Raw genomic sequence first — 72,089 nt, 5'->3', positions numbered from 1 at the left:
TAAAGTGACAGATGGTCACTAGACTTCTTGTAATGATCACTTCTCAGTGTATCTTTATGCAGAACACCTGAAACTCCTCTGATATTGCATGTCAATTCCACCTCAGTAAATAAAACATAATACCATAAAACAAAAGGGATGGGATTTCAAGAGCCTATACTCAAGTTAGATGACACTGTGACCCCCAGAAGTTGAAACATGAACTTCGGCTCTAGTCCTTGGCCATTGTCTCTCTCGTCTGCTGATTAGTCGGATATATTGAGCCAAAGTTAAAACTGGACTTTTTCTGCTCCAAAATTACATGATTGTTGAATACAAAAAGTGATTTTATAAATTTTGGTAGAATTTAAGGGCCAAAAGTAGAACACGGAGAAGGCAACGCTGGAGCGAATCCCGAAAGATGTATGGAAACTCGTCAAGTTAACAAAGGATAGGATTGCTTAGACCCAGAGAGGCAGCAACAGGCAATACCCTCGAATCTCCATCGGAGAGATTTTTTAAGATTTTATTTATTTATTTTAGAGAGAAGCTCGCGAACAGGGGGACGAGTAGAGGGAAAGGAACCAGCAGACTCCATGCTGAGCACGGAGCCCAACGTGGGGCTTGATCCCACGACCCTGAGATGATGACCTGAGCCGAAATCAAGAGTCAGCGCTTAACCGACTCATCCACCCACGCGTCCCATTCATCAGAGAGATTTAAAAATATTTTGTGCCCATGAAAAGAGTTTTTAATGCTGATTACATATTGTGTCCACACCCCACCCCAAAAATCAAAAACGCTGCAGGGCGCCTGGGTGGCTTAGGCAGTTAAGCGTCTGCCTTCAACTCAGGTTGTGATCCTGGGGTCCTGGGATCGAGCCCCACGTTGGGCTCCTGCTCAGTGGGGAGACTGTTTCTCCCTCTGCCCCTCCCCCCTGCTTGTGTGCTCTCTCTCGTAAATAAGTAAAATCTACTAAGAAAAAAACCTACAGATTGTAGTTTATAAGTTGGAAAATACAAATGAGGACATTTTGAAACTCATTAAAATAGATAACACTGAACTTTTACTAGTGACAAGGCAGCATGTTAAATATTTTCTGTGCATCATCTTACTTGGTTGACTAGTAGTCCTTCCGGGTAGGTAACCCTACTGGTCCCCCACTGTAGGTGAGAAGGCTGAAATCTGACAGACTTGATGCTGAATTTACGACTAGCTCCGGAACTCACCCTCTTATATAGACTCTATGTATAATTATACAGAATTATATGGCCTCATCATTATTACCTCCTCCAAAGATAATCCAGCATATTAAGATCTCCAAGAATTTATCACCAAAGCACACGAAGTATGGGACTCAACTTCTCGGCACAAGTGGTGAAAGTGTATGTCTGGGCCCTCAGATTCCTCTATTTTTCACTTTTTTGTTTTTGGGGTTTTTTGTTTGTTTGGGTTCTTTACAATTTTGGTGCTTTTAGTGCTTTATTTTTTCCTTTATTTTTGCCTCTGCATTTCCCCCAAATCATATGCAGACTGCCAATTGTACTTTTTGAATCAAAATGTTTTTCCCAGTAGAAAGGGAAACCAGAAAAAAAGCTGTTTTGATGTTCTAGACTTTTCTAACCCCAGATTTTTTTATGCAACTGTAATCATTACATATACAACTTTAAGTCCTGCTTTATTCATTCAGATTATCATAAGCATTTCTTACATTATTAAACACACAAAAACATTTAATAGTTGATTCTGTTCTCTCAGGTAGATAAACCATAGGTCTTTTAACCAATTCTTGTGACTAAGCTTAATGTGAAATCTAAAGGTTAATTCAATTCTTGCTTCAGCTCTAGAGATCTAGAAACTAATCAGTGGGTACCGCTCAGAGTTGGTACCTACAAGGCTATTGCAATCAGTGAACTATATGGCATGTCACACTTGATCAGTTTTTACCATTTTAACAGTGATTACATGTTTCTCGAGTTTCAGAGGGAAATCAAATAATTGACCACACCTGGCAATATTTTATTTTACAGGGAACACCACAGCTGGAGGAACGCCAGCCTAACCTTGAACAGGGCTTTAATTGACGGCAAACATTTAGGGGCAGCGTCTCATGACGACTAACTTTCTCTTCTTTGCTAACTTTTCCTTTGGTATCCGAATATTTTCAAAAGTACACACAGGAATTGCAAAGCCTTCACTGAGGCCCAAGGAGAACCCAGGAACCCAACAAGCTTTGTTCCAAGAACACAAAACAATCCTGATCATGTGGGATATATCACAGGCATTTCTAAATGCCTATGGAAATTGGAAACTCATTTGATCCCCTCAAGGTTTTGCACTGCTTCAAATCAATAAGCAAGGACAGTCATGTCAGAGTAGATGTTTTGAATACCACTAATTCTTGCCACAAGATTCTAACAAACCAGAATGAAAGAAAAATGAGAAGAGCAAAAAAGAAAGAAAAACTTTTCTTACCTCTTAGGTTTACAACCTCTTCCTGAGAGTCACTCTATTTTACCTAAGTGAACTTAGGTCAAGTTCCATGAGTGAGTGTGAGTGTGATGCAGCATTATTAATATCATGTTTATCCATTCTGCACTCTTAGTTGCAATAGTTTTGTTATTTGAAATGTCAAATCCATGCTAGCCTCATAATCCACAGATTTTGAATCAACATGTTGTATGATTTAGACTTTAATTTTCTAAAGATGATTAGTTTCCATTGGGCACTGTCAGGAAAAGGGGAAAAAATGATCAGAGGAAATATTTTCTAGGACATATCCTTGATTTACTAAAAATAGAGACAGAAGCAAAGAACCCAGTCTTATTACAGCTGCCTTTTACTTGACAGAACAAAGGATGTTGCTGTCTACAGTAAAGGCACTTACTGTCCACACTTGAAATAACAAAAATAATCCTTAACAATTAAATTACTACAGTATGTCATACCCTAACTTAAAAACATAATTAAGGGCCAATTGGAATCAGCTGATGAAAATATTTTCACTTCCAATAGCCATATACATATATGAACACACACACATACACATTCATATATATACTTCCCACAAACTCGTGCTTGCTCTAATGTTAATTTTAAAACTGATAAATCACGATTTTTAAAGTTTGTATATATTTCCATTAATTTTTACTTTCCATTTTAAAATGTAGGCTTACAATGTCTGTTTTCATGTGGAACAATGTTGTAAGGTGAACTATTCTATATTAGCAGCCTTTGAGCTTTTACTTTATTTTCAAAATCTTACTTTTAATAAAATGTTGACCAATGGCTTTAAATATGCCTCCAGATTCTATGGGCCCATTTTGGGGGGGGCCGCTCCTGGATTAAAGTGGACGTCACACACTTTTACACACACTATACCACCAGAGAATGGCTTTAGGGCTAAAAGAATCTTATAGGTATTTTATCCCAGGGATGATTTTAATAACTTCAAGCTGAGATGTCATTGGGAGCTTAAAAAATTTATGAGTCATTTTTAGTGGTACACTATATGTCAAAATCGTAAGCCATTAGTAACAAGAGAATAACTTCACACAGATTGAAAAGCTGGTAACTTAGTGTCACAACCACTTGCCTGCAAATGCCACCTTTACTCTATTTTATTTTTTTAACTCCGCTTCCAGGCCAGCAGTCCCTTCCTTCCATGGCATGGAATAGAGTCGCTGTGTTGGTACAGTGTCTTTTGTACCATCCCATGTGGGAACTTAGTAACCTTTGCACCGCCACAATTAGAAATAACAAAGAGGTATGTATTCATTCAGTGAAAATTCTTAGCATTAATCGTTGGCCCAGGACTGGTAAAGTTATTAGACTGGTTCATATCTTGGTTCATTGTGTTTCCGCCTTGGTAAAATAAGCATGCAGCTAGGGTTCTCGTGCTTAAGGCTAGACACCAATTTATAGGGCAAAAGGCAATGGGGCAATTTAACTTTTAGTTAAGTGTTTTGCCATTAATTGGGCCACACATTCTTACAAGCACCGCTGCACACAGTTTGGTTCTGAGAAGATTTGTAAGCATTTTGTGTGTCTTTTGTTAGTTCCAGCGAGCAGCTTAGCCTTCACTTAGCCGACTACAGTTATACAAGACTTTGCTTAATTGCTTTTCATGCATAGTTGGAGGAAACAGCGGGCAGCCTTTAAGTGGAAATGGTAGCTTAAGGGCCTCCTTTCCTGTGTTTATTGTCGACAATTCAACTAGCATGCCAAAGCAGCTCCGGGCTGTCGAAGGCAGGGTCACCCAAACTGCACACGCAACTCATTTTCTCAGTATACAAAACAAGGGCAAACTTAGCTGCGACGCATTTGTCTCGTGGACTTACTGCAGAACACGAGGGATGGGGAAAGTCTAGCCAGTTTTCCCAAATTTAAGTTAATCGTCGGGAAAATCACATGTTTAAGCGATTTTTTTTTCCATTAGTAGCTGATGAAAAGTAATCCATTTTCTCAACTCTTCAAACTTTAACAAAAGCCATGCTTGGCAACAATAAAATAAAGACCCCATATTCATTCAAGGTTTTCTTCTCCTTCAAAAGTGATCTTTTTTTAACCAAAGGCAGGCAAACAAAGTCAAGTATGGAAGAAGGGTATTTTAGGGGTGATGCAGTCAACACTGGTATTTGGGTGGCCTCAGCATACCGCCTTGTTTAGCGGCTCATGGTTGTTCAAATGTAACCGGTGAGAGATAATCCGGGCTGTGTGAACAGCGACAACACACAGGTAAGCTGATGGGGCTCGGAAGGCAGAGTGTGAGGCGCTCCTGGGGGGGACTCTGGCTCTGTAAGAAGGATCCAGGGGCAGTGCCCGCGCAGAGGCTCCGCGTCCCACTGGCACAGTCCTTCCCTGGAGCCGTTTGGCACCAGTTCCCCGAGTCGCCTGCTCGAGCTCAGAGGTCACCGGGACGTCTCCGGGAGCTGGGCAGGGAGATGCGCCACAGCGCCATGGATGGGTCTGTTGAGCAGCCCCTTGGCGTGTCCCGGCCGGAAGGAGGGAGGGCTCACTTTGCGGAGGTCACGCTCGGCACTGGGCACCTCCCACGTGTTAACACTTCTTAACGACTTAGGTTTGACTTTGGACATCGCTATTGGCTGATGACTCCAGAAAGTTTGCGTTGGAGGCAGATTTCACAAGCAAACAGCTTAGGGTGACCGTTCGACCTGCCCTGTTTCGTTTACCTACCAAAAAGTTTACAAGGAGCAGAATTGGCAACTGCATTGCTCTTCTTTCCAGCGCTATCAGCAAGGTCTCTTCAATTGTTCCATTATAACCCTAGCACGGTCTTTGCCTCCTATCCTACTCGTCTCTAAAATGTTTTTATCTTATCATTAATGTGTCCTTCTTTAGGGTTTAACACTAATGTCAAGCAACCGAAAAAGTACGATTTTCGCCTTGAAAGCACTCGTGTCGGCTTGTCTCTTCTGCTTATTCCTTTCCGCTACCTTCCTCACGCCTATCTTTATTTTTTCTAGATTAGATTTTAATTCAAATACTGCTAAGCTTCAAAATAAGTATTTCAGGAATTAAGTGTATGAGGGTAGTAGAGGACAGAAATCCCACAAAGATAAGATACAAAAACTTCTAGGTCCCCAACTCTCATCAAAAAGAGAGAGGAATCTCAAGAAAGGGGTCTGTAATAAGATAGAAACTCATTCATACAGAATCCGCTCCGGGAAAATTTCTTATGGAGTCGAATGTTGAGTTGACTCTGGCATTCTTCACATTTCATAGTTAAACAGAGGTCATCCCTACAAATCTTACTTTGTAGGCTAATAATCTCCTTCCTGAATTCCAAAGTTACCTCAATACCTGTGTATTTTTTTAAAAGCTGAACAAATGAATGAAAGAATGAAATTGTTTAAGAATAACATAACTTGCATTGCATTTGCAAGTACTGATTATGTATACTAATCTATATTCCATAAGGAAAAGGTAAGAATTTTTAAAGACCAGCTTAACTAATTACTTTCCCCTTCTAGACAGTATCTCTGTCTCGCAGCTCTTTGAATTGTCTCTAATGTTACTGACACCATGTACAAATATGGTTTTGTCAGGATCCTAAACCCTCACATTGTGTTTAATTATAGTTGACATTTAAAACTTTTCATCCAGATTAGCCAGTATTCCTATTCCTTGCTTATTTGCAAAAATGTGTATTTAACTCTGGAAAAACATCGCCTAACTGAAACCTCCTAAAGTCAAGGTCCTAATCCACAGGCAAACACAATGTTGGCCACATTTCACGTATGCTTTAAAAGCCTGGTCTGTTCATTGATTGGAATGATTCACTGGTCGTCACATAATTGTTTCTCACAGGCCACTAAGAAATGTAAACTTACTCTGATAACAAAGTTAAAGTCTGATTTATTAAGACGGTGTACATATTTCACATACCCAATTCATTCCTGCACACTCGAGTGGGATTAAATAACGCCAAGTCACGTCTAACTCCATAATCCTGCTTGTATATCACCTTCAAAGAGATGTCAACATTGGCATATTTACACTTACAAATCCATATCCATTATAATAATAATAAATGCCCTTTGAGATATTCCTAATACAACTTCTTGTGATTATTGCAACCTTCCAGCTGTACTCCAGACTCCAGCATCTTTTTATAAGAATCCTGTAGTTCCACATAAAGTAACTCTTCAACTGAGCATTTCTACTTAATCTCTTGTTTAGAAACTGTCCTGTCTCATTTAATTAAATTATGGAATGAAGAACTGCTAAAAAAGAGCAGAAATAGGAAGTTTACATAGTTTGGAAATATGCTATTCATCATATATATGTTGGTGACGCCTAAATTTGTACCTATAGCTTTCTTCTAAGTTCCAGACTATGTATCTTACCACCTATTCAGTATCTTCCTGTTGAGTAATAAGTATCTCAAACTTAATGCAACCAAATCAGAACTCTTATTTCCCCACGACCCATCCACCCAATTTTTCCCTCTTCCTAGGCCCTCCTCATCCTAGTAAGTAACACTACCATCCGCCCAGTGGCTCAAGTCAGAAAATCACTTGTCACCTTTGACTCTTGTCTCTTCCCAGCGCTGTACATCCAACCCATCAGGTAGTCCTATGACTCCAAAATCTGATGTGCATCTTAAGCCTACTTCCCTCCATAACCACCCTAATCCAAACCACCAATATCTTTCACCTGGAATATTGCAACAGCCTCCTTTCTCTGAGCATGTTGCCAACCTCATATCAAACGTTCTTATAAAATCTGAGTCATCTTTTAAGATTTTATTTGTTTGTTGGTGCACCTGGGTGGCTCAGTTGGATAAGAGACTGCCTTCGGCTCAGGTCATGATCCTGGAGTCCCGGGATCGAGTCCCGCATCGGGCTCCCTGCAGGGAGTCTGCTTCTCCCTCTGACCCTCCTCCCTCTCAGGTTCTCTGTCTCTCATTCTCTCTCTCTCAAATGAATAAATAAAATCTTAAAAAAAAGAATTTATTTATTTATTTGAGAGAGAGCGAGAGCATGTGTGCGAGCGGGGGAAGGAGCAGAAGGAGAGTGGGGGCAGGGAGAGAGGAGGAGAAAGAATCTCAAGCAGACTCTGTGCTACGCACAGAGCCCCACACAGGGCTCAGTCTCACGACCCTGAGATCATGACCTGAGCTGAAACCAAGAGTTGGATGCTTAACCGACTTAGCCACCCAGGTGCCCCTGAATCATCTTTTAAAAAACATAAATCTGATAATGTTATTCTCCTGCTTCAAACATGCTAGTGGTTGCACATATCACATTGACATAAACCAAACTACATAATGTGGCCACCATGGCCCTCCATGTTTGCCCCTGCTCACATCTCCAACCTTATCTCCCACCTCTCTCTCCATTCCCCATTCTACTCCTTCCACAGGTCCTCCATCTGGCAAGGCAATTTCCAGCTTCAGAATTTCCAAATGGTCCTGCAACCTACCTGGACCACTATCCCCACATCAAGCATGGCAGGTTCCTTCTTATCCTGTTGGAATCAATTACAATATTTCTTCCACAGAGAAATCTTCCCCAACCACCAAGCCTGAACTCAGACTTTTTGAGCCCTAAAATTTATGCAATTTGGGGGAATCTTTTTTATGGAAAAATAATTTTTTTTAAATCTTAAATTTGCAAACATCACAAAACACATGATCATGGGATGCCCCAGGACCTTGGAAGAGGCCAGGACAAGTGAAGGACACCAAAGCTTAGTCTCATCAGCTTCACAGAGATTCTACTTCGATGACTCCCCTTGTTCAGCAGGTAGTCACCTGCTCCCTGCCACCTCCCTCTCCACCTCCACCCCCAATATCATTGCATCTTATTTATCCTTCTTAGCACTTCTCACAGTATGTCACTTGCCTTGTCTGCTTCCCGCATCACACTGTAAGTTACAGCAGGGCAGGCACCATGCAAGAACACAGCATCTGCCACAGTAACACGCAGTAAAAACTTGCCCTTGAATGAGGAAGTGTCCAAGTGTCCTTTGAGATAAACAACGCCAGATCAATGTAAAGAGCTATTTTACAACTTAAGTTTGCATGTTATTAAAGCAGGTTTGTTTTCTTTCCCTTTCTAAGGAAAGAAGAAGTTTACAGTCTAGCATAATTCCTGGTGCAATTGTTACGTCCTTTCTATCTGCTCCAAGCCTCAGGAATTTTTAAGACCACAACCTAATTTCCCGAGACAAAAAAAAAAAAAAAAAAAAAAGCAGTTGTCCAAGAGGTTAGTTCCCTGGGTCAAAATCACCATCCTCTGTGTTTTGGAGGCAGATCTCTGCTTCAACACGGCTTCTGACTGTTTGACACTAGACTAGGGTCAGGGTATTAGCCTTCTCGGTGGAACTCTGGACATTTTCTAGGCTCAAGCCTATCTTTGGATACATTTGTGTGCCTACTGCCTCATTTATTCATGTTTTGTTGTTGTTGTTGTTGTTTAGTTGGTGGCCTCATCACACAAGACGTTTTCCCACTCTCCAGGCTATGGCTCTGAGAAGGGGATCAGGTCAAGTGTCTGTGGTTTGTCTCCCAAGACAGCTACAGCTGAACCCAGGCATATTTGAAGCTAACACATTCCTTCCTGAGCTTGAAGGAGAACAGTAGGACTTGAAATGTTACCAAGACTTATTAAGAGAATATCCAGCCTAAGTCCAAAATACTTACAGATCTGGCTATGTAAATGTAAGGTATTAACAAGTACTTTTAAAAAAGTATAACATTTATAATTGTCACTAAATATTTCATGTAATTTGACATTTTCTTGTGCCAAAACCTGTGGTGGAACTTGCCAAAAGCAGGAATTATTATTAAATTCCAGAATTATCTACAAAAGGAGATCATTAAGTGTCTTCCAGAATACTCTTTTTTGAATGAGATAGGTGATAGATAAGCCACTGTCTTACATAGATTATATTTGGTTTTTACCTGGACTAGATAAGAATTAGTGGGCTTGCTCTCAGGTCTAGAATGCTACAAGAATCGTGTCTGCCTTCCACTGAAAATCCCTAAAAGTCCTCCAAAAAAAAAAAAAAAAAAGAATAAACTGCACAAATCCAGAAAGGAACTCAAGATTCTTTTGTATTTATACGAACAAACTGCAGTCCATTTGTTGAATGGCTCAGGATCTCTGTCATTTATTTATTTATGGCAGGTTCAACAGTTAGCTGGAGTGTATATTTTATGGTTAAATTAACCCGAGGTAGGTTAATTATGCCGGCAATTGAACCTCATTTCTATACCTCGCAGGCTGAACCTTAGTATGACCATATTCGACTCTAAGCTACAGTATTTCAAACACAAACTTCTGACTGGGAGCAGTTTCAGAATCAATTTACATTCAAATAAAAAGGGACTCCAGTGAGAGGCACATTAAGATGTTTAAATTATGGGGCATGTGGGATTCATCAGGCAGGGAAAGCAGTTGTAAATCAAGCTTATGGTGAATGGGTTAAACACACAACAGAGTTTTTAATGCATGGGCAACACTTCCTAGTATCTTTTTTTTTTCTTTTTCTTTTTCCTTTCCTTTTCTTTCTTTCTTTCTTCTTCTTTTTTTTATTTTTAGCAACTTAAATGGAAATGTTAAGGAAACAGCAAAGAGTAAATAACATTTTTTAAAATGCCAACTACAAACCATATTTATAGGTTTTCATTACTATAGGCCTGCCAGCTTTAAAAAGAGGGGCTAATTAGCAGTAGGAACACATTTCAATACACCAAACTAGAATGAATGGGAGGTGAGGGAGAAAGGAGAGCAGCAGTTTGAGGGATTTCAAAAGAATTACCTTTTGTTCTTATTTCTTTTGTAGGTTCTACCATCTTCTATTATGTATGGATTTTCCCTGCTGGATCATCCTAAAGAATGAGCCTTTGCAGGAAAACAACAAAATATTACTGGGTGGTCAAATGAGTCCTGTGAATAATTGCTTAAAGGGGGCGACTTACATCCCCCTTTCCTGGCTTCTTTCACTCCCTTATTCCCTAGGCCAGGTACCATGTATTCCCCTGCAACTTCTAGAGCCTCTTTCAGCCCTAGTTACTAAACTGATACAAAGGAAATGGTAATTTGGTATATTTCCCAAGCCCTCGCATTTTATTCCTGAAGAGAACAATGTTCTACCCAATAGATTCACGCTCTAATGGCAAAATGCTAGGCAAAGTCCTATTTAAGCACAAGCCTAACCTTTCTCAGTAGTTAATTCTCTACGCCACCAAAACTATTTCATTAAGTCTAAAAAATGATAAAATCATTCAAACTAGTTAGTGAACATTTGATTAGATGACCCACAAAGTAGGCAAACTACAGCCCAAAGACCAAATCCACCCTACCTCCTGTTTTTGTAAATAAAGGTTTATTAGAACACCACCATGTTCATTCATGTTTGTATTGTCGATGTCTGCTGGTAAGCCTCAAGGGCAGAGCTTGCAGCAGAGGCTCTATGGCCCGCAAAGCCTTAAGTATTTACTATGCAAATCTGTACAGAAAGGCATGCCAATCCCTGGAATCAGGTTGTTTCCTTTTTCAGCTGGCTGATAGGTTCTCTTCTATTTTTTCCAATATGTACTAGTCCAAGCCCTTAGGAGTTATCCTTATTTCCCAAATTTCAGTTAAAGCCGCCTCTGTTTTGAGAACCCTCAGTGTGTAGCCTGGAATGCAGAACCTGCTCTTTTGAAACATAAACACTTTGTCTTGATATAATTTTAGTACTTCTGGAACTCTCTAGGAAATGAAAAACACCAAGAGCTCCTCTGACAAAATTCAGCTCACAATGAGAACACATATCTTTGCAAGAGATGTCTTCTTGCTCACCTAAACAGTGAACAATAACCGTTCTTGGGGACCAAGATTTTACCAATAACATTAAGAAAAACATTGGTTTACTTGTTTTGTTCCTCTATGTGAAATAATCTATTACAATGAATAACAGCAAAGCATAAAAACCCACTTCCAAAGCTGGAAGATTAAGTGAATCAGTCTGGAAGTTGGCTTCTCCATAGAGATAACCAACATAAAGCTGTTAAGCTTCCCATTAGTTTACCATCCTCTGTATTTAAAAGTGATTAGAGAAGCATCTTGGTTTTTTGATTTCCAAAGTAAATCATATTTGGAAGAAAACAAATATTTATCAGTTACAGAAGTATTTGTAGAATTGAGTATTGTGGTTTTTCCAGAATCGTATCTTTCTTAATTGAATGAGTGTTCATCCTGTCTCCTGACCATGCCACTGTCTAAGCACATCTGCTTAGGAAGAAGAAGAAAAGAAAGAGGATTTCAATCTTCAACTTGCGAATAAATGAAGGGAATTTTTTGAGTTTGGCATCTTAAAGATGGTGGAGTGAGAGCAGGGCAGGGTGTAAGATCTCTTGGAAGCCCCTTTTTCTTCTCAGCGGGTTAAGCCCTCAATAGAGCCCTGTTTGAGAACTGTGGACCTTACAGAGAGAATTCAAGAGTAAAATGTGGAATAATTCTGATATTTATTAAACACCTACCGTGCTCCAGGCACTGCTCAACAGGCTCTGCCCAGCTCCACTCACCTGATCTTAGAACTTGGAGAGCAGGCTAAACAGCCAGTAAGTTGCAAAGCAAGAATTTGGATCCAGGTGCCCTAACTTCAAAGCTCTTTTCAGGGTGTGATAAGGGGGCCATTCTGAGTGATCGAATGTTTCTAAGGAAGGAGTGCTGACACCTCTAGTTTCAGACCATTGGTATTGGGTATATAAGAGAAGCTAAAGACAAGACTGCCTGAACTAGTAATTTGAAAGAAATTCAGATGAGCTTCATGGATATTGATCAATGGGCTTAAAGAATGTCAATCTCTTCTGTTTGTTTCATGCTTGATTTTCTAGCAATTCTGCATTTACTTCCTACAGGCCTGTATTTCATTTAATGAGCAGAGCAATATGAGGAGAAGCAGAATAGGGGAGAATGAACAAGAGGAAAGAGATAAATGTACGCAGACAGGACAACGCAATCTCTGTGGGTATAGTATTTCTGTGCCCCATGCTTCTTTTTAAAGCTTTGATAGATCATTTGAGTTATAAGTCACAGGGAAAGAGTTCTGCAGTAGAGATTTTGTTTATATTCGTCTATTCTTTTGTCCAGTTAAGTCATAAGTATTTACAAATTCTCTTCTTAATACTATATAGGGATCCTATCTTAGAGAAGCCCTGATCCCCCCCCAGCAGAGTCACCAAAATAATGTAGAAATAAATTAGAGTGAACCACATCAACGTTATTAGCTTTATTTGCCATCCAGTATAGACAAGAAATACTTTGTTCTCTGTTTCACAGACTATTTACCATCTCAGAGCTATCCTAAGCTTCATGTATCACCCCAACCTACACTTGCTGATGCCCTAAATTTTCCTAAGACCCAACACTACAAGCCCATTCAATCCCATTTCGTGATGTTAAGTGTGTGCAGAGGTGTGCTGTTTGGAAGGGCAGCCCCAGCACCGCTCTGCTACCAAGAGGTGTCATTCCCCTCCACAGCCTCGAGATTAGTGGGAAGTTCTCTTCTACATTTGCTTTCATTTATGATTTAGCCTCCACAGTCCACATATCCTTTCCTTTTGGACTGGACAAGCTTCCCTGAGCACGTCTTTTCCTTCTTTATAGTTCCTCCAGTTCTCAAGACCTGCCATTCAAAGTAGAAACAACAAATAACTGTTGCACTTTATCCACCCCCCTCCAAAAAAAACCAGCTTTAGTTGTCTTTCAACTGTTGAATCCCTGTCACAATAAAAATATTTAATGAAAGAAAAACAAGACGAATTAGGTTTTCTTTCTTGGCTGTGGAGGACGCCGGTGGTGGGAAGATCTGAGAATGAGAAACAAGACTTTCCAGTGGAAAGTAGCCAATCTGGTTTTATTTGTGGTAACCAGTCAACAATCATCTTTGAATTTCAACTTTCTTCCTGACCTTGTTAAATACTATTAACTCCACACTTCTCTCCAAATTCAAGGGAAAACGGAAACTTAGAGGGAAAATGCCATTTTTTTTCTACTGAGAATCACATATCTTTAAACTATTAACATCAAAACAAACCAAACTATTAATACCAAAAGAATCACTTTAATTGTTCATTTATCTGCTTGCCATCTATAAAAATCATTCCACTGAAACTTTAATTTTGTAGGCAAGGAAAACTGAAAAGCAAAAACGACAGTACTTGGGATCAGAATTGGAGCTATATTATATATGCTTTCTGGCATGCAGTCAGGAGAACTCAGTTTAAGAAAAAACATTAGTAGCCCACTCCATGCCTGACCCTATGCTTTTTTACAATGTCAGGATGCATTGATCTTTTTATCAGCATTTGCAATGGTGGAAAACATATAACTTGGGAAATAAAATAAGAGGTTCTGAGGCCCAGCTCTGCTACTTACAAAACTTGGAGTTCTGAGGCCTTGATTTCTGCATTTGTAAAATGGAAATAATAACTTACTTCACAGACTTTCAAGGATTACATGAGGTAATACACATACAGGTGTTTTCTATAAAGCTCTAGCCACTGTTAGATATTATCACCCGAAGAGATAACTAAAGAAAGGTCTGATTCTACCATTTTTTTCTTATTGATACAGCTGGGAACCATATTCAAAAATTCTATCAGTTGGATTTCCGGAACAGTATTAGAAATCTCTGCTCTATCTCATTTTTACCATCTTCTTGAATGCTTATATTATTTAAATATTAAAGATTACAGTCTGAACAAACACCGATCTTGAAATACTTGTCATTTTACTTGCTGAAAAAAATAGCAAGTAATTTCTTACAGAAGGCAATAAGTAATGGTATTTACTCACAGTGATTGTAATTTTTGTATTTGCCTTCTTAATACAGAACAGATGTGGAACGCCATGGATTTGTCCCACCCCACCCCCAAACGCTCAGTGCAACATATGGAACTGAACCAGATTACACTCTATATGTGACACAGTAAATACTCACATATCTGTACAGAGAATCCAAATTTGCTGTTATTTAATTTGTGCTAGTCTATTCAGCACACACCTAATATTTGGGTGTTGTTACTTGGCTGGAGAAATTAAAATCCTGAAGGTGAACAAAATTTTTCAAAGAAATTTTAAATTAACTCTAAGTCTCAAGCTTACCAACAAGGGTGCATATATATTGAATTTTTAGTGGCTTTGAAAGTGAGTACCTGTCAGAAAAGCCTGTACAGAGGCACTAATAAGATGCATTTGTATTATGGCAATTGCAGAGTAGAAATGATTTTGCAGTCTGATTAGAAACACGACCATCATGATGAAAATCATGTTATCTCCCAAAAGAGGACTGCACATAATTTATTAATGAAGGTATTGCAACTATCAAACTGAAATACCAAAAGCATCTTATTCATAGACCTCATGCCACTGGAAACTTTGACAGAATCCCACACAGATAAGCAAAATCAAGCATTACCAGTAGAGACCACTAAAGGGAAGGTGGCAAAGATCACAGCTGAATCCAAAAATGGAGTGCTCTTTTGTTTATAAATATAACTGTGTATGTTCTGAGCATAAACTGTGTCACATCTCTACACGGAAACTAAATACTACCGCCACCACTACCTCCCAGCCCCGAGAAAATACTGCAGGGGCTGGACCCATCTGGGTCTTTCGTTGTACATCAAAATATTTCATCACTTAAGACTCCTCTTACTATGGGGCTGGGGGGCGCCTGGGTGGCTCAGTTGGTTAAGTGACCGACTCTTGATTTTGGCTCAGGTCGTGATCTCAGGGGTGTGAGATCGATCCCTGTGTCCAGCTCCGCGCTGGGCATGGAGCCTGCTTAAGATTCTCACTCTCCCTCTCCCTTTACCCCTCCCCCATTCTCACTCTCTCTCTCTCAAAAAATGTCTTCTTTACTATGCTTTGGAAGAGATGATGACATTTTGTGGATTTGAGAAACCGATTCTTTGCAACCTCCTACAGTCCGTTCTTGCCCTTCTGCCCATAGTGAACATGAAAAACGCACAGAGAAACAGGACAAGCGGCACAACTTTCTAGTCTTCAATCCTTGAAGCTCAAGTTGAGGCATCAATATCACGATGAGAGATCCCAAGGCGCAGTTCTTCCCTTGTACCACTTCACGACTACCCTGTGACACCCAAACTCACCATTTTAAGGCTATGACAGCAGCATCAAAAAGAGATGCACCTGCTCTAGCCATTTGAGAATAAAGCCCAAAGGACAGGTGGCCAAGTTATCCAATAACAACCATCGGGCAGCTCAAAAGAGCATGCAGTCTTCACGGAGGCAAAGGTGGGAACTCTTCTGGAATTCCAGAAACCGTAAGGGCTCGGGCATCAGCTGGAAAGTCAGGATGTTCTTTTACCTTCAGAAGGGAGAATTTAGAGGAATTATTTACTACTGGGGAAATGTTTGTTCCAGAATGAATTTCATTCTGGCACGATTGCCCTTGTAGAAGGAGGCACAGCACCATTTTGCTTCATAAATGTTTTATTTTCGGCATACCATAGCTTAGAAATTTGATTCTGCTATCAAATATGTAAATTGAAGGGAAGAACCCCTCTGGAGGAAGGAAGGAAAAGTATCCGTTGTTCCCCCAAGGTCCCTGGGGATACTGCAGCTGGGCTAGTGAGATTGTGCATTTGGTTCAAAAGTCAGAAAAACCTCTCTCCTGACAACCAGAATTCCATTTATTAGGCATATTTTACTGAGCATTAAACAGCACAAATCCAAATGATAAAGTACAGGCCTGTAATTCAGTACAGCTTGGGTGTGAGTGCACACACGCACGTGCACACACACACACACACACCCTCGCACATTTTACCATCCTGCAAACTACAGCACTTTATAGAGCTATGTATCTTTTAAAAATAATACCCCGGTGCACATGCATACATACTTTCTTTCCCTGGTCGATGCAGCAAGTCAAGATTTATTTTAAAAGATGGGGAAAAAAAGACTTACACCAATGGGTTTATTTAAAGGGAAGCAAATTGAACAGAGCCACACTGATAACAGCAGATGTCTAGTTATAATTCACTTCCCTAATGCTGATTAATATATTCATAAACAAATCAAATGTATTGCCCAAAGAAAAATGTTACTGTTTACACCCCAATAGCCACTGGTTTCAGTGGTGCTTCTCAATCAGGCGAAATGTTCTTTCCCCAGCTCCTACCACTATTTATTTTGCTTCCTGCCAATCTTGCAAATAATTAATCTTGTGTGTCGTTTCCTCATAAATGCTTCCTGGTGCTTGATTGCTTTGCCTGTATGGCATTTGATTTCAAACTGCCATTTTACCTTTATAAACATTCAGAACTTTTAAGCATGAGGAGAATGCCCCAAAGGCATGTGAAAATGAGGCAATGGTAATTAGATGAGCAGACTATGTTTTATGGCATATCTAGCTTTCTGTGGATACCAGAAAGCTCTCTTTGCATCCAATATTGCATTCCCAATCTGGGTGCAGAACAGCAAATTAACATTTACTCCAGCAAAGAGGCCCTGGTATCAACATGTTTAATTTATTATTATTGCAAAGAACAGTTTTCCCAGGATTAGTGAAACAGAATACATATATTTAAGGATCTGCACTCAGACCACAAAAAAAGGAGGTGGGGGGAGGGAAGAGAAAAATAGAAAACAAGAGAGAAAATAGAAGTAATATCAGTTACCACATGATTTTTGTGGTAAAAAATAGAATATGGCGTGCAATAGTGCAATTTTCCTTTGCTGGTCCAGCAACGCAAGTCTTAATAGGAAGTCCACTGATGTTCTTTCTGCATTTCAGGATTTAGTTGCGTGCTTGCTGGGGGCTGGAGTTCCGGCCAGACTTCTGACTCTGAGTGGAATCGCTATGGCTAGAATCACTTTTATTCAGTCCAAGATGACGGAGCTTCATATCCCAGCGCTGTGAAATTTAAAACAGAAAATGGTTGCATGCACATATCGCCAAGGTCATCATTTCTATTATTCTAACAACTTAGTGAGACCACAAAGTCAGATCTCAAACGCATTTTCCAAAAGTATAACATTTTGTTATCCTGTGATACTATATGGACATAATTCTCTGATCATAAAAAAAGTATAAAATTTTGTCATCAGATGATGTTTATATGGACATAATTCTCTGATCATAAAAAGCACAACAGTGGCCACCTAGAATATGTCAGTCATGTTTTCATAGCAAACCTCAAACTTAAAATTTCCATGTCTAATGGTGACACAAATATCTCTCCAAATCTGTGGGTATTTCTGGAGGTAACATACACAGTCTGGCATGCCCCTGGTGATCAACAAATGGAAGATTTACACACAGAATGCAAAGGGCTATTTTTCATCTTCTTCTCTGACGACACCTCAGAACATAGCCTTTTAAAACATATGTGATTTAAGCAGTGAAAAAAATGGAAATTTGGGGGGCAAATGGAATCTCTTAAAAATATATTTCCAAGTAATCTCTACCAAGTGCAACAATCACAACAGACAAGGTTCTGCACTCAAAGTTGGACAAAGCAGACATTACCAATGTTTCTCATAACCACAATCAAGCTCACTAATATTTCATATTAACAATGCCAAGAGTGTCTACATGTAAAATGATAAATTAAAAGGAAGTTCCATTTCAGGTATTATAGGTAGTGAATAAGGACTACTGCAGCACTTCTCAAATTTCAATAAAGATAGAAATAACCTGGAGATACTGTTAAGACTACAGATTCTCATTCAGTAGGTCTGGGATGGGGCCCAAGATTTTCATACTTAGTAAGCTTCCCTGTGATGCCAATGTTGCTGGTCCGGAGACCACACTTTGAGCAGCAAGGAACTAAGGTCAGATGGCCCAAGTTCAAATTCTAATTCCATCAGTTACTGTGCACAGTTTCTTGAACTTATTAAATCTCATTTTCATCATTAACACATTGCAATTAATAATAGAACATACTTACAAGACTGTTCTGAAGATAAATAAAAATACATAAAGGGCTTAGTACATTAATAATCATTTTTCAATTACTGTGAATAATTCTTCATTTTAGCGTACTTTACTCCACAGTCTTACTGTTTTTCCTGTTAAAAAATAGTCTGATTCTCAGCTGCCCAAGGCAGACCAAATATTTTGATTTGAACAACCTGCTATATCAGAGACTTAGGTAAACAACCATTTGTATGGCAAAACCATAAGAAGTTCTTTATTTCTTATTCTATTCACTGAGCAAAAAGAAAAAAAATCAGCTAAAAAGGGCAACTCTTATTTGAAAAAAAAAAAAACAAAACAAAACTGGCATCCTCCATAAAACTCTTTTTTACATCCTCACATTGACTGGAAAACTAAAGTAAGAACCTCAATAATTCTAGCCAAAAGAGATTTTTCTATCCAAGATCTTTAGCCATGAGTATCTGCATATGAATTAAAAATTGTTCACGTTATCGATTTAATTCTTCCCTTTAGCATGTTTAAATCCAGACTGAGAATATAAAAGATTTCACAGTAACTCTGTGAGTCTCCTGTAGAAAGCAATGGAAAATACATTTGCCTAAGAAATAGGATAAACAAGCCGTGTGTCCTGGGTCTTTACATGATGGTCATTGTTTTGGTACCAAAAGAGAAGCAGCAAACCTCGTTACATGCTTTGTAGCAGGGATGTTGAAAGCTCTTCCAACTGGTACAGGAATTTAGGACAAATTCCTGTTCTGCATTAGCAAGCAGAAAACCAAATTAAAAGGACAGTAAGAGGTTCCAATTTCCTGAAGAAGAGACACTCTTTAATAAACACCAAAGTAATTGAAAAGAGATACAAATGGAGAATTCCCACAAGTCTGAACTTGAAATACATCTCACTTTTGACAAATATACTAGGGGAAAAAAGAACTTACCAAAGGGTAGTTTCTCTCTCCAAAATAATGCCCTTTACATTTTTGTAGGTCACTTAAACTCAAATGTGTCTGCTCTGTCAAGTGCCAGATGTAGAAGATAAACTGCCCAGGGGTATTTAACTTACCCTGTAAATGTTTCCCAAGCCTTCAAACTCACAGAAGGAAGGGCATGTATTATGTTTGGTACAATTCCCACTCTTTCTTTCTCCCTCCCTGCCCACTACACACACACACCTTTTTCAATTCTTTGTCATTCTATGCACACATTCCTTTCTTTGAAACAGATTTGTTTAGTATAGTAAGAAGAAATGAAACCTTCTAACTTTCTATAATAAGGTCATTTACTGTGCCTTTTAAAAATGCAACATTTCCAGAATCTAAGAATCATTGGCTTAAAAATAAAGCTCCATTACTGCTCTAAAGGACCTGATTCGGTCAGATCTCTTACGTACAGATGAATGTGGCTTCATCCTGTACAGAGGAATCGGTGTCTATGAACCGGGGCAACATCGGCAGTTTTCTGCCCATCATTTGTTCTCCCCTTCTTCTTTGACTCACAGAACAACAGTTTGTTCAAGGAAGCAACATGTCCAGCTAAAAAACTATACTTATCAGCTTCTCTTACAGCTAGGGATGGATGGGAGACTAAAACCTAAGTGTAAATTGACAGATGGGGGCACTTGGAAAGCCCTTTTCTTTTTAAAGATTTTTATTTATTTTTGACAGAGAGTGCGCACAAACAGGGGAAGCAGTAGGCAGAGGGAGAGGGAGAAGCGGGCTCCCTGGGGCTCGATCCCAGGACCCTGGGATCATGACCTGAGCCGAAGGCAAACGCTTAACCATCCGAGCCACCCAGGCGCCCCTTGGAAAGCCCTTTTTACCTCCCTTTCTTTCTCCCTGAAATACAGGTGTGATGCCGGAGGTAGACAGAACAGGAAGCTAGGAGGATCCTGGAGCCCTAATGATAATGTGGAGCCACCCCAGATTTCTCATTGTGCGAAGTGAGGCAACTATGGTTATATCTCTGATGCACTTACAGAGAGAGAATTCACTTCTTAAATTGACATTAAAAACAAACTCCATCCTTAGAATTTGAGACACAGTCAGACAGACACACACATCTCAGGTTTAAGTATTTCTCATGCTCTTAAGGGCAACTCTTCGTTTAAATGACAAATGGCTGGTTTCCTACTTTTACTTTTATGTATCACTTTGAACATAGAATACAGGCTTACCTTAACTTTTTTACCAAGTCGATCCTTCCATTTCTCAGCAATAGAACCTTCCACCAACAGTAATCTGTATTTTTTAAAGAAGCAACAATTTTTGAAAAATAAAAACATATTACTGAAAAACACAAGGAATCATTGTCAAGAAAGATTTACTATTTACTCTAGACTAGCACAGCCAAGTTTTAGAACAGTAATTCCTAATAATTTGGGAGTCATGGACTCATTTAAGAAGAAATGTTATGATCCCTCTCCCTAGAAAAATGCACGCCCACAAATTGCACACACTTTTCTATCCAATACATGATATTGAGGGACCCAACAAAAATCTAACTATAAGCCCCTAGAAGGTAGACAGAGCCCCAGGTAAGAAACCCAGAGTAAGAGGTCTAGAGAAATGCAGTAAAGGATAGGCACAGCAATTGTTCTGAATCCTTAGGGAGTGAATTACCTGGAACGTTCCTCATCTTCATAGCCCATGATGATATACTCCTCGTTAACATTAAGTGGAGGACACAGGCAGCCAGAGCTGGTATAAAGGTTAATGGTGTCCCGTGGAATGTTTACCAGAGAAGACTTTAGAATCTCCTTCACCTCAACTACTACAGTCACATCATGGCACTTGGTCTTTACTTCTTTAACTTTAGCCCGAATGACTGGATAAAAGAAAATAAAGTTGATGTGGTAATATGAAACACAATAGATGCCCCATTCAAAAAAGACAAGTAGGCTCCTTTCTAGTCAATTCGTAGAAGTCAGCCAGATACTTTTGCCTTAGATGGTAGTGAATGACACACTACACAACACACCTGCCCCTTTACTCTTCAGCCCTGATCCCCTTCCAATTCGTGTACACATACATATTTGTGTATGTGTGTGTATGCACACGTGTGTGCATGTGAGAAATCCACTTAATCAAAGGCTGAATGAATCTGATGGGATTTTCCTCCAAAATTTTATTTTGAATGTGTACATATGTGGTTTCAGTTATTTTCACTCTATGTAAAGACCTGGTATTTAATATGCCTTGTTTCTTTCTGTCAGATGTATTAATGGATTTTCTAAAGGGTCGGGGACCCTTCAGTGTTTTAAAATCTCTTCTACAGGGTTCCCCAGCTGCTTCTACGATCTCTCCATCTTGCTCGTCTTAGGGACTGTTCAGACAACAGCTTCTTTCTTCCTTCGTCTCAGTACAGATTATCTTTTGTATTCTCCTATAGGTATACTACATTTTCTTATTGAATAAGAACTGCTGGGGTGCCTGGGTGGCTCCAGCTCAGTCGTTAAGCGTCTGCCTTCGGCTCAGGTCGTGGTCCCAGGGTCCTGGGATCGAGCCCCGCATCGGGCTCCCTGCTCCACGGGAAGCCTGCTTCTCCCTCTCCCACTCCCCCTGCTTGTGCTCTCTCTCTCGCTGTGTCTCTCTCCGTCAAATAAATAAATAAAATCTTAAAAAAAAAAAAAAAAGAACTGCTACCATGAGACCTTGTTTCCTCCATGTGCTTTGAAGACAGAACCTCCAACATTCCCTCCGCTCATGTGCTATGGAACACGGTCTACTATGTTCGCTGCATGATGTACCTCTCTCAGTGGAAATACTGGCACACAATGTAGCTCACAAAAGCCAGCTTCACTTCTCAGTATGAAGATGAACTGCCTTAAAGTAACCAATTCAGCTGCAAAGTCAAAGTATTTGACTCAGAATCTACAAAGTACAGTTCTGCTTCTAATCTGTATATTCTGTCCTCTGGAAGAGCCAAATGTTTTAGATTCCTCCTTTTGATAAATGAGCTTGTCTTTTTTTTTTTTTTTTTTTTTTAAGGAGGGGTTTGAAAAAGCCTGCAAAGAAGTAAAAAATGTCAATTAGCAAGAAGCCAGTGGCTTTTGGCCCAGCTCCCTAGTCCAATATCCAGGGACGTTACAGAGAGGAAGACACAATGTATCCAAATGAATCCACTTTTTGAAAGCCTCTTAGGCACATATCTGCAAACCACTTTGGTCTGAGTCCCTTCCCATGGATTTTAGGGTCTTCCGGACTACAAAGGAATAGAAAAAAGTAATCCATGAAAACATAAAGCCAGCTAATAAACCATTCCTCCTATCAATGCCCCAACTTCATACAGAAACGTTCAATAACATTCCACCAGTAGGACATATGGATGATAGAAATTAACTTCCTGGTTCTAAAAGCTTTAGGACAAAACCTCATTTTCGCTCCACAGGTACTTCAATTTTCGGAGAAAGTGTGAGGACTACCGTGAATGAAAGTACTACCCAGCTGTCCCTGCTTGGTGCAACTTGTGAGCAAAGGAATCCCTTCTTCGTGTTCTCTCAAGTCTGTATTTTAACAAAAAATAAGATTGCCTTTTTGAAATGTCGTTTGGGAGATTCAGATGATAAATTGACAAGCCCAGCTAGCAGACATTTTTTGTGTGTCCTGGTTTATGTAAATGTGCCTCAGAGCATCCATCAACTCTTCGAGATTAGCAAACTGTGCAAATGTTCTCAAACTAATGATTTATTTACCCAGTGTGTCTACTATTTTCATTAGAAATTTTTAGCACATGTACCCACTCCAAAATAAATATCTCTCTACAAGACTTACTTTATTATTCAAGTAATTCTGTTAAAGCTCAAGAGCTTTTACTGAATTAATCTGAATGAAGCAACCTCTGCTTCATCTGTATTATCATTTACCCTCACTCCCACTTTGTTTTCTCATGAGACACAGGCACAGACTAGTGATAAAAATCAACATATTTTATACTTTAAGTTGCATTTTCCTTTCAGAGTTCTTCCTTCTATTTAATCATTTGAGTGCCTGCTTTCCCCCCCAAAGAAGCTCTAAGTAGGCAACAGATACATGAAATCCTTCAACTATGGGCAACCTGGTTATTGTTTGGCTATGAGGAAGAAATTATCTCCTTCCCACTAATTGTGACCTGTATTCCATTTTACGTTATAATATTCACTCGGACTTGTAACCACTTGTATTTTAACTCTTAACCAAAATAGCAGCACCAACCGTCACAGCACTAAAAAAGTGAGATAAAGTAAAAATTGATTATAATAGAAGTAAAATAAATATGAAGTCAACTAAATTTCCTTGAAATAACATTTTTATTATGATTTCATTTTTAGTATACCTATACTTAAAAGTTCACATAACATTTTTCAATCTTGAAAAACCTAATCTCCTAAAAATCAAGACCTCCATTTCCCTGTGATTTTTCACATCAGTTTTTAGAGGAATGGGTTCTCAGATGAGCAGCCCGGCATTTGACTTCTCAGAAAAACATGACCTTTCAACCTTGGAAAGTGCATCCACTACCGGCTAAGAGAAATTAGATTCCTCCTAAGATGAGTTTTAAGCAAAAAATAAAAATTGATTCCATTGAAGAAAAACTTGGGAAACTAGTACATTTATTTCAAAGAAATTTATTTACACTGAGAATTTTCTACTTTATGCCTTTAATACAGAGTATTTTCATAGATATCAAAGATTACTCTTACAGAGTCTTACCAATTTCTCTCCTTCCAATTCCCAACAGTATAGAATTAAAATAAATCTATGCTATATGTCCTCTGTCCTCTAAAATAAGGCACATAAATTAAATTCTCATTTTAATAATAAAGTTTCCTTTAAAAATCTATGTAATTTTTTTGTTTTTTTTAAAGATTTTATTTATTTGAGAGAGAGAATGTGAGAGAGAGCACATAAGAGGGGGGAGGGGCAGAGAGAGAAGCAGACTCCCTGCTGAGCAGGGAGCCCGATGCGGGACTCGATCCCGGGACTCCAGGATCATGACCTGAGCCGAAGGCAGTCGCTTAACCAACTGAGCCACCCAGGTGCCCCTCTATGTCATGTTTTTATTCATTGACTCAGCATCAACAATCTTCTTCAGAGATAGTCACACGACCTTTATTAATCTCATAGATGCTAGGAAAAAAAATCACAATAAAATGCCTATGGATTACAACAGATGTTGATTTGTCCCTTATTTTATCAGCTCGAAAATTCTAACTGAGCCTTCCAAATATAATAGTAATTGATATCTGTGACTCTCAAGCATGCCAGTACCCAAAAATACATTCTAAATAATTTAAGAAAGGACAATCTGGGTTCAATAACCACTGATAAAAATAGCGTAACAATACATCTCCTGGAGAAGTTGAGAAAACTATAAAGGAGAGTGTATAGGAACCACCCAGCACAGGACCTGGTACAGACAGGAGGCTTTTCCTCCTGCACTTAAGTCTGCCAGCTACATTTGGAGTGGTGGTTCTTCAATCAATATTTTAACAGAATGTCACTTTTCTTGGTCAAGCTAGACAAAAAACATTTCCTTAATTGAAATACTAACAACTTCTGTCAATGTTATCTTCCAACTCTGCCAATGTGTTCTATGAGATGGACTCATTGGAGAAACCAAGCTGTACTCTATTACCCATCCCTCCCTGATGTGTCAAAGCGCTCCTCCGTTTACCCCAGTGAAGGGGATTTTGAAGCACGACTGAAAACCCGGGCAGCTCCAAACATTCAAGCTCAAACCCTCTTTAGCACGTCAGGGGAGGAAGAGTCCCTCCCATCTCGTTTGAAACACAGCTCTGGGTACTTACTTAATTACATGGTGCTAAGACAGCAGGAGTGCTGCCCAAGATGCTGCAAAACCAAGCATTTGTTAAGAGTTCTGCCCATGAGAAAAAAGAAAAAAAGAATTTTGCCCATGAGATATTTTAATTGTTGAGGAGGAACAGGGCACTTGTGCTTAAAAGTTGTCCTTGTTTGGTTTTAAGCCTTATTTTTAAACTGTTCTATGAATTCACACGTGCACGGGCACATGCGCACGAACACATACACACACACACACCCCTTTCTTAGCACAGCAGTTTATAGGTCAACCATGAAGTTATCCTTACCATAGTTGTAATTGTTTCGGAAATAGGTCTTCTGTGTAGCTCTAATAGGCTTACATTTGCAGCGTTCTGAAAAATACAACATTTTAACTATAAGCAAAAATTCACCATGAGCTTTCTTTTATTCATTCACATTTGTTGGTAAGATTCGATCCAAATTTGGTGGTGAGGTGGCTCTTCATAATTCTGTGTCTAATCTCTTTCTCCTGGGACTACATTCATGTTTATTCTATTTACCCAGACTCTTATTTAATGTTAATATGCTCATAAGCTCCTAGTCTTCAACAAACCACCTGAATCCTGAGGAAACCCTGTTCACCACCACGCATGAAGAAAGCATGAACCCCAAATCCCGAAAGAGGCATGTTTAGTGCCTATGGAAGTAGAATCAATGCCTACTGAAAGGCAATTTCCTGCTGATGCTCAGGTAACTGGTTTACCTCTGTGGGGTGCCACCTGCATTCATATATGCCTTACAGATCACATGACACTTCTAAATCCTAGTTCCTGATCTAAAAGAAGCAACTCAATGACACAAGCAGGTATGATTACAACCCAGTGAACTTAATGAAGTTAAGAGCAGCCACAAGTCCCATCTAGAGGTTGAGTAACCGCTATTTAACTCAATGGTATTTTTAAGGTTATTGGAAGAAATTACTAATACATAATTTGAAATGAGAAGTTCCATGTTTTTCAAATCTGGTGAGTAGTGACAAGAATACATTTTTACATATAAGACAAGTATATGTAATTAAAATTTGAATTGTCTCAAAATGTTTCATATATAGGATAAATCACTTAACATCTTGGAAAGTGGATTACTATACTGTTTATAGATTACTTAGCTAACAAATATAGGTCACATATGTATCATAACTGTAAGTTGTTAGTCATTAAAGCCAACATAAAAATAGAAAATACATAATTATCTCAGGAAGCATTTAATTCATGTGAAGATTTCTTTAAACTAGTGTCCCTGAGAAAGCTTCATTAAGGATAAATGGCATCTGTTTATGCTTTGACACAGAAAAAGGAAAAAAGAACACATGAATCACAGAAAGAAAACCAACAGAAGTATTTTAAGAAATGTTTTATATTAGTATAGACCAATAAAAGGCAGAAGATTTCGATGACCAGCTGATATTTTCTAATCAAAATAAATTTTACTTCCAGTTGAACTTATGGATAACATGCTTTAAAGTAGCATCCCAAGAAGAGTAGCAAGCACCCTTCCTAGCAGCGTTTAAGTTCTAGAAATCACCATTACTGGGGATCGGTGCTATTCTACAAAGCAGTAGTGGCAACATTATTCTCATCCATGAAAGAGTTAAGAATTTTCTCACACTACACACAGCACTTCCCTTGTTCTGCAGATAATTTTTAACACACAATTTCCATGGAATAAAGATCTCAAATCAATAAATTATAGGTAATTCCAGCATTGGTTGCTATTCTAAAGAAGGCCACTCCAATAATAACTTTCTTATTTGCAAAACATTTATATTCCTATTTGTCAAAAAAGGAAAGTTATCTAGTTCTATTGTATAGTTGCTTTATTTTGTACTGAAATGTTACAAAATTTTTAAGGAGATATTCTTTTTTTTGCTGAAATATAGTTGACACAGAATGTTACATTAGTCCCAGGAGTACAACACAGTAATTCAACAAGTCTATACATTATGCCATGCTCACCAAAATTGTGGCTACCATCTGTCACCATACATCACTATTAGAATACCATATTCCCTGTTATGCCTTTTATCCCTGTGTTATGTTGGGATATGTTGACCATATTCCCTATGTTGTGCCTTGTATCCCTGTGACTTACTCATTCCATAACTGGAAGCCTATACCTCCCACTCCCTTTCATTCCTTTTGCCCATCCTGCCTACCTCATCCCTTCTGGCAATAACCAGTTCATTATCTGTATTTATGGATCCATTTCTGCTTTGTTTGGTCATTTGTTTTGTTTTTTAGATTCCGCATATAAGTAAAATCGTATGGTATTTGTCTTTCTCAGTTTGACTTATTTCACTTAGCGTAATACCCTCTAGGTCCATTCATGTTGTCACAAATGGCAAGATCTCATTCTTTTTTTGGCCCAGTAATATTCCAGTGTGTGTGTGTGTGTGTGTGTGTGTGTGTGTGTGTGTGTGTGTGTGTACATACCACATCTTTATCCATTCATCTATCAATGGAACCTTAGGTTGCCTCCTTATTTGGCTGTTATGAATAATGCTGCAATAAAAAAGGGGGTGCATATATCTTTTGAATTAGTGTATTTGTTTTCTTTGGGTAAATACCCAGTAATGGAATTACTGGGTCATATGGGGTTTCTATTTTTAATTGTTTTTAAGTAAGCTCTACACCCAGTGTGGGGCTTGAACTCACAACCCTGAGATTAGGAGTTGCATGTTATATTGACTGAGCCAGCTAGGCGTCCCTCTATTTTTAATTTTTTGAGGAGCCTCCATATTATTTTCCACAGTGGCTATACCAATTTACTTTCCCATGAACAGTTCACAAGGGTTCCTTTTTTTTTTGTTTTTGTTTTTTTTATTTATTTATTTGAGACAGAGAGAAAGAGAGAGAAAGAGAGCACATGAGAGGGGGGAGGGTCAGAGGGAGAAGCAGACTTTCCGCCGAGCAGGGAGCCCGATGCGGGACTCGATCCAGGGACTCCTGGATCATGACCTGAGCCAAAGGCAGTTGCTTAACCAACTGAGCCACCCAGGTGCCCCTCACAAGGGTTCCTTTTTAAGGAGAGATGTTTTTGGGCGCCTGGGTGGCTCAGTTGGTTAAGCAACTGCCTTCAGTTCAGGTCATGATCCTGGAGTCCTGGGATGGAGGCCCACATCGGGCTCCCTGCTCAGCAGGGAGTCTGCTTCTCCCTCTGACCCTCCCCCTTCTCGTGCTCTCTATCTCACTCTCTCTCAAATAAATAAATAAAATCTTTAAAACAAATGAGAGATTTTTTAAGATTTTATTTATTTATTTGACACAGAGAGACACAGAGAGAGAGGGAACACAAGCAGGGGGAGTGGGAAGAGGGAGAAGCAGGCTTCCCCCCTCCCCCAGCAGGGAGCCTGATGTGGGACTCGATCCCAGGACCCTGGGACCATGACCTGAGCTGAAGGCAGACGCTTAATGACTGAGCCACCCAGGTGCCCCAAGGAGAAATATTCTTGAGATGAGACCATTTCTGAAGAAATAACTGCTATTGTCTTTGATTTACAAATTATCCTCACTGATATACACATAGGTACTTGTGCTTTTCTAGCATTTAAAAATAGATATTTCTCAAACATAATGCATGTACATAAATTATCTATATATTTATAATTCTTTAGAAATTTGCTCATACTCTAATAATAATTCTTGGCAAAACTATACCAACCATCACTGAATTGAGTCTAATAAGATGTTGTTAGCATACAACTTTGCTTGAAGCATAAACAAAGATTCCATAACCTTCCCAAGCAGAGATTTTTCAAAAATTAAATCATAAAGTGATTTAGGAAGATTTCAAGTAGATATTTACATACCTATATATACACAACTACATATACATAGCTTGACCATTTCCTAATAGCTAAGGAGCAAAGCAATTTATTCTTGGGACTAGATTTGATTCATCTATAGAGCACGGATCTCTGCTAGCCTCAGAGTTGGCAAGGCCATGCCATAAATGTGACCCTTGTCAGCTTCAGTGTGTAGCTCTTGCAACAAACATCTGCCTGGTTGAACTAATAGCTCAATAAAACAACAGAATAAAAGGAGAAGTGGAAATTTATAAGTCTCAAATATGGAAGGACTTCCTTTCACTTATTTATGCTAACTCAAACCAAACATATTTATATGAGAGTGTACTCATGAAAAATATATCTTAGATTGATTCTTCTTCCTCTAAAGTACTTTTACTCACATCTACATTTTATCCCTGAAGGCCCAAGAACTGAGAAATTGCAAAGAATCATGGAGGGATATAGTACATGCATTATTCATTATGTTTTTTTGTACCTGCCACCCTAAATCAGAGTAACAGCCTTTTTTTTTTTCTTCTTTTACTATAAATAGTCGATTTCTCAGACTTTTTATGGAGCCAGTAATATTATCATTTCTACTTTAATTTATTAATAATGTTGCTAGTAGTGTCCCTCTCCCAGCTTCCCAACTGCACAAGGTTCTTATATTTTGGTTTCTACAGTGGCAAAATAAAATCTATTATTTACTGAGCTTTGCACAAAAACCATTAGATATTGATCTGGTTGCATTCCAAAAACCATTAGATATTGATTTGGTTGAGAAGAAAAGGTTGTAAAGGAACTGCCTTGGTGTTTTTATCTCAGGAAAAAAGATACATGAACAAGTTAAAGGAGCTGGCTGCAACAAAAATAAGAGACAAAAAATTCTTCAAATGTGGGGGAGGTTTTATATTAATAATTCATTCGCCTCAACATCTAGGATCAAATATAACATCCTGAATTACAGAACAGCATGGCGTCCTATATCCCACAAGCATCCATGGGCCTCCATCATGAAACCACCTCTGGCAGCTCTCCTTCACGTTTTTGCTTGGTTCTCTCAGGCACTCTCCTAGAATCAATGATTTCCTACTTCTCTGCTAATGAAACTAAAGACTGTTTATCATCCTCATACAAACATGAGTTTATCACCCTCATGCAAACATTAGTTTGCGAAATTAACATACCTGAGCTCCACGGAATCTGGTTTGCCACTCAGAGGAGATACCCCCCCCTTCCGCACACCCACCATGCACTGTCTCAACAATGAGGCTTCTTATAAAGATAGTTCAGAGAGGAAAGTAATCACATCCTCCTTTATTCGAATTTTTGTTCATAAAAATGGGCTCATTTATTGAAAACAATGATAATAGTATTTTTAGAGTCATATGGTTTCATAAGATCTAAAGAATTATAAGTACCTGATAAAACTATGAAATTTGATTCTCGGTGGACCTTCACTACTTAATGCAATCTGTTCAAGTTCATGCTTAAGGGTGATACAATTTTCTATTCTTGACCTTTGCTTGAGATTCACTACTGCTGGGCCCTATCCAGAGCCATAAGACTATAACTGACTTCCTTTGCTGGATTCTAAAACCCCTATAGCTTTTCAGGTACCATGACTTTGGAATACTACTATCTATGAATTAGTATTTTTCTGCTTTTTCTAGGAGAAGACATCTTATATCTATGTGCAGGATCTATTGTCAAAAAGTATGTGGGGATTAAAGAAAATATAATTCTATTTGTTTTACAATTTCCACTGTAATTCTTTCAAGATTGACTCATTCTAATCAAATTAGAGTTTAAGTAATTTTAATTTGTACCAAATGTATTATATGTTTTATATCTTGGCATTTGACCCTACAAGCCCACTTGCCCTCTTCCCTCCATTTTAAGAAACAAGAGGAAACCACAAATTTTAAAACAGACATAAAAAATAAATTTTTACAATTTGAACCTCTATATTCTTAACTATGACTTCTTTACTGAGATCCAGCTCTCACCTATAAGAGGTGTTGATAAGTATGCCCTTAGGTATAATTTGGACTTATATTTTATAGAATTACTGGGAGAAATAAATGAGGGAATACACATAAAATACTTACCACAGTACCTGGTATACCTGCCTCATAAATGTCAGATTTAATCAAGATTCACTGGGATTTTTAATCCATTATATATAAAGACCACCTAATGAATAAGAGAAGGACTATTTGTCCAAGGTTCCTGGCCACCTACAGAACTGTGGTGCCCACCAAAATTAAGCAATCAGGCTTTTCAACAGTACCAGATTCTGCTATTTTGATTCAGGCAGACCAAGCTAATTTCTGTCCTGATGTAAGGAGTCCATCTGAATTGTCATGTACATATTCAAAATTGGAAGAATCAAACTTAGCAAGCCAAAATGATCACATATATGACCATTCTAATAAGTATTAGAATGCAAGAGAATATGACAAAATGATTAAGGGCACATGGGTTTGAATCCCAGCTCCATTACTTCCCAGTTGTGTGACCTTGGGCAAGTTACCTTCAGCAAAACCTATTCTAAACTAATACTGTCTACTTCATAGGGTTATTGTTAAGAATTTAAAGAATAATTCACTTAAAGAATTTGGCACAAAGCCTATTACTTAGTAAATCATTCACTGAATGTTAGCTCTTAGCAGTAATATATAAACAAAAAGACCTGAAGATATTTTATGCAAATTCAAGAGCAGATGATGAAAGATGATTTTCTAACCAAAAATCATCTGCAAGTTGATTTAAAAATTAAAGTTTAAAGTTTATACTTAAAGGTTTAAGTTTAAAGATAAAAATTGACTAAATTTTTTCCTAGAGATAGAAACTTTTATATATATTACATTTAGTTTGGGGGGAGAACTATATAAAAAAAAAAATTGAGAAATCACATCTGTATTATGCTCCCACAAGGGTATACTGTTTCACAAAAAAGAATGAAGTGATTCACAGAAATGGATAAATCTCAAAAACGTTACACAAAAACAAAAGTAGCCAGTCACAAAAGAATATTGTACTATATGATTCCATTTACATGAATCTGAAAAACAGACATTAATCTATGGTGATAAAAATAACATCTGTGCTTGCCTCACAGTGGGGTGGGTGATTGGGCCCAAGGGAATTCTCACGGGTGATGGAAATGTCTTTATTTTGATCTGAGTGATAGCTACATAGATGTATACATTTGCCAAAATTCAGTGTGGCATACACTTAATTATGCATTTTACTGTAAGTGAATTATACATCGATAAAGTACCAATAACATAAAAATTCATAAGACATTCCTTTCATTTTTCCATAAACTGAAGTGTGCCATGACTTAGCAGCTGTTCATTACATGTTTAAAATAATATTTATTTCCCAATCATAAGCATAAGGCTAAGAATCTATTAGATTTTATTTTGGATAAGAGCAGTATGTGGAAAATGCAATGCAGTTGATTGGTGAACATAGGTAATAAGGCTTTAAAAAGCAAAAATAACATTTGCTCAGTTTAGCTTAAAAAACAAATCTCAAATATTGTAATAAAGGTCTCTATTCATAGTAATTTGTACTTTGTAAAAGGGAACTGTTTAAGGTTGAGAGGACTAACACTGTATTAATAAGAAAAGGAAATTTAGTTTATTCCTTTAGGATTTAGGTCTTTGGAAATTTTTAAATAAACTGTCCTTCACAACATTTCTGGATCCAAGGGTCATTCAGGATATACAAAATATAATCAATGAGATTTGCCCATTTTCTCCTATGAGAGCTGAAGTATCATGTTCAGCGATATACACTAAAGAGCTCAATTAACAAAAGCAAAGTGGGCTTCACAGTCTTTTAGAACATCATGTATCAGGGCGCCTGGGTGGCTCAGTCAGTTAAGCGTCTGCCTTTGGCTCAGGTCATGATCCCAGGACCCTGGGATTTCAGGGTCCTGGGATGGAGCCCTGCATCTGGGCTCCCTGCTCACTGGGGAGCCTGCTTCTCCCAGGCACCTCTCCCTGCCCCTCCCCCACCTGGGCTCTCTCGCGCGCTTGCTCTCTTAAATAAATAAAATCTTAAAAAAAAAATCAGGTATCTATCTAGCCCTCTCAAGCACATAGAAAAGAGGGCAGAAAAGGGAGGTGCGGTCACTGCTCACTCCCTCACCCCATGTCCCGGGCATACAGTATGCCTGGCAAGAGGCGGCAGCCATGACATTTCTAAGGAACAGTGGGGTGGATGGACCAATAAGCAGACTATGAAGTTTCGATACTGGGGACCTGAGAAAACAACGGTGCCACATACTAAAAAAGAAAGTTGCAAGGAAGAAATCTGTGATACAAAGATAGCTTTAATTATTAACTAGGTTGTATTTGAAGTACAACTAGGTGGCCCGGGTAGAAGTGTTTACTGAAGGAGAAATGTGGTGCTCTCCCCGTGGCAGTGATAAAACCTGGAGTCACGAGAGTGATAACTAAGCCCATGGAGCTGGCTGCACTCCAGTGAGAAGAAACCACTGCAGAGAGCTAGGGACAGAGGCCAAGCACAGAGCCTCAGGGAATGCCCATTGCCGGGGGGGGGGGGGGGGGCAGGAGAAGCCCCAGGAGATTTGGGTAACAGCTGGAGAAGGAGAATGTTTATGAATAAAAAGGAGTCAAAAGTCAAATATTGCAAAGTAATAAAATAAAGGACGCATATACTTGTAAGCTACTGTAAAATTGTAAATATACTACTTTTTATCTACCCTAATTTTTTTCCAGCAAAGGGCAGAAGTTGCCCCCAAGTTAATTCAGCTGCTATAGTCAATAAACATTTGCACCAAAGGAAAAAAAACAAATTCCTTCTCTAAATTAGGAGGAAGTCAAAGGGGAGGAAAGAAGTTTGGAGAAGGAGAGAGAGAGAGAGAGAATGAATCTATACTACCCAAGCCAGGCCTAGGCCATCCCCAAAAGAGGGGTAGCTGGAGCAGACCTGGCAGGTGCAGGCATTCAGGAATCCAGTTACTCAGCAGCTGCCCCTCAGCCCCCCAGAAGAGTTTCTCTGAAGCACCTCTGAGATAGGGGCAGGAAGATGTTAGTGAAAACTTTGTAGAGCACCCAACTTACACTGGGGATACTGCTAATGTTTCCGTGATTCGAAAATACATTCGATGGAAACTCAGAGGTCAATACAGCCTGATTTTGTATTTGGAAACAAATCAGAAAAGTAATTTGGTTATGCTTCTATAAGAGAACAGAGAAAAGAGAGAAAAAAGAAAAGAAAAGAATTGTTAAACTTCCAGACAAAGGATAAATTAACTGGAGTTTCTTTTCCAAATTCTGGGCAGAAACAGCTTGACACTATTTAAAGTGAGGTTATGTGGGTTACAATGTTTTTGTACCTTCCTCATTCCCCGTTTTATCAACCTCGGCTGCTCCATTTTTCCAAAACATAAAATTTTGAGTGTGAATAATTTATATTTTCTTTACAGAACATGTGACTACGTCAGTGCATTTTTTTTGCAAGCAGAATGATCTTGGTTTTGCCTGTTTGTTGGTTGGTTTTCATCGTTCCCATTATACCAGGGAACAGGGAAACATTTGTAAAGGAGGAACAGTAAACACTAAACCCAGGAAATGACATTCATTCCAGGTAGTTTTACACATTGAACTGTTTTTGTATATTATTTATGCCATCTTCTTTTGTTGACACATTGAAGTGCTATATTATTCTAACCATAACTTCTGGATAATTTGATAGCACATGCCTGCACTTGGCCAAAAATGTTGACTTACCAATTATACTATACAAATGAGCCTTGTGGTTTGTTTTGATCAAATATAGAGTAGGAGTGATCATTAAAATAGAACCAGGGCTAGACACCAATAATTTCCAGCTGATTTTATGACACTGCCAAAACATTCTCAATTGCATCAAGAAGGTAATAAAATAATTCTAAATAAGTCATTTTCATTCACTTATGTTTTTTCACAAGATAAATGTTTGTTGGGCACCTTTGGCAGACATTGCCTCTGGCCAAACCCTTGTCACTCTGACAAGATTCAATGGAAATCAACAGTGAAAACTGCTGCAGTCTAATGAAAATTCATATCTTAAACTTATTTACAATTCAATAAAATAAATATTCCACTTCCACATATAAGTCACCTTACAAGGCAGAGGCACCTGGGTGGCTCAGTCGGTTAAGCACCCGACTCTTGATTTTGGCTCAGGTCATGATCTCAGGTCATTTCAGTGGAATGATTCTTATAGAGGATGAGCAGGTAAATTAACAACTAAAATAATTCTTTAGGTATTAATAGTTTGTTTTGTTCTGACATTAATAGTTTAAAGATACAGGATTCTCAATAGAAAAGGAATGGTATTTTCCCTCTAAGTTTCCATTTTCCCTTGAATTTGGAGAGAAGTATAGAGTTAATAGTATTTAACAAAGTCAGGAAGAAAGTTGGAATTCAAAGTTGAATGTTGACTGATTACCACAAATAAAACCAGATTGGCTACTTTCCACTGGGAAGTCCTGTTTCCCATTCTTAGATCTTCCCTTAAGCCTTCCCACCACCAGCATCCCCCACAGCCAAGAAAGAAAACCTAACTCCTCCTGCTTTTCTTTCATTAAATATTTTTATTATGACAGGGATTCAACACATTGAAAGACAACTAAAGCTGGGTTTTTTTTCTGGGGGGGGTAAAGTGCAACTGTTATTTGTTGTTTCTACTTTGAATGGTGGGTGTTGAGAACTCAAGGGGCTATAAAGAAGGAAAGGATGTGCTCAGGGAAGCTTGTCCAGTCCAAAAGGAAAGAATGTGTGGGCTGTGGAGGCTAAATCAGAAATGAAAACAAATGTAGAAAAGAACTTCCCGCTAATCTCAAGGCTGTGGAGGGGAATGACACCTCTCTCTCTCTAATAAAAAAAAATAAAAAATCTTTTAAAAATAAAGAAAAGACACCTTACAAGGCAGGACACACAGACCCAAATCAGTGCAAATTCCTAGAGGAAAGTGAAATAGAAAAGGTATATGGTAATTAATTGTAGTTATAATGTTCTTGTAAGAGCAAATACAGCATTAATCATAGAAATAAAAACTAGAAACCCAAATATCCAAGAACATTAGAATAATGTGTGGTATATTCATATGATAAAATACTACACAGCAATGAAAATTCAGAAGTACTACTATACACAGCACAATAAGAAGCAGAGGAAGCCACACACACACACACACACACTATATATATATTCATAAAAGATCAAAATTAGGCAAAATTAATATATGCTATTGGAATTTCTGCTAGTAGTTACCTTTGGAAAGAAGGGTGGAAGGAGCAATTTGGAAGTGGCACAAGGAGGCTTCTGAAGCTCTGGTAATGGTATATATCCTAATCTGTGCAGGGGTTACACAAGAGTGTTTACTTTGTGACAAGTCACTGAGCTGCATGCTTATGATTTGTGCTTTTTTCACATACATCATACTTCATTTGAATGCTTATTTTATAGTAAGATGGAGTAACTAGCCTCCACCCTGTCTTTCTCACTGAACACAGAGAATGCATGAAGCAACTACTTAAGGGCTCCAAAAAGTAAATAGTAGCAGGAAGATTGGGAAAGAAAACCAGTACTATCAAACTGGTAGTAGGATAATCAATTTTTCCCCTCTGGTACCCTCCAGCCTAGTTTCAACACAGCACATAGCCTGTAAGTGGGCATTATGCAGACAGAGTTCTTCAGGAGAAGCCCTCTAGTTCTGACTCAAGAAGTAGGAAAGGGTCTTCTAACACTCCATTCTCTTGTATCCCTCAAGAAATCCTGGGGCAGTACTGACAATAGCTGCACCAAGGGAGGCCCTCAGAAGCCTAAACTGCGATGTTAAAAAACTTTTTTTCTGATTGGACATGTAGTGTCAAGAGATTGGGGCAAAGTCCCATTGCTTTGTCCTCCCACCATGTGGCCTTGATGCAGAGTCAGTCACAGGAAGTACATCAGAAAGTGGGATAAATAAGGCTCCAGCTTTCTGGCCAAAAGCCCAAAGCTGGGGAGCCCCCAACAAACTGAAAAGTACTGAGATGACCACAGAGAGGGAGGAACTTAGAAAAAATTCCATAAAATTGTTTATGAACTGGTAGGTTTACCTGTGGGTATATATGAATCTGACACTAAGCAGTATACCATAGACTTTGAAAACTAAATTATGGGATAGATCATTGCCCTGATCTCACGCTGGCCACTGGGTAGGATACACATGGAATGGATCTGAAAGGCATTGCAAAGACTGACAATGAAACGGATACTGAAAGCACAACCCACAGAAGACAAGTCAGAATTTGCTACTTTAACCCAGCAAGATTGACTCCTGCTAAAATAAAAATATCAACATTTTTCATAGAACTTTAAATAAGACTCAAATTCTTAGAACATAATAATCAAAATGACCAGGATGCAATAAATTACTCTACAGATGAAGAATCAGAAAAACCTCAATATGTACAGGAAAAAAAAATCGGATGACACAAATGTTAAAGTTACCCAACAATTTCAAGGCAGCTTTTATAAAAATTCCCCAAAAAGTTATAGTGAACACCCTTGAAATGAATGGAAAGACAGAAAGTCTCAAGAAAGAAATAGAAGATACAATGAAGAACCAAGTGGAAATTTTGAACGTGGAAAATTGCAATAACTGAAGTAAAAAAATTCACTGGATGGGCTCAACACCAGAACAGACATGATCAAGGAAAAGAGTCAATGAACTTGAAGACAAACCAAAAGAAATTATCTAATCTGAAGAAACAGAAAAGATCGGGAGGGGAATGAACAGAGCCTCTGGGACCTGTGGGACAATAACAAAAGCTCTAACATTCACATCATCATAGATTTGGAAGTAGAAGAGAATGTGCTATAAAAATAAATATTTGAAGAAATGGTTGCAGAAAGCCTCCCAAATTTGACAAATGCAAAAACTTATAGACTCAAGAAACTCAGTTAACCTTAAACAGGATAAGCCCAAAGAAATCAAATTTCAGACATAGCATAATCCAACTCCTGAAAACTAAACACCAAGAAAAATTCTTGAAATCAACCAGAGAAAACTGATGCATTATATAGGGGAACAATGATTTGAATAACTACCAGTGGTCCCATGAGAAACACTGAGGACAGAGTAAGTGGAATAACTTTTTTAAGCCTGAATGAACTGCCAACCCAAAATTCTATATCCAGTGAAAATGTCCTTCAGGAATAAAGGTGAAAGGTAGACATTTTCAGATAAAGGAAAACTAAGAGAATTTGTTGCCACCAGAACTGCTCCAAAAAGAAGTGTTGAAGGATGCTCTTCAAGTAGAAGGAATACTAGAAATCGGGAAAAATGATAGAAATTAAAAATATCTGTGTCAACACAGTAGGCTATTCTCCTATTGAGTTGTTTAAAACATTTTTAATGTCAGGGTGCCCGGGTGACTCAATCGGTTAAGCATCTGACTCTTGGTTTCAGGTCATGATCTCAGGGTCACGAGATCAAGCCCCATATCAGGCTCCACACTCAGCACAGAGTCTGCTTGAGATTCTGTCTCTCACTCTCCCTCTGCCCCTCCCCCCAAAATAAATAAATCTTTAAAAGAAACACTTTTTATGTCTGAAAAGTATAGATACATATTCTCATGATACATGTATCATGTGAAAAAAACATATATATATAACACAGATATATACGTGTGTGAGAGAGACATTCACATAATCTAAAATAAATTAGGAAATAGAAAACACGAATGAAAAAGAGAAGGAACAAACGGAAAACAAATAATAAAATGGTAGATCTAAATACAAACATATCAATAATCACATTAGATGTAAATGGTCTCAACACACCAATCAAAAGACAAAGATTGGTAAAATGGACAAAAAACAATACCAACAAAAGAATGACCCAATTATACAGGTCTACAAGAAATTTATTTAAAACATAATAATACAGGTATGTTAAAAATAAAAGGATAAAGATTACCTTGCAAATACAGATCAAAAGAAAATTGAAGAAGCTATATATTAATATCAAAGAAAATAGACTTCAGAGCAGAGAAAATTACGAGATAAAGAGGGACCTTACTTGATGAAGGGTCAATTCCCCAATTAGACATAAAAATATTGTGAATGCACCAAATAACAGAGTTTCAGAATACATGAAAGAAAACTGACAGTGCTGAAAAGAGAAAAAGTCTACAATATTTGGAGACTTAAATATTAATCTCAAAGTGATCAATAGATGTAGCACACAGATAATGGGCAAGAATATAAAAGTACTGAACAACAGTATTAACTAATCTAATTGACATTTAAAGAACATTCGACCCGGGACACCTGGGTGACTCAGTCGTTTAAGTGTCTGCCATTGGCTCAGGTCATGATCCCAGGGCTCTGGGATCAAGCCCTGCACTGGGCTCCTTGCTCAGCGGGGAGCCTGCTTCTCCCTCTCCTCCCTGCTTGTGCTCTCTCTCACTATCTCCATCTCTCTCTCTCTCTCTCTCTCTCTCTCTCTCAAATAAATAAAGAACATTCTACCCAACAACTGCAGAATATACATATTTTTCCCCAAGTGCAAATAAAACATTCACCAAGATAAATCATATCCTGGGTCACAGAATAAACCTTAACAAATTTAAAAAAATCAAGATTATACAAAGTATATTCTCTAATCATAGCAGAATTAGGATAAAATAACAACATAAAGAGAAAAATCTCCAAATAGCAGCAAATTTAACAGCACAGGTAATTCATGAGTCAAAGAGGTAGTCTCAAGAGAAATTATAAAATTTTAAACAGAAGAAAAATTAAAATAAAACCTATCAAACTCTGTGAGAAGCAAACAAAGCCATCCTTAGATGGATACTTATAGCATTAAATTACTATACTAGAAAAGAAGAAAAGTCTCAAATCATAATCTAAGCTTCCAGCTTAAGGGGGGAAAAAAAGACAGCAAAATAAATCCTACGCAAGCAGAGGAAAGCAATACTGAGCAGAAATCAATAAAAATGAAAACAGAGAAACAATAAGAGAAAAATCAATGGAACCAAAACATGGTTCTTTATATCCAGAATACAGCACTACTTTCATAGGCGTAAGCTATCACTCCAAACCTATTAAAATAGCTAGGATTAAAAAAATAAAAACCTGAAAATACCACATGCCAGAAGGGATGCACAACAACTGGAACTCTAACACATTGCTGGTGTAAAATTGAACAGCCATTTTGGAAACAGTTTGGCAGCTTTTTACAAAGTTAAACATACCCTTACCATATAACCCCAGTAAGTCTATTCCTAGATATCTACCCTAGAGAAATGAAGAATTATGTTTATACAAAAACCTTTACACAAATATTTATAGTAGATCTACCCATGACTGACAAAAACTAGAAACAGACCAATAATCCTTCAAGACATGAATGGCTAAACAAATGGTAATAGACTCAAGTCATAAAATATTTGGCAATTAAAATGAATCGATACTGTTACATGCAGCAACAACTTGGATGAAGCTCAAAGACATTATGGTAAGTGAAACAAGCCAATCTCAAAAGGTTACATACTCTACCATTCCATTTATAAGATCATCTCAAAAAGACAAAGCTGGAGTGGGGAATACATCAGTGATGACCAGTGGTTAAGGGTGAGAGAAGATTATGGAGAGAGAGCATGAGGAAGTTTCTTCTGAGGTGTTACAACTATTCTGTATCTTTATCGTGGTAGTGGTTACACAAGTCTATCCATGCATTACAATCCACAGAACTCATAAAATCCACACAATTTTTAAAGACCAAGAGAAAAGGTCAATTTTATTATATGCTAATTTTTAAAATAAAATATAATTGTTTAAGTTTACTTTTAAAACATAGGGCACAAACGTACCCATATAAGAGTTGAGTATCTAGGTTACAAAGACTAATTTGAAAACAAATGAAAATTAGGGGAAGATAGTGATATACTCACCACTGCTGGCCCCTCTACAGTTTCCATTACTAGAATCCATAGGAAAATCTGAAAGGTGATAGAATAAAAGAATTATACTTTAGTCATTGTTATTTCAAAAGTTCCCATATAAAAATCCAATTCAGTCATGAATTTAATTTGGGTAAGAACCCAAGAGTCTCAAGGAAGTGGATTCTTATTAGTGCCCTGAGCTTGGCACTCTATTACTTCCAGGTCAAATAAGGACAAGATCTATTCTTTCATGTGATTGAGAGATGATACACTTTCTTGAATCCTCATCAACTGCACATAAAATTTCAGGATTTAATAAGTTTTTGAGTCTCATGCAATTTCTGACACAATAAAGTCCACGTACATATTAAGCATTCACCTAACGCTTGTGTCTTAACTAAAAGAAGCAAACACATCTCTTCAATAAATAGACGTATCACACATGACTAGCATATATTTAAATTCTTAGTGCGTCAGGAAAGCATTAAGAACACATTCTCATGCCCTTTGTTACCTGTAAACTAAACAGTTCTTCAGCAGAAAGCAAGCATACCATGCAAGAACCACTCAAGCCAGTGCAATAGACATGGTAATAACTGGAAATTGCCAATGACTCTACCATAATCCCAGAAAATGGTAGTGATACACAGTAAATAGTACTTACATAAAGTTCTTCTGTGTTCTATTTGAGAACGTAGCCTCTAGTGAATAAGAGTGCCTCAGCAAAATAGCATGCTGAGACTTGCTGCACCTCGCTATCTATTTTTATTGATACTTGAACTCCAAACTTTTATATGTTTTAATTTTGTATTAACACTTTGTTAAATGAGTTTAATATCTGTTTATCCTAACAGAAAATAACATTCTTCCCCTGTCCTTTTTCCTTATAGGATGTATCATGAATAAATTAAAAAGGAGTGGCTGAATACCATTTTAGGACAATAGCACTCAAAATTACAATTAATGAATTACTTTCACAGGCTTAGTAATCATCATCTGGGATTTGATTTTTTTTATCTTTCATTTTTATTCATCTGGTATTTAAAAAGCTTTACACAAGGAAAGATAGTAACCACCAAATAAACAAATAGGCAACAAATACTTGATTCTAAAACATTAGTTCAACTCAGTCATATACTATTAATTTAATGACTTTTATCCTATTCAGAGCCTTTATTCATGATAAATGTATCCAAGTGTTAAAGTAACATGCCAATTGTTTTATTCCTTAATATGTCCAATAATCATAACACACATATGATCTATACAAAAATGATCTCTCTGGGGGCGCCTGGGGGGCTCAGTCTGTTAAGCATCCAACTCTTGATTTTGGCTCAGGTCATGATCTCAGGTCCTGGGATTAAGCTGCGTGTTGGGCTCCCTGCTCAGCAGGGAGTCTGCTTCTCCTTCTCCCTCTGCCCCTCCCCCCTGCTCATGTTCTCTCTCTCTCTCAAATAAATAAAATCTTAAAAAAAAAAAATAGGGTAAAAATCAAGGTTGACTCCCAGGCCTGGAGCATGGGTATGCTGGGGCCTCATAGCCATAGAAAAGATACTAGAAAAGTATAGGTCGATGAGGATAAGGAAATGAAGAGTGCCCTTTGTGGCATGATGAGATGGAGGGGCTCTGGGTTAGATGTGAGAGTCTGGAATGCACTCTGTTATCTCAAAAGGGCAGTGAGGTAGTTATCTCTAATCTCTTGGAATCCCTGTCCAGGGCTGTCTTTTATTCTCTTAAGCTACATATAAGTGGGCTTTCAAAATACGATGGACAAAATTTGATCCTTTAACTACAATCTGACAGTCAAAAGATGCCGATTCTTTCTAAAGTTATGAATCACCTCTCTCTTCATGAGACAGGAAGTGTAGTGGAGAACGGCTTCTGGCTTGAATCTTTTCTCTTAATAGCTTTATGAACTTGCACAAGTCACTTGTACGCCTCAGCTTCCTTTTCTTCAAAATACCTACCACGGAGTTATTATAATAAGTCGATATGCATAACACACTTAAAACAGCAGACAGACAATGTTGGTACGTTCTGTTGCTGCCCAAGATCCCTCTCCTGAGAGGGCATACTGTTGTTGCTAAACACTCACACTCTGCTTGGCCATTTGTCAGTCACTTCACATGAAGAGTTCTTTTGTTCTTCTCTATTCCCAAAGTCAATCTCAAATGACTTGCTCAAGGTCTAACATTAATGGCAAAACTGGAATTCCAACTTAGGGCACCTACCTCTAAAACTGTGAAACTGCAGAAACAGAACCAATTCTTAATTATTCAAAACTGTAGCTCTTCTTTCTATACACCTCATGGAAAGACAAAGGCCAAACAGAATGGAGTCGATTTTGCTATTTATAGCAACAACGATTTGGAAGTTTGGTAGTAGGAATGAAATAGAAAAGGAGTTATTAAAACAGGATTTGGGGACTATGCAAGATTCTATCACCACTAATTAGGTTAGCTATAATGAAATACCAGAACTCGCGGAGACACCCTCTTCCCTACCCTGTCCAGAGTGCCTTTCAATATTTTATGGAGTGAGGGATCCTTAGAACTGGGTTTTCTCCAGCCTTAATCTAAAATTTCCATTTCTCCTTTCCACTCCATTTGCCTTCCTATCACACTAAATAATTCTTCCTTCTTGGTATTCGGCCCTTCAAATATTTGCAGACCAGGGCTTAAAGAAAAGGCTGCCTGTTCCTCAGAGCATGGAGAAATGACTGCACAGCGGTGCCTGCACCTGAAAGCTGGCGCGGCACAGGCAGGGGAGAGAGATGTGGAGACGTGTTAGCTGGGGTGACGAGCTAACACAGCCGCGGAAAGCAGTGGTGACTGAGGACTGATTATAAAGCCCTTGGCATGGCAAACCATGGGTGTTGAATAAATAGCTGGTAAATATCATACCATAAGTTTTCTTAAATTCTTGATTGCTACATTTCCAAGATAAACTACTTGTAACTGACCGACATCCCTCAGACTCATTCCTTCTTCCTGGTGCTCCCAAAAGGGATTTATTCTTGAGGCCGAGGTCCAGGTCCGTTTGTGGAAAATGCAATGTTAAGCTTATGTGTTCAGAAGGAAGATCCACTTTTCCAGTTGAGTCCCGGCGTAGAGCTTGGTTTCCAGAGCTGAAGTGATCAAACTTCTAAGCTGTATCTGCATTGACCAGCATACCACTTCAAAAAAGAACACCTCACTTTGCTAGAACGAGCAAAAGTGGTGAAAAGAGCAGAGCAGCTGCACAATCTGCCAGGGACTAAGTCCCAGGTACGATACTACTTCATTTCATCTTCACCAGGCCCCGGGGGGATGTAGAGGTGGGCTGTCTTCATGGTACAGATCAGAAACTTTCAATCAGAGAGCTTACAGAATTTCCCCATAATAACACTCAAGAGGAGGCAGAGTCCAGATTCAGCGCCAGTGCCTGGTCTGCCGGGCTCCCAGCCCACACTCCTGACTTGCCACACGATCCTGAAGCCTGGACTCGAGGTCTGAAGTGGCCAAAATGAATTCTCAGATGAAGCAGTTGTACATGAAGCCACAGCTCCATAGTAAATAGACAATGTGGAAAAAGAACAAATGTCATAGGAGTTTGTTGGTAATGGTCAGGATAGGAGGTTTTTTTTTTTTAATGTATGCTGGCCCTTAGTATTTTGAAAGCAAAAAGTAGTTTGAAGCACTACTCCATTTCAATAAGACTTTGCTTTGTAAATGGGCCTAAACTTGTTTGTGGAGATAACAGACCCCTGTGAATGGTAGGATTTAAAAATCCCCTTGGCATTGAAGGATTGTGCAAGGTGGCCCCTTTTATTCAGGGAGACCTCATTTTTGTATTTGACTGGTTTCTAATAAAACACAAGCAATTCTGTTTATACGTAAAGGAAGGGAAAAAAAAGGGGCTTCGTGAACTATCATATCCCACTGAACCAAAGAGTATACTGCATCGTAAATTAAACTGGCCACATATGGTAGTTACTAAGTAATTCCAGGTGCCTGACAGTTTGACCCAGGATAGGGAATGCAATTTTCAGCAAGCTGGCCTGGGAAGCCAGGAGACCCTTGGGGGTAGACTCCACCTTCTCTGTTCCCCATCCCCACCTCCCCTGCAGCTGCCTCCTGCCGCTGGTGTCTCTCAGACTCACACTGAAGGTTGTGGTAAAGGGAGACTGTCACAAAAATATGGTTCCCACTGCCACCTAACCCTCCCTATTTTTCTAGCAAGGATGCTGTCAACAAAGCAGATATTATGGCATTTTAAAGCAGCTCAGAAACCAGGTCCCACGTACTGACAAATTGTTTCCATGATGGCCTATTTGAGTGCTTCAATGAAGCAACTGTTCTGCATTCGGTCCCCAATGATAGGTAATTCAGGGACACTTAAGGAAACTGCTTCCCATCCATATTGACCATGGCTTTTGAAAGCTGTTACCCTTGCCAAGCCTCTCTCATTTGAGGTCCATCTCTAAGAGAGGTTTCAGAGCAAGTCTTTTCCTTTAAGGGGAGGAAAGCATTTCAGAGTGAACCACAGCCACCTCATTCCTAGTCCTTGGCCTGAGCGAAGCGCCAGCATTTAACTGATTCTAAGTGCCTGGCAAACCAGGGCAGCAACTGACCAAGCTCTTCCAGATTCTACGCAGCCTGTGACGTTAGTGAGTACAAAGGCTCAAGAGTGCTCTTTTAGCCCAAAGATTAATAAGAAGTACATTCCTTTCTGCTTATAGTATACAACCAGTTCTTAGCTCTTGATTAAAATCAAGAAGACAATAGGTCTATATAAGACCAATTCGCTAAGTGAGAGGACGATGGAAAAGCTTCTGAGCTTCTGGAATCTTTCTGTTCAGTGCTGGTTTTGCAGCTATTTGTACTTTTTGCCTCTTCACTCACTTTCCGTTAAGCAGGTCAATGTGCACAGAAAGCAATTTTCCCACGTCATTTCTCTGAAACAAAGAACTATTACCTAGAAATGGACTAAGGCCATGAGCATAGGCTGAGCAAGTTGAGAGGCAGGAGGAAAAAAAACTGATACCCAGGAAATGAACAGAAGAGGCAATCAAGTCATCACATCTAATAACAGAATTCCTTGGTGTGGGGGCGGGGGGTATGAAAAAGGACCAACCATAAAAAATATGAAATTCTATGAGGGTGAAATTTGAGTTCAGGGGTAACTGGTAAGAGTGACATTTAGTAAGAATTAAATGAACGATAATGAACTAGGTCTAGCTGAGATCTTCAGAGTTAGGAGTGTCAAAATTAAACCAAACACTAGTGAGAAAACAACTTGTGATTGATTCCATTAAATGTAGAACTGCAGTCCAGCTTTCCGGTAAGGAAAGATTAAGATGAATGTATGGTTGATGCACACACAGAACAAAGGGCATGAAATAAGATATTAAAGACATACTTGCAGAGCCTAACAATGGGATAAGGGCTGAGATTCAAAATAACATTACATGAGTGAATGATGATAACACGCCTTAAATATAACTCCTTTCATCCATATGTCACTTACAAAAGGACTTGAAGGCATGTGGGAATGTGAAAAGAGCCCAGCAATTTCACTTCACCAGCTCTGTGGCTGGGAGCAAGTCACAGAAGCCAATTAGCAGTGCATAGCAATGTTTCACAGCTGTTTCAGTCCGGAATGGAAGAACAATTTATCTCATTGAAAGGAGGGGGAAATTTAAGGTGAAGGTAATTGCTCAAATTGGACTTTGAGCAAACACATACCACTAACATCTGTGGGTTGGAGTAAGGTTACTGAAATTATCTAGGCATTTCTAATGATTTGAAGAAAAGGGTGCTTCGGTTTTGTTTTCACCACACAATCTTGACAAGCGGCTAAAACAGCAAAGCTATGGAAAACGGATGCTTGAGAATGCAAGAGAATCCGGGAAGAAAGTGCAGTGACTGTAAACAAATTAAGACAGTAAGAAGGGAGCATCACTCATACAAGATGAGGCTGCGCGGACATGTAAAGGATGAAAAGTGCAGGGTCAGTGTTGACAACAAGTGTGACGGGAGTGGAATGAAATGCGTGTTGTAGAAAGACAGATTACCTACTGGCACGGAGTGCATCAGTCTGGAAGAGAGAAGAAAGAAGTGGTGCCCCACAGAGGAGTGATTCAGAGAAGCGATCCCAAGAAAAAAAGGCAGAATTAGAAAGTAAAAGGCGAGTAACAAAAACTCCCAGAAGCGAGAAGCGGGGTGGCTGGAGGTCAGCAGAGAGGCCGGGCCAGGTCAGGACTCACCAGCTCCGTCCGCGGTGACGATAGCCTCGGGAGAGATGCACACTCCACGGTCATAAACAGGCAGCTCCTCGCAGGCCAGACTCTCAGGCCACGAGTGGCGGTACTTGATGAGGATGGGCTCGCAGCCCTGCCGGGCCCGCTCGCACACAGACTTGCAGGGCTTGATGGGCTCGTGCTGGAAGTCGATGGTGCAGATGGGCGCGTACATGGCACAGAGGAAGAAGAGCAGATCGGGACTGCAGTGGGTGCCCAGCAGACCTTCGAACTGCTCGATGGCCAGGATGGCGTTGGCCTGGGTGCTGTGGTGCAGGTGGTTGGGCATCTTGGTCATGTTCCAGGGCAGGGACTTGCACAGGGGGATGCGGACGGGCTCACAGGCTGCAGCCCGAGCTTCGGGCACCCAGAGCAGGCAAAGCGCAGCCAGAGCGAGCAGCCCGGCCCGCAGAAGCAGCATCCCTCCTGGACTGCCGCAGACCATGATCCCGGCAGGACGGGGCAGGGTGGAGTAGTGCCGAGCACGCCGAGAGGCCCGCTCCGCGGTCCCCTCTTCCCCCCCTGCAAATGGACACAATGATCTGGGAGCTTCTCCTCCCCCGACGATCTCAGTTTCCTTGGATCAAATTCCCCCAATGGGGTCCCACGAGCTCCGCCGATCTCCTGCCGCCGCCGCCCCTGCCGCTCTGGCTCTTCTTTCCCGACGTCTAAGCCTTCTGGGGCAGCAGCATCTCTTTATTCCTTGCTCCCTCTGGCAGAAGCGTCAGACTTCGCAGATGAATCAGATTAGAGGAAAACAAGAGGAAGCGAGGGAGAAATAAAAACAAAAGTAGAATTCAGCTGAGGCACTTGGAGCTCTGGACTGTCACGTCCCCTGGATTACGAAAAGGTGTTAACAGAAGCAGGAAATTCTCCAAGGGGGGAGCGGTGCGGGGGATGGAGGGGGAAACCGGAGGGAAAAGACTCTAAATGGGGGAGGAGGGTGCAGTAAGAGTTTTCAAGTCTTGTAGACTGAGCAAAAAGATCCAGCTCTTGGTAGGAGCTGCCGCGGCTGCAGCGACCGCCGCAGGCTGGAAGGACCCGGCCGCCGCAGGAGCCCCGACGCGAGGTCTATGCCTCGGACCCGGTGCTCTTCATTTTCCCACCTCCTGGCCAGAGAGGCAGCTCTGCCCGCCCCCCGCGCCGGGTGCAGTCCCAGCCCTCCAACGCCGGCTCCTTTTCCCGGGAAGGGAGCGGGGATGGAGGAGAGAAGGTCTGCGGGTTGGAGGCAGAGGGGAGGGCAGCCTGGAGAAGCAGCCCGGACGCTACAACCCCACAGGGCGCTGACTTGAGACGTGCATCCCTTCCCCATCCCCACACTGGCTCCAAAGAAGAGCCCCCAGCCCCTCGCTGAAAGCCAACCACAATCCTTCATGGAGGAGTACCCCAAGTTCCCCACTTGGGAGCCCGCCCAAGCACCCTCGCTCCCTGGAGGTGGCTCTTTAAGCTTTACCTCTGCGGATCACCAGCTCTGCGCAAAGTCAGACCTGAGGAGGATGGACTGCAGTAATGTCGCTTTACAAGTCCAAGTCACAGAAAGCACAGCGCCCTGCATGCAGCAGTGGAGGCTTATCAACCCAGAGGTCAGGTCTACACGAGTCTCCATTATGAATAACAAAGTGGGAGGGGGGGAGACTGCCTTTCAAAAAAAAGAAAGAAAAGAAATGTTGTACATAATTACAAGTGGGCCACCAGAAGCAAGAAACGGGTTTAAATTTTTTTTCTTTGCCCTGCAGAATTAGAATTTTTGAGTTTTGCTTCTTAAGGTTAAGAGTAAAAAACTACCTGCTTTGAAGTATTTAGATATTTTTTATTCTGATTTTACTCACTACAATAACGTGACACTATCTCTTGTCACCAACAATTTCACCTAACACGAGAGAACCACGTAGGAAAATTACACACAGGTAATAATAATCATGATGATGACGACAATAAAACCCTTTCCATCCAAATTAGCTCAATCTAGAGAAGAAAATAGAAAACAGATCCCCTCCTGTTCTGCTCCTTCCACTAATGAGCCGCCCCTTTTCCTTCCTCTCCCCCTCTGCCTTCTCAGGGCATATTGTAAATGGAATGACCTACAGAGGCCCTGCACCCTGCCCTTTCACCCAGCAAAAGGATTGCAGACGCATCAGAAAACACAGCCTTCATTGAGAAGAGAAGGAAACAAACCCTAAAACAAAACAGGAAGTCACCTTTGCTCTGCATCATTGAAATATTTTGCTGCTTTAATCCAGCCATTTCTCACAGTCAGTGAGAAGCCGAAAAAAAAGATGCCCCCACTTCAGAGCACACAGGGAGATGCTGGTTTCCACTCGCCAGCATTGACCTGATGGCACTAACAAAACAGCAGTGCTCACTTGGGTTTATGAAATTTTATCTCTAAAATGACCATAAACACCAGTTTGTGACTAAAGTTAAATTTTTGCAGAAGAAAGTTTGTTGCACTTAGGGGGAAAAAACACAACAGATGGTAGGTAGGGAGTCATTGAGTTAGTATACAAACTTTGCCTGGTCTACAGTCATTTAATGTCATGTAAGAGAACAAAGCCAAAACTTATAGACATGAATTAGATGAAAAATGATATAGCAAGTACAATTTGGCGGAAGAAAATTGAAAACAGTCAATATTAGAGCATTTGCGGGCTAATCTGCATCTAAAAATGTGGCTGGGATTTTCAATAAATTGGAAAAAACGAAGAGTAGCTGTAATAGATTGTTTGCTATATATATGTTCTGTTCATCCTAAGTCTTACATTGTAAGAAGAAACAAGCTAATTGTTTTTATGGTTCCACAACTATCTGAAATAAAAGCTGCTTTCCTTCCCCTTCACAGAAGTTACTTATCCACTTTGTCTAACGTCCCCCCACAAGTTTTCTCTAATCCAGATGTGTCTTTATTAAAACCCAAAATAAATTTCACTGCCTCCCAGAAGCCTTTTTGAGTACACTGCCTGGGTCTGTTCATTTTTCTAACTAGTTCCTCTTGAACTTTGTTCATTTTTGCAAATTATTCTTTAGCACCTGTCAATTTACTGCTTTAAAATTTTTTCTCTGGGGCACCTGGGTGGCTTAGTCATTAAGCGTCTGCCTTCGGCTCAGGTCATGATCCCGGGGTCCTGGGATCGAGCCCCGCATCGGGCTCCTTGCTCCACAGGAAGCCTGATTCTCCCTCTCCCATTCCCCCTGCTTGTATTCCCTCTCTCACTGTGTCTCTCTCTGTCAAATAAATAAATAAAATCTTTAAAAAAAATTTTTTTTCTTTTATTATTTCATCTGGGTGTGCTCTGCCTTCCTAAATGGCACGTGTGATTTTTTTCAAGAAGAGAATTCATCTTCTCTTTTTTTTAAACAGACATTTGAGAAATGTGAACTGGTATACTTAGAATGCAATATTTTAAATATTAAAGTATAAATGTCTAAAAAGTAAAAAATAATAAACATCTGAAAGAGAAATAAAATACAATTTGAACAAATAGCGAAGTTTGAACAATAGGCCATGTGATCCTGAAGGAAACACCAATTAGATATGACAAACAGTCTCCACTAGTGGATGAGCCATACCCCTGAGAATTAATGCCCTTCCAACAGCCCCACAGTTAGAGAAAATTAAGGGAAGGTTGAAACCTGGTTCCTCAGAGGAAATAGGTCATAGGTCATTTATTTCTCTGATGTTATTTTTGCACGGTTTTATTTAACCGGTGTTGAGCTGACTGAATCCTTCTGTAACATTACAGTGGGACTGGGCTGCATGAAAGCAGTGGACTGCTTTAAACATCTCCCCAGATCTGCCGAAGAAAGCTTAAAGAATTTGCAGGCAACACATAAGTGGCTGGAGAATTGAAGCTTTTTAAGTGATATTCTGATGGGCACAGCAATAGGGATCTTTTAAAACTCACTTTTTAGAACTAAGGAGGAAAATCAAAGATTTTTGCAGTGGATTTTATATTTGAGAAAGTTGTCAAGGTGGCAAATGCAAATTATTAATGAACCAAGACCATACTGGAAAACATCTATGAAGCCAGATTCCAGGACCTTAAAAGGCTCCCCACCCCCCCCACCCCCACCAAAGCATATCCAGTGCCTCTTCAGGGGATGAGGGCACTTCAAAGTAGTGTGTGTGGCCCCTGACTCTCTGAGAGCATAGCACCCGCCCCCAGCACCTACTTGGGCTGTGAGTCAATTCTGGGCTCTCAGCTGCTTAGGAACTGCCCCCAGACCTATGCATGGCCAATAAGCTTTCTCAGAATGCATCATGGCACTATGGTCATTGGCATTTCATCTAATTTCCTAACAAGGGTTCCAGTAGTGACTTCAAGAAAAGATCTTCCTATATAGAATTGTTGAATCACTATATTGTACACCTGAAACTGATAGAACATTGGCTGTTAACTACACTGGAATTAAAATTTAAAAAGATGGGGCATCTGGGTGGCTCAGTTGTTAAGCATCTGCCTTCGGCTCAGGTCATGATCTCAGGGTCCTGGGATCGAGCCCCACATCGGGGTCCCTGCTCAGCTGGGAGGCCTGCTTCTCCCTCTCCCACTCCCCCCTGCTTGTGTTCCCTCTCTCACTGTGTCTCTCTCTGTCAAATAAATAAAATCTTTAAAAAAAATTTAAGAAGATAAAAATAAAATACCAGGGATGCCTGGGTGGCTCAGCCAGTTAAGCATCTGCCTCAGGCTCAGGTCATGGCCCCAAGTCGGACTCCCTGCTCAATGCAGAGCCTGGTTCTCCCTCTCCTCTTTCTCGCTATTTCTGAATCTCTCTCTCTCTCAAATAAATAAGTAAATAATCTCTTTTTAAAAATAAAATGAAATAAAAAATAAAATACCAAACAGAAAAAAAAAGATCTTCCTAGAGGTTTTCACTGTGAAATAGCCATCTTTCCAAAATTTAAATTTGACCAATTAAAAAAAAAAAAGAATTTGTAATGTCTTGTTTTTTGACAATAATTTAAGTGTCCAACATTCTTTTTCATCTGTTTAAGCACACTTTAAACTTACCCTGGGTTTGTGTTTAAAAGAGGATCGACATCTGTCCCTTAAGAAAATGTGCTTATATTTCTACAGGCAGGGCTGATCTGTGAAATAATTATCAACTAGTACAGCATGGACATGGATCAGTCTGAATGACTGAGGCTAGTCCCATTCTGCACCAACTGGGGATCAGCCTTACATACCCAGGGAGCAAGTGAACTAGTGTTTATTGAGTACCTACTATCTGTGAGCCACCTAAGCCATTCGGTGCTTTGCAGGAGGTATTAGTTGCAAAGACAAAGAAACCGAGGCTCAGAGGAATGGAGGAATTTCCCAAAGTTCTCTCGACTAGAATAGGACCTGTCGGAGGTGGGACTTGAATCCATGCTCCTTTCCCAACTCCAACAATCACATTTCTTCCTAGGCAGAGAGGATTTGGGAACAGGATGGACCAGGGCTCTCTGTGGACCTAGGTTTTGGCCTGAACCCTGTCCACACTGGTTGTCAGACACTGGCTTTGCCTTCCCAGGAACAGAATGTGAAGCCTTGCTCTTCGGAGGGGGCGATCTTATTGCTTTGTGGCCTCATTCAAACTATTCTGCGGACCTTATAATTCCTCAAGTTCCACTTTAGGAAGGTATTACCTTTCCAGTCTGCAAACAATCCAATAAAAGCTTCCGGCCGGTGAGCTTCATCAGCATCAGGGCAGGGGCCCTCAACCTGTGGCGTGCAGCAAAATCCCCTGCAGGGCTTGGGGAAACGTGGATTGCTGGGCCCCATGCAGCTTCTGGTAGAGTAGGTCTGGGGTGGGGCCTGAGATTTGGCATTTCTCATATGTTCCCAGGTGATCTGGTATTGCTGTCCAGGGACAACACTTTGAGAATCACTCTTTTGAACAAGAGATGAAGCCCTGATTTACCCTTAGTAAACTTTGCGTATTATAAAGATTCCATTATTTTATCTCTGGGTGATCTTTTCTTAGGAGGAATTTAGAAACAAAATTTCAATAAAGCAGTCTACCAGCTAAATGACACTCTCAAGGGGGTCTAGGGAGGGAAAAAGGACTAGATTTCTCTGCTAGTTACTCAAAGGCAAACCTCAGAGCCCCAGTGAGACTTGACGATAAAACCAGCTGGCAATCTGACCCTCACGTACTTTCCTAAAGGAAAATAGCACCACTCCACCCCCACTGACAACAAAAGAACAATAGATCCAGCTTCAAAGAAGTTCCAGGAGTAACCAGAGTATCTTAGTAATGGAATGAACCTCAGCAGTCTGGCCCACCCTCCTGTTCCTCCCCTCTCTAACCTCCCAGCCTTCCCTAACCTAATTTTGAAAAAAACTCAGAGATGAAAAATCACTTCTGCAAAATCATGGAGTCAGCTAATGGCAGTTAATGGGTGCTCAATTCAATGGTCTTTCTATTTACACCATCCTTCTTCGATGGAAGTGTGTGTTTTTCTTTCATTTGGAAGCACCAACGCCTATATACAATATGTACGATAATTAAACATAATGATATTGCATTTTCATAATCACATAAAATCATCCAAATCTTCCAAATAGCCCAAATGGATTTGGGGCTCCAGAAGGAGAGGTATGGGACACATCCGAGTGGACCCCAGACTGTAGTGAACCCCCATCTAACAACACTTGAAACTCAGGTGATCCTGAATTTCTTTCTAATCTCCCTTTGACAATATGTAATTACAGATGATTTCTAGAATACCCTTTTGCCATCTTACTCTACAATAGACCTACGTGTTTTGCTACATCTTACATTTTATACCTTTAAAAGTCTTTGATTTCCTCCCTAGTTCCCCCTCTGTTGGTGAAGGGAGATCAAGAGGCACACAGGTCATTCCAACGTGGGCTCTAGGCTTATGGCTGAACAACTGAGCAACTGACTGTGACCATCAAGGCCAAGTCAGAAAAGCCTTAAAATAATCCCCACAATATTAGAAATCCTGCAAAGCAATCAATAAGAAGCAATAACCCAGCTAGTCCTCAGTCATCTGTGCATTGTTAAATGTGAGTCGTACATCTCATCTTTAACCTGGAAGATGAATTGTTCTCTTCCATGGATATATAAATAATGAGAACATGAATCTGCCAACTTGGCAAATATATCAGTTACTAAAGCCAATGAATTTTTTTAAGTCAATTTTTGTTTCCTCGGTCTTGAAGAGTCAATGTTCATCAGAATATCAGAAATGGCTACTGAAAAATTTCTAGGGTCAAAATGAGGCATTTCAAAAATAATTTAGCCAATGTTAAGGCCTAAATCTTAACAGGGATCCTCCCAGTGTTAACAGAACCGTTCCTGGGACTAGGTTTATTACCCTTATTTCACCAATAAGCTAAATTACCCCATGTCTGGATCCTGGCCTGCTGACCTTCTTGCTACCCCAAGAATATTAATCATCCTATTCAGTTTTTCCCCCCGATCCTTTCTAATTGATGCCCTTGACCCTCAAGGTCCCCTCAGCTACTTTACTCGTCCCATCACTAGCTAATAACTCTACCTCTGGCTGATACTCTCTCAATCATTCTCTCCATTTTTCCATCATAAAGAACTGGATCATGAGGAGGCAAATGCAGATGTTATTTTATTCTTCCTCCATATCTTGTTTTGCTATCTGTCTGAAATTTGTCCCAGGAAATCTATTTTCCTTACTCAAAGTTGGGCTCCTTTTTCAATGTATTTATTCCCTAAGTTGGAAACAGGACAAGCTGGAATTCAGTCAGCACCAGAGGATGAAATTTTGAATTTTGTAGACTCTATCATAATAACAAATACTTACACAGCATTGACTGATTTACTACATGCCCAGCACTATTAAAGCATCTCACTCATTTAAGCATCAAAACAACTCTATACCATAGCAGCATTATTATTCCCATTTTATGAATGAAGAAGCTGTGCCACAGAATGAATCATTTTCCTAAGATCCCATGACTTAACAAAAGGTCATATCAGGATTCCAATTCAGACAGTCCTCTGCATGAGAAGTTACTCCTCCCCTAGGCACAATGCCCACAAGGAGCAGTTTGGGAAGCTTTAATATAATGTAAATACTCAACCTACTAAATTGCATGCCATTCCTCAGGTATCTTTTTTTAATAACAGCTGTATTGAGATATAATTCACATAAAATTTATAAAGTTCACTCTTTTAAAGCATACAATACAGTGGTCCTTAGCTTATTCACAGAGTTATGTAACAATCATCACTATCAATTTTAGAGCATTTTCATCACCCCAAAAAAGAAACCCAAACCCATTACCAGTCACTTCTCATTTCCCCCTTAATCCCTTCAGCGCTAGATAACAACTAATCTACATTCTATCTCTACAGATTTGCCTATTTTAAACATATATGTGCATATTCCTATAAATGGAATCATACAATATGGGTTCTTTGTGACTGGCTTCTTTCACCTCCTGTATTGTTTTTAGGTTAACCTATGTTGTAGCCAAAAAGTGGAAAAAAACCAAATACCCATCAGCTGATGGGCACCTGTTTTTTTCCACTTTGGGGCTATAATGAATAATGCTGCTATAACATTTGTGCACACATTTTTTGTGTGTGGACATATGTTTTCATTTCTATTGGGTATATCCTCAGGAGTGAATTTGCTGGATTACATAGTAACTTCATTTTTAACCTTTTGAGGGACTGCCAAACTCTTTTCCAATTAACTATACCATTTTGCATTCCTACCAGCAATGTGTAAGCGTTCCAATTTCTCCACATCCTCGTAATCATTTACTATAAATGTCTGTCTTTTTTATTATAGCCATCCTAATGAGTGTGAAATGACATCTCGTTGTGGTTTGGATGTGTATTTTCTTAACGACTAGTTATATTGAGCATCTTTTCAAGTCCTATTTGCTACTTATGTATCATTTTCAGAGAAATCTCAATTCAGACCCTTTGCATTTTTTAATTGGGTTGTTTGTCATTGATGATTTGTTCTTGTTTTGTTTTGTTTTGAGTTGTAAGGATTCTTTATATAGTCTAGACACAAGTCCCTTATCAGATATATCATTTACAAATACCTTTCCTCAGCCTATGGTTTGTCTTTTCATGTGCTTAATAGTGTTCTTTGAAGCACAAAAGTTTTTAATATTGGTGAAGTTCAATTTATCTACCTTTTTCTTTTGTCTCTTGTGCTTTTTAGTGTTATATCTAAGAAGGCTTTAAGTAACCCAAGATCACAAGATTTACTCTTCTGCTTTGTTCTAAAAATGTTATAGTTTCAACTCTTGCATTTAAGGCTATCATCCATTTTTAGCTTGTTTTTGTGCATGGTGTGAGGAAGGGGTCCAACTCCATTCTTTTGCATGTGCCTATCTAGTTGTCTCAGCACTATTTGTAGAAAAGATTATTCCTTCCCCATTTCATGTTTTGACATCTCTGTCAAGAATCAAGTGAACATAAATGTAAAGGGTGTTTCTGGATTCTCAATTCTATTCCATTGATTCTCCTGATATCCTGATTCATTCTGATGATAAGTAGCAAAGACCTTAACACCAAGATTGGTTTTATCTTAGGAAATTTGTTCGGTAAAACTTGTCTTCTTTGAGCAATCTCTCAGAAATAATAAGGCAAGACAGGAAGATTATAATTTTCAAATCCTACCCTGAATATATGACTGATATGTTATTAATACAATATTATTAATTGAACACAGTAGCAAGTAATTTTTTGAACCCAGAGGAAAAACATCTGGTTAAGCCCATTACTTATAACATTATGATACATGACCGCCTCCAAAATACTTCTAGGGGAGAATAATACTTTCTATCTCTTCTATACCTTCTATCTAGATAAAAATTTGTTTTTACTTATATCCTTTATAAGAAATAGATTCTAAGCTTACTTAGAATATATTTAATAATTATAATTCATAATAAGTAATACTTATTTTGATCCTCAATATTGGCTGTCAGTCTGATCATGTACATTATTAAAGGAACAGAAAAGTAAGAGTCTCTCCAATTCCTTGCTTGACCCGATGAGGTTTAGGATTTGATAGGACTTTGCACACAGGTCTTCTGCGAAACCATATTTTCCCCCTAGTTACATGTCCTCTGAAAGGCAGCAGGGTACATGGGAAAGTTTCCCAGTGAGAATTAGGGAAAGATGTTATATGGAGTTAACATCAATTATTCCATCTGAGGTGAAAAGGGAAATGGGGACAAAAAAATCAGCCATCCTTCCTCTTGGCCTGCCAAAAATAAAAACCTGCAAAGTTATGAAAACAACAACACACATGAAGATCAGTTAAGGCCATCCAGATACTTTCTAAGTACAGAATTTCTATAAATCTACCTCCTGTCTTGATGGAAGTTCAGATTTTGACTTTTCACTAGTAACTGCCGAACAAAAACATTTTGAATTCTTTAAATATTTTGCAAGAGTAAGACACAGTACCTCTTTTCTTAGATTTTCTTTCTCACCAATTTTGAAACTAAAGTGATTTTAATTTGTAAGCATAATATAATCTCCTTTAAATGAAAACAGTTTATAGATCTTCAAGAGGGCCTTGGAGGGGAATGTCCATTGGCATCCACTTACACTGTTTTATAAACAATATAAATGTTTTCATGTTTTTTATTACAGTGATGAAGATGGTGATTAACACAATGACAACACAGCTATTAAAGTCTAGAAATCTGTGTCCAAAAGCACCAAACTGGACAAGATACAGAGGAAATATGAAACATCTTCTTTGGGGAGCAGGGATGGAATGTAATCTCTGGAAAAAGTTTAAAAGAACATTGTTGTTCTGAAGAAGAAAATTCATCCATTCATTTACTAAACACTTACTGCTGGCTTGTTAGGTTCCAGATAGTTTTAGGTGGAATAAAGAGCACAATAAACAAAGCAAAGTCAGGGCCATCACAAAATGTGCATTCTGATAAAATTTTTCTCTACAAAATGGAACGTAAATGGTCAGCCCTATATCTTAACTGAGGAAAGACTCAGTTACAACATTATGTTACAGCAAGAAAGAGTTATAATAGATCTAAAGAATGTTCAAGGTAGAGGTTGGTGAAGTCCTGAAAGGGTTCCCTTAAAAATTGTTACTATTGAAAGACAGAATATCTTTCCCTTCTAAGAGTGTAGATGACTCCACCTGCAAACCAAGCCACAAATTTTCCTCATCTTCAGACTGGTCCTTTGCTTAATGTGGAAGACAGAAGGAGTGGGAGGTGAGGTTTAGAAAGAACTAGCAGGTTGAAAATGATTAGGCATTTTTGAAAGTGCACATAAACAGCTTTTGAAAAACTGCTTACATTTCACTGACATGTTGTCATGTTGGTGTATCTATTTATTTAGTCACCTTGCATATTATAATACCCTAAGGGTGTACACTGGAGATGATTATTTGTCCTGCAGGTGACATTTAATGTTTCATTTCACCAAATTAAAAGTCCATATATTCTTTTTATTTTTGTTTCTTTTCCTACATTATCTGTGGATATGTTTGGGGGTTTTTTTTTGGTTGTTTGTTTGTTTGTTTGTTTTGTTTTTGCAAGAAACTGCATTTTCTCATCTAGATATAAAAAATGTTCACAGAAGTATCTGTAAGACCCTAATTGCCGGGTTTGCATAAGCCACGAGGAACCCTCAGTCACCCAGCACCGCATCAATAAGTCAGTGTGTGCTGCCTAGTGTTACAAATATCATTTATAGTAAAAGATTAGATGGGAAACTTTGCAGCAACTTTGATGCATTTTGTTTTAGAACTTGTTTTTCTCTGAGGATTGTGGTCAAGAAAAGGCTAAGATTTTCCCTAAAGTATTTAAGAAGAACCAAACAGAAAACCATAAAAACTGTAGCACTTAATTCCTAGTAAGATTATAACAAAGGAACCAAAGGCAATCAAGAAACTACTTTACATAGAACAGAATTCAATCACATTTAGAAAAGAAAAAATTACCCAAATAGATAGCCAATCAATGGCTTCTATCTAGCTATTGCTACCTCTAGGGAAACAAACATCTAGGTTCTGTATATAAATAAACTTATTCTATAGTTTTAACAAATGTAATGTTCCTTAGGCATTCACACATTCCATGTTTTTAACCAAAGTAAAAAGTTAATTTTTCTCTCCTGAATATAGATAATTAAGATTTGTGTCATTTCGTATAGAGATCTCAAAATACATAAAATACATGTTCCCATGTTTGCATCTTAAATGGATATAACTAATGTTAATACTATATCCTTAAGGCTACAATACATGACTGAAATAAGTGATTAGGAGAAAATGCAGAAAAAAATGTCTGATGGCTGTGCAGGATCAATACAGCAGGCAACTACCCCACTCACCCCAGGGAGGTTAATGAGAACAAAGGAAAGCACAGGAGAACAAGATGGAAGGATGCAGGGGACGAACTTAATACTAGCAGCGAGACAAGAAGATATTTCGACAGAGAGGAGGAGATGTCCACTCTTCTCTCCAGGCTGGAAAATCATGGGAGGAACCTGGACAAGGAGCAGTTTTTCTGACCTGTGAATTTGAGCAAAGGATACTTCAGGCTTCCCCCCTCCCCTTGGGCGCTCTTCCACTCTCTCGGGTGCCCCATGTGGTCACTGCTAGGGGTGGCTCAGCCATTGCAGGGAGACTTCGCCTCAGGTGGTCCAGCACTACTGTGAATGGGTACTTAATTCTTACTAAACCGGGAGTCAAAAATTAGCAAGTCCTGTTAGCCATATACCTAAAACCACATTCCCCAATCAACTTTGTTGGTAATAACATCCATTAGTTTCTCTGCTAGAATGTATTTTCCAACTGGTTCCTAATTTGAATTGGTAAGAGAGGGATTTGTTTATTGGACTCCTTCAAGATGTACCAGAAGTATAATTTCACCCCATCAGCCAAAGGGACAACTGTATGCCACTGGAATCTAGTTCCCCTATAATATGGATGGTAATGGGACCTCTGTGTGGTCCCTCAGCAATACACCACCAAAAAGGGTACGATTCCAAAAAGATGTTTTGATGCCAAAGTACTACTCTTATTAATATTACTGTTTAATTTTATAAATAGGATTATAAAGAATAAATAGGTCACAGATGAAAAATATATTGTTTACCAATCCTTCAACTCTCACCATTTTTATTTTTCTCATGTTTGCCATGACCCTCCCACTAACTTTTCTCTCATGTTGCCTGTTCTTTGCCTATCTATAAACAGAAATGCCCTGGGGATGAAGCATTATATAAATATAAGACGGAACAGATGGTGTGCTCAATAACCCTTCCCCCCTCCCCAGAAAACCCAGGACTGAAGGTGCTTTTAGCATACTGTATGTTTCTATAAGGCCAAAATTATGTCGTACCTTTTTATAATATGAGTACTGTTCAGGAATCTGATCTGTACTGTAGCTAAAGCCATAAAATAGTATAAGTTTCTGAGGCAAGATCCATGAAAACCACTGAGCTTCTGTGTAATCTGCTTGTAATTTACCATATAACCTACCAGCTTTATCATGTCCTGTCACCAAGATTCTCCTGCTTATTTTATTTGCAACCCTTCATTGATAGAAATAATCAACGAGTATGTTTCACAGGAGCCTGTGAACCAAGACTCAAGTCAGAACATAAATATGTTCTGCCATGATATGGAATGGTTACAAACTATGGGTGTCTTAGGGATAAAAAATTCCTGTACATTTCCATTATTAATTAGTTTCTAAATTATTTATAAAAATTTACATCTGTTGACCCCTTAACTGATGTGTCCCAATTTCTTTTTCTTTCTTTCTTTCTTTTTTTTTAAGGAATGTCCACACATAGGTACCTATTTACTGGGTAACAACACATGTAATTCCAAAGGTGTACTGATTAGTGCTAAAGCATTTTAAAATCCTTTATTGTTTGGAAGGATTATTTGATTGTCTAATTATTAACGTTAGATTGTATTAGGTTAAATTTGTCCTTCAAAGTATCTAAGGTAACCACTACAAATGTAACTTTCAAACTAATAAAGAGGAAAACACAGGAGTGGCAGAGAAGAAAAATGAAATGAAAAACTTCAAAATGGGGGCACCTGGGTGGCTCCGTCGGTTAAGCGTCTGCCTTCCACTCAGATCATGATCCTGGGATCATGGGGTCCAGGGATTGAGGTGCCTGCTTCTCCCTCTCCCTCTGCCACTCCCTCTGCTTGTGCTCCCTCTCTCTGTCTTTCTCTCTTTCACTCTCAAATAAATAAATCAAATCTTAAAAAAAAAAAAAAAAACTTCAAAATGTATCTCTGTACTTAAGAGCAGACAGGGTCTAGGAATTTTTTACATTTGCAAATATTCCATAGAATGCATAACTTCTCCACCTTGTGACCTTCAAACCCCATTACCTTACCAAACCAAAAGTTCTGTCTCTCTCTCCCTCGAGATCTCTCCCCTTCTACCCCCTCCCTTTCTCCCTTCCTTTCTCTCCCACTCCCCTCTTTTTTCTTTTTTGCATTATACATACACATATGTACTATATCTATATACTTGATTTTATTTTTTATTTTTTTAAAGATTTTATTTATTTATTTGACAGAGAGATAGAGAGAGCCAGAGAGCACAAGTGGAGGGAATGGCAGAGGGAGAGGGAGAAGCAGGCTCCCCACTGAGCAGGGAGCCCGATGCGGGGCTCAATCCCAGGACCCTGGGATCATGACCTGACCCGAAGAGAGATGCTTAACCATCTGAGCCACCCAGGCGCCCCTACTTGATTTTATTTTTAGATCAATGTTATGCCTACATTTTAAGCACATAGAAAAACAGAAACAATTTACCCATCCCTATGATTGAATCTATATATTAACAAACAAATTTGACTAATTAAGAACAAAAAGCCAGATTGAATATAATTGAAATTCGAATTATCTGGTTGTTGGTGGGGTTGGGGCTTTTTAATCCTATTTTCAATGATAAGAAAATTCAATTAAATTTATGTAACTTAAATCCTTCTGTTAGATCAGCAGCACATACTAATTATTTTATTGATAATGATAATTTAGGGGAGAAAGAGGAAGGAGAAAAAACCCAGATCATTGAGATATGCAGAGAAAATATCTAGGGTTCAGAATCAGTTTGCAGGAAGAGGGAGAGGAGAGCCTTCTGAGCCAGTTTCTTCGGAGATTTCTCAACACCACCTCTTTCCCTCTTTCCAGCTCTGATTTAGATGGCCTTGATTTGACAAATGAAGCACCATAGGTTAGAATTAGATTCAGTGTCTCATTATTAGGGCATCTAGCAAAGACAAGACAGTCTACACTAGTGATAACGCCGTCAACTGTAGCCGAGATCTGCCCATAGCCTTTATCTGTGCAGGTCAGCTTGATAAGAAGACAGGAGTCTTTGAAATTGGATTAAACAAGAGAAAAATACAACTCTTTGGAAAGGCATTCCATTCTATTCTAAAGAATAAGATTTTCAATTTTTAATTTATAGAGCTCTTCCAACTTATGAATATCCACCAACAAATTTTAAATCCATTGATTTAAAGCAAACGAACTAGAAAAACTTTAGAATGAGACTTTCCATTACAGTTTGATTAATTTGCTAATCTAAAATAGAAGACTACAATAATTTACATTAAATATTTCCCAGAAACCCATAAAATTTTACATTGATTTGAAAATTCTCCTCAGTCACCATTTTATTTCAAGATGGCATACTGAACTACAAATTTAACTTATTGTGTGTATTGTATGCTCTTTGGCAGCCTCATACTAGGCAACTTTTTTCAGACAAGCATAAAATACCAAGTGGCTAAGCTTAAACAAAACTTTACAGCTACCAATTAAAGGTTCCTTAGTGTAATGTTTTGGAAATGTTCCAAAATTCTCAGTTTCTTTTAAAAAAAAAAAGTTTCTGCCAAAGTCATTGTTGCTGCAATCTACCCAGTCCCAAATGGTAAATATAGCCTTAACTGTTAAGGAAACAAACAAAAATAAAACAAATTTCAGATGAACTATACCAAAGTGCTGGAGTTCATTTTTTCCCTCTTGACTTTCTTCTGCAGCAAAGACATAAAATGAACATTGCAATTTATGAAAACAGCCACAGTGTTTATCTTTTTTTATTACAGTGATTAAGGCACTTAAAATACATTCTGAGGTTCAATATGGTCTTTCCAAAAGAAAGCTTTCAGAGAAAATCTGATGTTGTTAATATGAAATAAAAATCCTTTGACTAGGAAAGTCTTGAAACCACCTATCCCACTAAATGCCTTATGCCTCTTTCCTGCTTAGTGAAAACCATCAATTGTTAGTGGAATAAAATTATAAAACTCAATAATTTTAGCACTAGGTTTTTCTGTAGGCTCTTAACCTTCAAGGAGAGCACATGATGACTGCAGCTAAAAGAACAGTTTGGCTTTATTTAACAAAATGCTTGGTCATTACTTTCTCCTTTGAGGCACACAGGTGCAAAATTAAACTAAACCCACTATTTGAGGTTATGAAGAGTGGATGTGATGGGGCACATGCTTGAATGACTTTTTTTCTACCAGAAAGTATTCCAACTATAACATAATATGATGTGAGCACAGGCCAGAACCTCCACAGAAGGCAGAAATTAGGCTCCATCCATTTTATGTCCTCAGCACGATGTCTTATATACATGTTCAATAAATGTAGACTGTGAAAGCAGAGAGGGAATGAAAAAATAGACAAAAGAATATGTGTCACTTTTGTCTGGTATAGCAACTTTCTGTTCTTTAAGAATGTTTTCATGTAAAAAAAAATCATGTTTTTAAAAATTTCACAACACATTTTCCTAGTGAAATTAAACCTAACACTAGTGGGGGTGAAGGGAAGAGAGAAAGCAATCTTTGGAAGTCACTCCTGTGCCCCTCACGCGCTGAGATTTAGGAAGGACCCAGAAGGTCAGTGAGGCTGTTCAGCCTCCATGCCCAGTATGAGAAAGTGCCCAGAGTCCCGATGTCCTGGCTTTCCCAAACCCATGTGTCTTTAAAGCAGTGTAAGTGGTTAGAGACTTACCCTTTGAAGTTTTAATCAAAACCCTTTAGACACTTGGCCCAGGATGGCCAGACCCCTCACCTCTCCCACTGCTTAGGCCATGCTCCCCTCCAAACCACCACCACCCCAAGACTTCCTTGGTCCCAGTCTCTTCATGCCCCTTACTTAGATCTTACCTACTCCTCTCTCCAAGTCAACACAGAGCTGCCTTTCAATCCATATGCTCTGTTCCAGGAAGGCTGTTGTATAAGCATGACCTTCATGAACTCTTCCCCAACCCCCGCGGCTGGAAGTGACTCATTCACAACCATATCACTTAATCAGATCACCCCTTGCTATAGAGGCATGTAACAATTTGTGAGGCCTCAAGGTTGAGAGCTATATTGTAACTCTGTTGTATATCTCATGATACTTCCCAGTGTGCTGTTCCCATAGTACCTGGTTAGTATTGTAACCTAAATGAGAACAGATTCTTTTTTTTTTTTCTCTAGAATTACCTTATGTAGCTTCTTTAATCATGGCATGTCAATCCAGAGCAAAGCCCTTTGTGAATCAATATTCTGTAGTAGTAGAATAAAAGGCATCCGCTATCGTATGAAAGTTGGCTAAGGAATTTCCCCACTCAGCCATTTCACCACTCTCGCGGATATGCAAAGAGGTCACTCTTGCTGTGCAAAGCCCCGTGATGGGCGATCTAGTGCACCTAACCAGCATCACATAACAGCTATGTGGTCATGGAAGTAACAATAATGATGATGGTGGTGGTGGTGGTGGTGGTGGCGGCAGGAGAGTCTTGTTATGTTCTCTACCTAGAAGAAATCCTCATCTCCCTCATTTAGTAATGTCGGGGAGCCTGAGAGCTCCGTCTTTGATTCTATTCTTTTCCCTGTATTCACTCCCTTGGTGATCTCACCCAATCTCATGGCTTTTTATGTTTTATCTAGAAACTGATGACTGCCAGGTTTATGTCTCTTAGCCCAAGTTTGGCCATGAATTCCACTCAACTTCCTATTCAACATTTCCACTTGGATACGTAATACACATCCCAAATTTAGCATGTCCCAAACTATGCTCCTGATCTTTCACCACCAACAACCCTCACAAAAAATAAAATAATAAAAAATTAAAAAGTTGGCTCATTCACAATCTTTCCAATCTCAGTTAATGACAGCTCCATCTTTCCAGGTAATTCAGTCCAAAATTCTTGGGGCCATTCTTTTTTTCGGTCCTGCCTTCAAAATATATAAGGAATCTGACCACTTCTCATCACCTCAACTGTTAGCATAGTGGGGCAAGTCTAGATTATTCATAGAGCCTCATGACTCGTCTCCCTGCTTCCACTGTCAGCTCCTTACTGTCTAATCCTGACACCACAGTCAGGGTGATACATTAAGAATAGAAGTTAGATCATGTTACTTTTCCAATGGCCTTCGTTTTCACTTAAAGCAGACATCAAAGTCTTTATAGTGGCCACCCAGACTCTATGGGATCTAACTTTCCCTTTCCTTTCTGGCTTAATCTCCTACTACTCTTAGTCACATTCACTCCACTCTGCCACATATATTTCCTTGCTGTTTCTTGAACATGCTGGGAATGGAAATGCTCCTGATTGGTGGATTTCTCTGTCTGAAGTTCTCTAAGTTCAAAATGTTAACTTCTTAATGAAGACTTCCCTGACAACCCTATTTAAAAAGGTAAATGCTCAACCCCATGGCCCTCTTTATCCCTCTTGTACTGCTTTATTTTTCTCCATAACTGTTAGCACCTTGTAATAAACAATATTGTATATGTGTCTATTTTATTGTCTAGAATGTAAGCTCACAAGGATAGTAATTTGACCATTTTATTCTAGTGCCTACAACAGAACCAGGCATCTAGTAGATACTCAAAACATATTTGTTGCATGGATTAATGAATGAGTGTGAAAAAGAATCTTTGCTGATTGTTCTAGAAAAGAACAACAACATTGAGGAGTTATTCATTATAATAACCTTACTGAATATAAAGTCTAGCAAGGCATATTTGGTTTTAGTCCTGGTTCCATCTCATACTAATATCTTGACCTTGTCTAAGTCATTGAACTTCTCTGACCCTCAGTGTCCTCATCTGTAAAATGAGCCTAATAGTCCTTTCTCACTCTTTATCAAAAAGCAATTTTGAGGGTGAAATAAGATAGTGTATATTAAAACAGTATAAATTTGTAAGTTGTAGTTTTGACAATGTTAAACAAATCATTTTAACGATGAAATTTCAAGGACAAGTTGACTCAATTCCTTCATTTCTTCTTTATTAAACTTACTGTCTGACTTACTTAGCATTTCATCATATACTGTTCTATGAATTGTCATTTATATTTATTCATTCAACTTTTCATATGTTGAAATGAAATGAAATATGAAATTTTTCTGACTGCTTACAATAGTAAGATTCTTAAGGGCAGAAATTTTGGGATATGTATTTTTGTATTTCTCGTTTACAAATAGGTTTTCAGTACATATTGGATGGCTAAATTTTTTGTGAAATAAACTTATTAAATAGATTTCTAAACAGGGTAAGCTGTGGGGGAAGTGTGTCAGAAACACGGGCTTACAGAAATCAGGTCCAACTGACTTAGACTTGAGGTACACAGCAATATATCATTATTAAACTATATAATACTATATAATTATAATTAGATTATTCCAATTATACAAATTATAATATAACTAGAATATCAATAACTGATTGTAATCTTACGTATCATCTCATTCTTCATCCTACAAACCTTGAGGCAGGACTGTGTTCAAATGATCTTAAGACTGGTAAGAATAGGGGCGCCTGGGTGGCTCAGTCGGTTAAGTATCTGCCTTCGGCTCAGGTCATGATCCCAGGGTCCTGGGATCCTTGCTCTCATCAGGCTCCTTGCTCAGCAGGGAGCCTGCTTCTCCCTCTCCCTCTGCCTGCCACTCCCCCTGCTTGTGCTCTCTCTCTCTCTCACTATCTGTGTCAAATAAATAAATAAAATCTTTAATAAAAAAAGACTGGTAAGAATATAATAAAAGATCCTAACACTCCCATAACCCTTAGTAGACCAACACATACGGTTACAGCAAGTTAATTACACATACTAGACTTATTTGTATAATTATCTCACTCTAACTAATTCATCCCACAATTTTCAGGAGGAAATACAGAATTTTGGTCTTCACAATTCTTGTCTCTACCAGTGTTCAGAAACAATAGCTTTGCAAACTAAACTCATTCATAAAACCAGAGAAAAAATTTACATGCTCTAAAATTTAGCCCTGCTTTTAAAAAGACATTTGTTGCTGGATAGTTTATAAGAGAAAGTTGGAAAGAACATAAATGCTATTAATAGGGGCCTGCTTCAATAAATGATGGAAGCTACCCAAAGGTGACTCTGTAGAGCAACTGAGAAGTACAAGGCAGATTTGCACACTGTGACTTGAAAACAAATCCATGATGTATGAAGTGGGAAAGAAATGCAAACAAATATACATAGAACTACTCCGTTTTGTAGCAAGAAATATCTGCATATATCTGCAGAAACCACTGCATCTCCATAGGAATGAGTTGGAAAGGATAAGCCAAAAATGTAAGAGAGGGTAAAATTTTCCCAGGAGGATGCGATTAAATGTGGGTGCAAGCAGACGGAGGGGGACTTTAGCCACTTTATACCATAACATTAAAAAGATTGGATACGTGGTTCTTACGTTATTGTAATCCCACTATTTTTCAAGTAAAATTTAAAATTTTTGTTTCCACAGAAATGCTTCAGAAGCATGTAAGGGAAGCAGCTGCCTCCGTGAGACCAAACCACCTAAACAGGGAGTGGTTTGCGGGGTGGGGGGAAATCTTTCAGGTGCTGTGGCCAGGGGACAGGAAACCACGCCATCTTTTTAGTGATAACAACGCAAATCTCAGAAATGAAGCCTGGAAGTTTCCAAAATCTAAACACGGTCGGAAAATAATATTCCACAACCTCCTTCAGTGAATCAATGCCATAATTAGAAAGTGACTGGATACTTAACCCCCTTCATACCCAGGCCCTACTCCCTCTACAGTGAATATTGAATAAATCCTTAGTAGGCCCTAGACTTGCCCCACACAACCCACCACTTTCTCTTCTTTCTTCCCTGCCCCTTTCTTTTTTCGTCCCTCCCTTCTTTTCCTTCCTTCCTTCTCTCCTCTACTCTCCTCTTCATTTGCCCTGTTGATCACTCTACTTCTGTCTTACTAAACACCACACTAATAAGTTGCCCCTCGTTTGCACATTTTTTTCTAGCCACTTCTAAGTGGAACAGCTTCTTAGCTCCCGTGTCAATAACGGAGCTGATGAGCCCTGCTGAGGTAGGGCTTAGGTGTCCGGGAGGAGAGCTGTCCTTGCTGGAGCCTAGAGATGTTCCTCTTCCACAACTACTAGCAAGTTACAGCTTATGAAGTTCGTAAACATCATCCATTCTCCTCCTTCCTTTCAAGGAAGGAAAAACACAGGACTGTCTCAGTTATCAGGCAACATCAGGAAAGGCAGAACAGATGTCAAATCCGTGGGTTCTGCCGATGGTGAATATTGATTTTTGAGTTCAAAGACTTATATAAACGTCCCCTTTCATATAAAATATCCTAAACCGTATTATGCCCGAGGCTAGTAGAATACCTACAAGACTATTTAAAAGGCCAAATGCATCTAAAGCTGTCGAGAAAGGCTCAGGAGGATGAAAAGCGCACCACCCCCACCCCAGCCCCTCCACACACCTCCGGCCCCCTGCTGCAGCGCGGTGCACACCCCGTACAGACACACACACACACACACACACACATTCACACACTCATACAAGCAGACTCGTGCGCACACACGCACATACACTGGCGAACCTTCCAGACCACCTGCTCCCACAGCAGGTGTCTTCAGCACTCGGATTGCTGGGAGCCAAGCTGGGAGCCAAGCTGCGAGCTGTGGCGAAACGTTCCCAGCATGCCCCTCTGCCCGTGGGCTCAGCTGGGGCAGACAGGTGGCCTCTCCGTGTAACCGTTATCACCCCTCCACCCCTCTGTGAGGGGGCGAATGAATTAAGCCTTTCCATGCTACCTTAAAAAGATTGCTGGCTCTTTTTTCAAAAATACTTTTCTTCCTTGGAACTAAATATACACAGTATTGTTCAGTCTCTTTATTTAATCGTTTATTTATTTTCAAACAAAAGTTCTCACATATTTATTACTGAACCAATCTATTTGTGCAGAAGTATGACGAAAAAATTATTTTCCCAATAAAATATGCCCAACAGTTTTGATAGTGGCAGTTTTTCAGCTTGATAGGGTAAAATGCTAGTGACATTGATATAGCATCATGTGAGCCATCCCATGCGTGATTCCTTACAGACACAGCTTGGTTATTCTCCAGTTTCTCTTCTTAGAGTTGTACCTGATTTATCATGAGTTTTCAAGTGAATTCATTGGGGAATGAAAATGACTCTGTTTTTGTTTCTTGGCCAGAAATCACTTGATCCTGAAATTCTTATAGGAAACAGGACAAGGAAAGTGTCAACTGCACACACCACAGTGGTGGAGAAAGGGAGAAAAGCAATCCATTATTATTTATGACATCCACCTGCATGCAAGTCTCTGTGTCAAACCAAACTGAATTGGACACGACCATGCCATCAAGGAGTTAATGCTCCTGTAACAAAGACAAGAAACACTCTTTGGTCAATAAGTTACCTGGGTAGCTAGTAGGTACAGATTGTTTAGGACAGAATGATGAATGTGATCTGAATCTGGGATATACGTGGAATTTGCCTTCTTCAACAAATTTATTTTATAAGCTTGAAATATGTAAGTAGTAGGGCAAAGAAACACACACACACACACACACACACACACACACACACAAACCATGTTATCTTAACAGGTGGCAGCAGAATTCTTCTTAGAAAGGGAACTGTCTCTGTTTGGGAAATGTTTTCATAAATACCTTGGATGAATGCCAGAGCTAAAGGTTGGCAGCTGCCAAGACAACAAACAGGAATGTGGCTGGCATTAGAAAGAGACAGGACACGGACAGAGGACGACCAAGTCACATGGTGGCAGGCCAGGTATCAATAACAGTGAGAGTAATGGTGAGAGTAAAAGCAGCTACCACTTCATGTTAGGCGTTGTTCTAAGTGGGGTGTTTTGTTTTGTTTTGTTTTGTTGTTTTTAAAGATTTTTATTTATTTATTTGACAGAGAGAGACAGTGAGAGAGGGAACACAAGCAGGGGGAGTGGGAGAGGGAGAAGCGGGCCCCCCACTGAGCAGGGAGCCTGATGTGGGACTCGATCCCAGGACCCTGGGATCATGACCTGAGCCAAAGGCAGACGCCTAACAACTGAGCCACCCAGGCACCGCTCTAAGTGGTTTTTTATGGTTTACCTCATTTAACCCTCACAACAACTGTGTGGTTTAGGCATTATTATTCACCATCATTTTAACAAAAGCTCCCTTTTCAGAAATGGCCAAGGCGTTTTGAAAATCAGAAATACCTGATTTTGTAAGCTCATGTGTCTGTGTTATAAATCCCTCTACCTGAAACTCCAGTCAAGTTTTCTACACAGACAAAAATATCCTTGGTGAGTAATTTTTTAGTGTATATGGAAATGAAAGAAAATCGCTGGGTGACATGTCAGGGTCAAAGTGGCACAGAACATGAACAGGTTCATGGGAAAGTGAGGCAACCTTTTAACAAGTAATTTGGCGGAAGCAGGAGACTGGAGCCATAGGTGACCATGACCATATGCTTCTTGGGAATTCATGGACACAGATGAAAAGGCATTGGATTTTCCGCAATAAGTGGGAAGGTGTTTGACTCTTATGGGGGCAAAGTAACCCCCGGTAACAGCGAGTAGAGACAACATAATTAATGGAGTCCCTAACAATTGTCTACTCTACCTCCTAAAACATTTTTTCCCGCACGCCAAGCTAAAAAGATTTTTTTCTGTATGCTAAGCTCTGCGCTAAGTACTCGAGATACATTATTTTATTTAATCCTCACTGAAACACTCTTAAGTTCTCGGTCAGCCCAATAACAAAGAGCTAGCAAGTAATAGTCAAATTTGAACCCAGGGCTTTCAGACTCCTGACACAATCCATTTAAAATCACCAATTCCAAAGGCAGTATTCTCTTTTACCACCTTCACTTAAAGGATGGCATTGCAGGCTAATGGTATATGAAGGTTCCCTTCCATTATAAGTTTACCTGCTTTGTATTAGAGAAACACATAACAATGTTCCATTGGAGATAAAGTGCGTCCATATAAGGAATTACATTTAGAAGCAGATTCTCTTGTTCTCCTCCATTGAATAAGGCTATGGAAACCTCCACAAACCTATGGAGAGAAAAATTATGGGAGAGAGAAGATAAAAGAGCAAGAAAGATTGAAATATATAGAAAAGGGGAAATAAAAGAAGGAACACAGAGGTCAGTGTGAAAGACAACAAAATTAATACAGGCAAGTACATACACGAAATGGCAGGCACCACTCAGGGACAGGAGACTTGTAGACTAGACTCATACCTCTGCCCAGACCATGCCTCCCTCCGTCATTAAATGCTTTCTTTCCATATTGCATTTTCATGTGTTTCTGTTGATATGCTACATCAATCCAATGCAGAGTAGTCTATTTTTACGGTAACTTCTGGAGTAAATCTATCCTTAACTGTGCAACATTGGTGTTACACAGTTTATGTAGCAAGTTCCTCTTAGATGCAGATAGTTTGTGAAGATACTATAAATACCATAGCTTATTATTTGGAAATGTAACAATAATTGAGGTTGAGTAACTTCTAGCATATTGTAGACTTAGCAAAAACTTCAAGCTATTTTTCA

General features: G+C 39.2%; 1 protein-coding gene across 2 annotated transcripts; it reads right to left on the bottom strand.

The window, feature by feature from the left end:
* Nucleotides 1–16,977: 16,977 nt before the first annotated feature.
* On the bottom strand, nucleotides 16,978–48,751 carry FRZB (frizzled related protein). Of its 2 annotated transcripts, XM_073904604.1 has the most exons (7): nucleotides 48,709–48,751; nucleotides 47,223–47,984; nucleotides 40,985–41,032; nucleotides 25,493–25,558; nucleotides 21,027–21,231; nucleotides 20,582–20,645; nucleotides 16,978–17,382 (listed from the first exon to the last, which is right to left on the bottom strand). In XM_073904604.1, exons 2-7 carry the CDS (start codon nucleotides 47,698–47,700, stop codon nucleotides 17,266–17,268), a joined length of 978 nt encoding a protein of 325 aa, XP_073760705.1. In that variant the 5' UTR covers nucleotides 47,701–47,984; nucleotides 48,709–48,751; the 3' UTR covers nucleotides 16,978–17,265. The 2 variants fall into 2 exon arrangements, with proteins under 2 accessions (XP_073760705.1, XP_025743307.1); XM_025887522.2 differs by lacking the exon at nucleotides 48,709–48,751 and having other exon boundaries at nucleotides 47,223–48,142.
* Nucleotides 48,752–72,089: the final 23,338 nt, after the last annotated feature.

This window comes from Callorhinus ursinus, unplaced genomic scaffold, assembly GCF_003265705.2.
Source record: "Callorhinus ursinus isolate GAN/ISIS: 27379988/994484 unplaced genomic scaffold, GSC_fseal_2.0 scaffold2, whole genome shotgun sequence".
In the NCBI taxonomy this organism is placed as follows: Eukaryota; Metazoa; Chordata; class Mammalia; order Carnivora; family Otariidae; genus Callorhinus; species Callorhinus ursinus.
Note: the sequence above shows the minus strand (reverse complement) of the source record. Positions and strands in the feature narration are given on the sequence as shown.

Bases quoted from the DNA above. Each gene is read 5' to 3' on its own strand.
- FRZB (XM_073904604.1), bottom strand. From the start codon at position 47,700: ATGGTCTGCGGCAGTCCAGGAGGGATGCTGCTTCTGCGGGCCGGGCTG. The intron at 41,033-47,222 runs GTGAGTCCTGAC...ATCACCTTTCAG, and splicing joins CGTCACCGCGGACGGAGCTG to ATTTTCCTATGGATTCTAGT. The intron at 25,559-40,984 runs GTGAGTATATCA...TGTATTTTTCAG, and splicing joins CTGTAGAGGGGCCAGCAGTG to AACGCTGCAAATGTAAGCCT.